Source organism: Calliphora vicina, chromosome 5 (genome assembly GCF_958450345.1).
Source record: "Calliphora vicina chromosome 5, idCalVici1.1, whole genome shotgun sequence".
NCBI lineage: Eukaryota > Metazoa > Arthropoda > Insecta > Diptera > Calliphoridae > Calliphora > Calliphora vicina.
Window position 1 is genome coordinate 74,399,592 of NC_088784.1, and position 56,500 is coordinate 74,456,091.

Consider the following 56,500-nt stretch of genomic DNA (forward strand, 5'->3'; position numbering starts at 1 on the left):
CTCGGCGATTTTAAGTTACAATCTCAAATGTTATGCGAGATTATAGTGTCAGAACATGCCCGTATATGTGATATATTGGTTCCACATATGGGTCCTCAGGTTATCTAGGGGCTAGAGAAAATTTTGCACTAAAAACTTTCAAATGAAGTTCCATGGTTGTTTCGCTTTTGAATATTCTAGTCAGCTGGGTAATTATAAAAAAAAACTCAAACAAACATTTTTTTATTGCTTTTAAAGTTGTTTTTTTTTTATTTTTTATTGCTTTTTTTCTGGGTTTTTTTTACAATTTATTTGTATGATATTTTTTTTTTATTTTTTTTTTTGACAATTTTTTTGATATTTAATGCAAAAAAATAAAGGATAATATAGAGAAGACATTAGTTACACATTTATTATTTATATGTTTATGTAGATTTGTTGGTTTTTTTTCCTTTAGTTTAAGTTAGTATATTTTTTTTTTATTTTGTTTCTGGTGTTTTTTGTTTTTTTTACAATATTGATATAAAAAAGTGTTCATTAAAAAATTCAACTAACTAAAAGTACAAGAAATTAAATAAATAATTCACATTTAAATATGTTAAAGTTAAAAAAAATAAAAATTTCTATATTAAAATTAAAAAAAAAAAACATAATTCAATATAACAAAAAAAAAACTTGAGTTTGTTAAATATTTATATAAAAAAAAATAAAACAAATCATTATAATAAAAATGTTTATAATTAAACAATTCAACCTTTGAAATATTGCAATATATTTTTTAATTTATTTCACTCCCTCTCTCCATGAGCAATAATTATGTATTTAGTATGTTTTGTAAGTGTATTACAGTTAAATCTAAGTTTACAACTTTTATTTTCTTTTTGTTTTTTGTTTCTTTTTATTAAAAAAATAAATGAGCACTTCTTTGTTTTTTATTTTTAATTTTAAATTTCGTTTTCAGTTTTTAAAACAAAATTATTAATCGTTCGTTTATATATAAAAAAAATTAAATAAATCTTGTTAAAAACAAGTAATTTCGAAATTCATTAAATTAATACTTCATTTCTTTAAGAAATTTTTCAAAAATGTTTATTTTTTTTATTTTAAATTTTACCATATTTTAATATTCAATCTTATTTTCTTCGTTTTTTTTGCTTTTCTTTTTGTTTAATAAAGCAGTAGTTTTACTACCATAAAAATCATATTTTTCCAAATTAGCTGCTGGTTTTTCTTTTAGTTACTTAAAAAAAAAATAATCTTAAAACTAGTTTTTTTAGAAAAGCTTTAAACAGGCTTTTTAAATATCGTTTTTAAAAAATTATGTTTTTTCCAAAAAACACTTAAAAAAGTTTTTTAGTAATCTTTCAATTTTATTTTATCACATTCTATATAATATTTTCATTTTAATTTAAATTTTCTTTTCAATTTTTCCATTTTTGAAATATTTCTTTTTATATTTCTTAGCCTATATGTAGGCAGTATAATTTTACAATATATGCCTTTACTTCCGTATATGAGTGTGAGAGAGAAACTGTGTGTGTGTGTGTGAGTTTTCTCTGTCTATTAGTGAAGCATACCTTTAAGGGGCTTTAAGATGCTTCAATTCGTTTGAGTCCATTATTATTAGCATCCATCCATCCATCTTCTTAACATCATTTAATGTTGGCACACGTTTTTTATATTTTGTTTATATTAATCTCGTTTGGTGTTTGTGTCATCAATCTATATTGAATAAAATTATAGAAAGTTAATTAGTAGTCATATATTTATTAAACTAAATTTTATTTTAAATAGAATGTAAAGTAAAATGTTAAACTAATTATGTAAAGCAAATTTATTCTCATCCCCATAACCTTAAATTTCAGCGAATTGTTAATTTAGATATATGTATTTACAATGTTAAGGTAATCTTAAAAATTATTTCAATACAAATTAGTAAAACAATGTGAAAATAGAAAAGTTTGAAAATATATTCGCACTATAATTATATAATAGAGTCCTAAAAGCGAACATATCTCGGTTTAATTTCAAGTTTGGTGCACCAAAATAAAACAAGGATTTTATTTAAATTAAAATGTATTGCTTAAGATACCTCCAACAATTTTATTAGCTCTGGAAAGCACCAATAGATCTTTTAGTTTCGGTTAGTTAAAACATAATTAGTAAATTACAAAAATTGTTCAATATAAATCGCTTATACTCATACCATCACCATAATATTAATATAAAACTAGTCGAACACATTCAGTTATCAAAAACATAACCTTTTACCAACTATATATATCTACTATTGTTCTTAGCAAAATGTTTCCCAAAAGATAGCTATTTCTCCTTTTAAACAAAAAAAATTTTTGATCGCTGAGTGGAATGCGAGTTGGATATCTATCAAAATAAATGTTTTATAACTCAAGACACAATTTTTAATTTTTTTTTTTGCAAAATCAAAAACTTTGTTGACATTTTTTGCAAAATGGCACTTTATTAATTTTTTTTTTTGCATAAAGGTAAGCATTTTTGTCGCTGAGTGGGATATCTATCAAAATAATGTGCTGTTTGTCTATAGCGAATGAGCGTTTTGAGTGGACGTTTTACATGTATTTTGTTTTTGTTACAATAACAAAACACATGTTAAATTTCCACTCAAAGTACTCGTTCGCTATAGAAAAACAGCACATAAATGTTTTGTAACTCAAGACTTGGGTTTGGGGTTTCCCGGATAATTTAATTTCCCGGGAAACGGGAATGAAAAATTTAATTTCATTTAGTTTCATGTTTTTTTAACTAGAAAAATAAGTAAAAAAGAAAATTATTTTATAAAATTGTGTCATAAAATTTTGCTACTTTGCTATAGAAAGTACTCTACATTGTGAATACCGCTATTATATCATAAAAATAATGTTATATGTCCGTCATAGAACTAGTTTTTTAAAAAATTGATTTGTCAAAATTACTAATGCATTCAATAAGTTCGACGAGAAAACTCTTTCGCTTTAAACACGTGTTGGCTTTATCGTTATTAAAGCATTATAAAGACTATCAAAATGTATTCTCCGATTGCTACTTGCTTCAAATAAATCTAATTCCCGCTTAAAACTTTCAGCATTTGATTTTAAATGTTTAGGGGTTTCCTTTTCAATATTGATTGAATAATCTAATTCGTTTTTAAAATTTTGCTCCATTTGTATTTCGGAAACCTCATCATCAACGCTTTAAACAGATGAGGGAACATTGTGGTCAAATAGACATTCATACATTTGCTGTCCATACATTATTAACATTGTGTTTTTATATTATAATTTATCTTATAACGTTGAAGTTTTTAGGTTTAATTTAATTGAATGAACCGTTTTTTCAGAAATCGTAGAATTTTTAGATACTGCTGTTCATAAAGTGTGTTCATTATAGCATCACCTATAAGAAAAATGGTTTCATTTCGGCTTAATGCTTCTACTATATAATTAATGGTATTTAAAACCTCCACTAATATATGGAACAAGCCATTCATCAAGCAGAGATGTCATATTTAAATATATTAAAGTATGTTTAATTAATTTTAAATTTCCCGTTTTTCCCGGGAAATTTAAAATTCCCGGACCCCAAACTCTACTCAAGACATACAATTTTTTTCATTTTTTTTTTTGCAAAATGTAAAACTTTTTCAAAATGGACGCTTTTTATATATGTATTTTTTTGCTCAAAAGAAAGAAAGAGGTTTTTGGTCGCTTTAAAAAAGGCCCATTTGGAAAAAAATATAAGTTTTTGATTTTGGAAAAAAAATTTCATTTTTTATTTTTGTTTTAATTTTTTTTTTCGAAAAATAGAAGAAACAGATCGAATAAAAGTGGTGCCTTTCTAACCCTTTGATAAAATTTAGGGTGAAACATGTAGCATATTTTCGGGGTTTTAGGGCAACATTATTTGAATAGAACACGTTATACATTTTTCAGAAAAGAGCACAAAGTAGGGTAAAGGCATCATTTATGCCAGAAAAGAAAACGCCATCAATGAATTCTCTAAGAAATGCCAAAAAATTTTGTTCGGAAAAAAAATGTTGGTTAAAAAATATTTTTTTCGATTTCACCCATTGTCGGTCCGAATCCAAATCGTTGTTCACTGAACACAATATGGTGGATAGAGAATTTGTGAATGTACGTGGCCCGTATATTTTACACAAATAATGTCCAGAATCAAAGCAGTGTTCAAACTAATGGGGGATTTAAATCTTTGCGGTTTAGTTTTCTAACCACCTTTTCTGTAGTCTTTAAAAAATATATTTTAAAGACTATAGAATATATCGAGGGACTAACCCTCTATCTTAAAAAACACAACTTTTCAGGATAGCCAAAAAACTTTTTTCGCGTATTACTTGAGTTATTAAAATTCGGTATTCTACAATATTTTTTTAAAGCATCAGTAGAATTGGTTTTTAAAATTTTGCATTATTGGGGACTTTATGAGAGATACAGGGGTTTTCTTCACAAAATATTCAATGTGTTGTATGAAAATGATAAGATAGAGGATTTAGCATTTTAATAAAATGAAATTATTTTGATTACATTTATGCCATCTGTCAGTTTTTAACGTAATTTATTTATGATAACAGCTAATAATACAACATTCGATAAAACAAGTAAGAGAGCTATATTCGGCTGTGCCGAATCTTATATACCCTTCACCAAATTATACTTCAAAATAAAAAACGAAATTTTTTTATCAGTTGTTTTTCAATTTTTGGAAAACAAAACTTTCGAATTGTTTTTTCATTAATTTTTTAAATTTAAAAAAATATTTAAAAAAAAAATTAATTTAAAAATTTTTTTTTTGTTTCTTAATTTTTTTTTTATATTTAGCGAAAAAAAACTTTTGGTGAAAAAAAATTCGGGTTAAAAAATATTTTTTCCGATTTTGACCCATTGTAGATCTAACTAACTTATATACGTCATTGCAAAGGTCTTTGAAATATCTATCATTAGATATCCATATTGTCTATATTAATGACATAGTAATCCAGATATAGGTAAAAAAATAGGTCAAAAATCGAGGTTGTCCTGGTTTTTCCTTATATCTCAGCCATTTGTGGACCGATTTTCTCGATTTTAAATAGCAACCGAGACGGAAGAATTCCGGAGATATTGATGTATGAATCGTGTATGTAAGTTATTTGGGGGCTTCGGAAAGTTGATTTCAACAGACAGACGGACAGACAGACAGGCCGACATGGTTTAATCGACCAGCTATCTATAAGAATCCAGAATATATATACTTTATAGGGTCGGAAATGAAAAATGTAGAAATTACAATCGGAATGACATACTTATATATCGTCACCTAAAATGCAAAACAACGTATCATCAAAAAATTCGAAATTGATTTTATTATTGATTACGATTCATTACATCATATTACATACATACAGCTATGGACATATAAATGGCACATTTTACCAAAAGTTCTTTCTTATGCTACTATATCGTAAATACTATTAACAAACAAAAAATTTTTGGTTTTTTGCAAAGTTTTATTACTTATCTTTAAAATGAATATAAACAAAAATTTAAATTCATTATTTTAAAAAAATTTCTTTATTAAGAAAAAAAAACACCACTGAAATCAGCTGGACACATAAATGGCACAATTTTTAAAAAAGAGAAAAAAATCATTTTAATATTTCATTTGTTGGTTTTTTGGTATGTACAAATATTTGACTATTAATATTAGTGATGTAGCCTTTGTTTTTGATAACAGCTTCGCACCTGCGACCCATATTTTCCACTAGTTTTTGGCATTTTGTTTTGGGTATGGCATACGAATCTTTCTGAGCTGCCAACCACAGATCGTCCATATTTTTATAATTTTATTGTTGCTGTATCAACCTTGACTTCGTTCCAAAGGTCCTCTATAGGATTTAAGTCAGGGCACTGGGCTTGCCAATCCAAAACTTCGATCTTCTCTGCACAAAACCACATCTTTTACTACTTTAGACGAGTGTTTGGGGTCAATATCTTGCATTAACTGGCATGGAATCGAAGGCATATGGCTCCATATGGTTTATTATAATATCTAAGTACTGGAACTTATCCATTTTGTCATTGATTTTTATAAGGGGACCTACGCCATGCCAAGAAAATGCACCCTAAACCATAATGCTATCACCACCGCGTTTCTCCATCTTCTGAATGAACCGAGGATTGTACACTTGTCCTTAAGGACGATGAACAAAGGTTCTGCCATCTGTTCCTATCCTATTAATTTTTGTTTCGTCACTCCATAACACGTTTTTCCAAAAAATAATGGGCTTTTCTCTATGGGTTCTGGCGAAGACTAATTGTTTTGAAATATTTTTGGTTTGGGGTGTTTTTTTTTGGCATGGCGTAGGTCCCCTTATAAAAATCAATGGCTAAATGGATAAGTTTCAGTACTTAGATATTATAATAAACCATATGGAGCCATATGCCTTCGATTCCATGCCAGTTAATGCAAGATATTGAACTCAAACACTCGTCTAAAGTAGTAAAAGATGTGGTTTTGTGCAGAGAAGATCGAAGTTTTGGATTGGCAAGCCCAGTGCCCTGACTTAAATCCTATAGAGGACCTTTGGAACGAAGTCAAGGTTGATACAGCAACAATAAAATTATAAAAATATGGACGATCTGTGGTCGGCAGCTCAGAAAGATTCGTATGCCATACCCAAAACAAAATGCCAAAAACTAGTGGAAAATATGGGTCGCAGGTGCGAAGCTGTTATCAAAAACAAAGGCTACATCACTAATATTAATAGTAAAATATTTGTACATACCAAAAAACCAACAAATGAAATATTAAAATGATTTTTTTCTCTTTTTTAAAAATTGTGCCATTTATGTGTCCAGCTGATTTCAGTGGTGTTTTTTTTCTTAATAAAGAAATTTTTTTAAAATAATGAATTTAAATTTTTGTTTATATTCATTTTAAAGATAAGTAATAAAACTTTGCAAAAAACCAAAAATTTTTTGTTTGTTAATAGTATTTACGATATAGTAGTATAAGAAAGAACTTTTGGTAAAATGTGCCATTTATATGTCCATAGCTGTATGTGTGCAAAATTTTAAACTTTTACTATCAAAAATAACCAAGTTATAACCAAAATTGAAACTAAAGTATCATCAAGTATATGATTTTCTTAAACAAAATAACGTATACGCTTTGAGTATTTAATTAATAAATAGTTTTTACCTTATTTTAGGTAGTATCCTAATTTTTTTTTAATAAATTTGTTGCAATTGAATATTTTTTGCAGTCTTAATGAAAACGATATAATAGTTTAAAAAAGTAGTTGTTAGTAATTAAAATAAAAAAAAACATAATACTATTAAAAATGTATATATAAACTGCTTTTATTTAAAATAAAAAAAATATTTTTATTTTTTCATAAAAATTTATATTGATGATACGTTTTTTTGTTTCAGTAAATAACAATTCTAAAAAACGTAAGCCACATAACTTAAAGTGTGCTTTGAAAAAATTAGTTTTTTTTTCATAAAATATATTTCTAGTCACTATAATTCAGATTTGAAAATTTTGTTTCAATATCTCAAGTAGTTTTCATTTTATATCGTTTTTTGCTTCTCCTATAAACTTATGGAAAGTGATGTTACGTTATTTTGCATTTTAGGTGACAATATACCCTTCTCACGAATGTGAAGGGTATACAAATTAACAGTAAACAAGGTTATTCATTTCATAAAAATGAAATAATATTTTTTTTTGCCTTTTTGAATTTTTTTGGAGTTTGATTGGTGTAAATTATAGTAATATAATAGATGAATGACACTTTAAAAGTAGACACTTTTTTAAGCAAACTTCAACTTTAACCATTTATTTTTATGCCATGGACATTATATTTTCCAAAAACAAAAAGGTAAAATATTTTCAATAGTAATTCAATTCAGAATCGGCATTCGCTATTTTGATAAATGATTGAAAAATGCAAAATTCATGTTTAGCATGCAAAAATTTGTAAGAACACATGAATTGCAGGAAGAAATTATACCAAACAAATATTTGAAAAGATAGAGGGTTTTGCATTCGGAAAACATTAATTGTATAAGATAAATACAAAAGAGAAATACCAAAAATTCAAATATGTAAAACAGCAAAAAAAATATGTTTGTTATGAAATTCACACCATAGATGAGGGCTGTTTTACTGAACATTTTACCATCAAAAAGTCATTTTCGTGAAAATCAAAGATATGTAGAGGGTTTTTAATATAGTCCCTCGATATATAGTACGAGACACAAATGTGTAAATAAATTTGGAAATATCTATAATTTGAATATGAAGATCATGATTAGTGAAGTATAGCAATACAAAAAAATTAATTTCAAGTAATGGCATTTAAATACCAGGATATCAAAAAGTTAAAAACTGAATTACACAATTTTGTCGCATTTTCTTTAAAGTTAAATAAACTTGTTATTATTATTTAGAAAAAGAACAATTTTAATCAATTTCATTAATGACAGTTAGTTAAAACATGTTACTAGTTAACAATTTACAATTCTTTAAGGAATATTGAATATGAAGAAGATTATCACCGAAGTTGCAAATTCTGTTACCGAGCAGCTGAAAAATGGTATCTCCCATCGAAAAATATCCACCAAATTCAATATTTCTTTTAATCTGTTGAGAACATAGCGAATATATGTGGTTTGGCTTTTCCAGCACCAATTTGTGGACGGAATTCAATTCTATTGTTAAAAGATGGTCTCACTGTATAACGTCTAGTTGCATCAGAAGAAGAAAATAGTCCCCGTGAGGTACAACCAAAACTATCTTCATGCTACCAAATTAAGATTTCAAAACGTGCATCTCTTAGAGAAATCAAAAGATGTGGTTTTTATGCAATAAAGATTGTTAAAAAACCTCGTTTAACTGAAAGACACAAGTCTCTTCGACTAACATTTGTAAATTTTTTTAAGAAATGGACCTTTGATGATTGGGAAAAAGTTATCTGTACAGATGAATCGAAAATTAACCATTTTAGAACTGATGGACCAAAATATGACTACCAAAAACGAAATGCGCCATTAAAAGGCCGTGATTTTATGACGACTATGAAATATGGTGGTGGAATATTGCCATTTTGTGGTTGTTTTTCTGCGAAAGGTGTAGGAAAACTCCATAAAATTGGTAGTAATATGAATGCAGAAATGTATATAGACATTATCAAGACAACAGATGTGGATAGTCTGAATGATTGGCGTGGACAAATTGAAAACACTGTGATACTACAAGATAACGACAACAAACATAAGTCTAAAAAGACGCTTAATTTTTTAAAAACCGCCAAAATTACATTGCTAGATTGACTCCCACAATCTCAGAATTTAAATCCGATTGAGAATTTGGTGCGAATTCTAAAACGTCGCGTTTATAATTATCAAAATGCATTTAGAAACACAACTCAGCTCTAGGAGCGCTCCCATGATATCTAGGGATCTATAGTGCAAGAAGAGTGTCGCAAACTGGTGGAGAGTATGCCCTCCAGAATTCAGGCTGCCATTGACGCGAAAGCAGGTTATTCGAAGTACTAAAAAAGTTACTTTAGTAATCTGCGCCAAAAGTGTGTAAATGGGTTGCAGTTATTTTTTTTAGATTACTGGAGTATAATTAAGGAAATATTTTATTTATTTAGTCCTAAAATATCCTTAATAAATATTGTTTAAAAAAACACAAAACGTTTCTTTATAAACATTGCACTTTAAATATTGTATCACAAAGTGTAAATATATGACCATCATTTACACATTTGTGTCTCACACTGTATATAGAGTGAAAATTTGTATCATAATTATTTTTAATGCCAACCATTGAAACACCAATGAATTTAAAACGTGGTTGTCATAGGAGGGAAGTGATCCAAATGAATGAATTGTATATCATTCCCACTACAGCCGGTTCTACGAACCGGAATGAGCCGAGTTCACTCGGCCAAGGGCTGTCAACTCAACAATCATTGCTGCTACAACAACAACAACTGAATTGTATATTCTACAGGATGTTATGAAAGATTTAATTTCTTGGTGTACTAGTGACAAATTAGAATCGAATCATTGGATACGTATTATAAATTATTCACCCCTATCACGAATCAATATTTCACATGAAATTTGTTCCCATTTCCCATTTTTCGTTCATAAACTTTGTTCACGTGAAAAAATTCCCCATGTTGTGAAATTTTTACATGAAATTTTGTAAACAATAAACAGCTGCTACGAACAAAATCAACTATTGTGAATAAAAAGTTTAGGGGAATATCACGATAGCAATTTTCCCTTCGAGGGAAATGGATATTTCATGGAAACATAAATTTCACATGTTTTTCACGATAGGGGTGATTATTACAGTAAGCTGTGTAAAATACCTGACTTAAGCTACGTTTCCGCATACACCGTAATCGGCACCGAAAATGAAATTCCATACAATTGCACCGAAAAAATATTCGTTTCAGAAATCGGTGGATATTTTATTTTTTACCCAAAAGAGCACACAAATTAAATGCCTCTTTTTGCGTACCACTGATCTAGACTATCACTTTTTATATAAAGGTATAAGGGGAAATAAAAATATAATTCCAACTTCCAAATACATAATATAATAACAAATAACAATAAAAGTTGAATGCAGCACTCTTACTTGTTTTAAATAAATTTAATAATCGACACTTGTATACAAAAATTAATTAAACTAAATCGATATATTTATACATACCTTTTGCAGAAGTGTAACAAATTTATGTTCCTACAATGTCGTTAATAATTGTGAGATTTTTGTTTTACCAAAAGATAATTTACACTTTTGATTTGATTTATCTACATTTAAAAGACATTCGCAGTATTATTGTTGTCCACATTTCTTTCTTGCTTTATATTCGTTGAAACAGTGAACATTTTTTTAACTGTTTTATATTGCATTCATTTTTAAATGTTATTTTCATGTGTATCGTTGAACAGCAGTTGCATTGTTCATTTTTTAATTTAATTTATTTGTATAAACTAAAGCCGTTTAGTTATAAATTCATTCAGTTTAAGTCATCATATCAATCATCATTTACGAAAATGGTATTCTTCATTATTGTGAAGCATACGGGCTTCATCATCATCACAATTTTAATTCATTTTTAAAGAATTTAAAGAAATTCTTTCAATAAATTAAAGTACATTTGTTTTAAACATTTACATACATATAGATTTGTTGTTTGTTTAACAGCAACATCTTTTTTTTTTTTTGATTAACTTCTGGAGTTAAAGGGATTTATTTTTGTCGTCTTCATATTTTTTAGAAATGTCTTTAGAAGATCTTATTCTTGTATTTTTTACAGGTTTTCAATTCATTATTTAAAAATTGTTACGTTGTGTGCAGTGGGGATTTTTTACTGCTCTCCATTTGTTTGAGGTTCTTCTACATTTATACTGCCAATGCCACTGCTAGTTTGTTCAACAACAACAACATCATCTTCACTGTCAATAGCACCATTGATTACTACAGAATTATCCACTCCACCATTTTTAATGATTTGTAAAATTTCCTGTATTATGTTCTTTTCTTGATAGAAGACTCTGACAATGTTCAAAGTGTCGGATGTTTTTAGAAATTCTAATTGGAATGTCTCTGAGAAACGTGTATCAACAAATTGTGAGAATTGTTGCATCACTTCGTTAGTTTGTGGACATGTAGAGTCCAAGGAACATTGTTTACTATATCTTTCCATTTGGAGTAGATCATCGGGTAGTTTGTAGAATTTATCGGTTATGGAATTGTTGCCAAAATCGATGTAGTGAACTTCGCATTTGTTGTCCTCTAGCAGGGCTACAATTTCGGCACGATAGTAGGCCATATCTTCGGGAAATTGGGCGGCACATATGGCGCCCACTTGTAAGTCAGTAAATAGAGGAAATTCTGTTTCTGCATCTAGTAAAACATCGGTGATGTGTTCTAGTTGAGAAACGTCTTTGGTTAATTGTACATAGAAAGAGGTGGGAGAATTTACATGTATGATACTACAATCATAAAGAGTAGGTAAAGGAGAGAATACTTCTTCTACAGCAGTATTAGATTCCACGGCTTTTTCGAGTTCCTCGGCCAAGTCCTTGTAATTGACTTGCAGCTTGACGGTGTGAACACGTGTCACCTCATCCAAAACATCCTGTTCGATCTCGTAAATCTCACCAAAATGTGTTTCCAGCAAAGCAGAGAAACGCTCTTCGAGTACTGAGTCACTCACCCCCGAGGGTATAGAGTTCAGTTGGCACTTGAGGGCAATGGAAGGAATCGATCTTAGATCCTCGGGTAGCTCACGTATTTCTTGAGTTGTTATGGTGTTGCCAAAATCTAATAAAAATATTTCGTAGCCTTTATCTGCGGCCAAAACGCCTTCAATGCGTCCTCTATAGTAACAGTCATCTTCGGCTGAATAAGCAGAACATACACTGCCCACTTCAGCATGTGACAGTTTTTGCAGATTCTCTTTGATACTGGGTAAGTTGAGTAAGGCTTTTTTGACAGTTTCCATTTTGACCGAATTGGATTTCAGTTGTATGTAGAAGTGGCTGGGCGAAATGGCATGGGAAATGACACAAGTTTTAGCTGCCTTTTCTAAATCCTCTTCGGCTAAAATGCTACTGGCACTTTGAGTGGGTATTGTTACCGTTTGGGTTTTATGATCCAGTCCCAATAGTTTGTTCAGACTTTCGCACAGATTATCCTCTGAGTTCATGGCAAATGCTTTAACTATGGCCGGTTGCTGGGAAGTACCTTCTTCAATAATATCGATTTTGACTAGACCTTCACATTGATCTATTAAATTATTAAAAGATTCTGTGGCAATCGAACCAAATTGTGAAAACTTGATGGCATTTTCCAATTGACATTTCTTAGAGAATTCTTTAAGTTCGACCAGGTCATGGGGCAACGTTTTAAGCTCCCTGGTAACGGCTTCGTTGCCATAGTCTACAAAGAGTACCCTGTATTCGTTATTGTCCAAAATCTCCAATATTTTAGCTCTATATAGTTTTGAATCTTCTGGATAGAGAGCAGCACACAACTGCAACTTGGAGGGATTTTCCAATTTACCCATAGCCAGACTATTTAGAGATTGTGTCATATCTTCTAGACGTATAGAGTCCTTGGTGAACTGTATATAAAAATCACAAGGAGAATTGGCGTGTGATATAATCGCTTCGTATAGAGTGCCGGACTCGTAGACTGAGGTGTGCAGAGTCGAGTTGTTGAAACTTGTATTCATTTCGGCACACAGTTCGGCTTCGGGCAATGATTTCTTTTCGCACAACTCCTCCAGGTCATCATTAATGTTGTGGCCATCAATTAGTAGATGGACTACAGCATGATGTTGAGAGGGTTCTCGCAATTCTACACTGAATATAGTTTCACCAGTATCAGCAATTTCCATGAATTTCTGTTCGGCTGCATCAGACCAGCAGGTGCAGCTAGCAGGCACTTCTAAAGCACACTTCTTTGACAGAGGTGGCAGTTCTGCTATTTCTTGGGAAATCTCACGACACTCTGGACTAATGCTGGTGTTGCCATAATCGATAAACAAGACCTCGAAACTCTCGCCCACTTGTTTCAACAACTTGGCTCTGTACCACATTTCGTCGTCGGGAAATAGGGCGGCCACAATTTTGAACTTTTCGAATTTCTCTAGCTTCTTAAGCTTTTCATAGTCCGCTAAATAGATTTCAATCAGTTCCAAGCCTTTGGAATCCTTTTCGTATTGTATATAGAAGTCGGCTATACCATTGACATGTGATATATAACAATTCTCTCCTGAATCTACTATTTCCAAAGGTTTGGCATAGCCATCCTTTATTAATTTCTCCATAACATTGACACCCTCTATGTACAGATTAACATAACTCTTTTTGAATTGTTCTCCTTGTGTGATGAACTCATAGTCCAAAACCTTGGTGTAGGAATCATTGAAAGTAGCATTGGCGGCATCTTGCCAATCAATAGTACCATTCGGTCGGATGGGTAGGGCACAGGGAATGCACAACGGTTCAATGTCGGGGAAAACAATCATTTCCTTCAAGTCTGTGGTCTCGTTGATACAATCGGTGTTACCGAAATCTATAAATTGCAAAACCATCAATTCAGCATCTAAGATTTTGGCACGATACCATTGTTTATCCACCGAGTACATGGATATACAGTAAGCACCATTGATGACGCGCATTAAAGGTGGCAGAGAACTGGCCACAATTTGTAGATTCTCCTGCAGACGTTGTAGTTCTTTAACCTTGTCCATGGGATGAATAAAGAATTGTGCCGGATTATCACAGTGAGCTAAAATAGCATGCTCCATATCAGCATAGGGATTGCTAATAGGTTCCGGTTCTGGCTCTGGCACAGGCACAGGCTCCACAACAACTTCTTGTGTTTTAGCTGGCACTGCTGGTTTAGACGCTTCAACAACTTTAGCCATTTCTTTGGGTTTTTCCACCACAACTTCTGGTGCTTTAACTTCGACAGCTTTAGGTTTTTCTTGTTTTTCTGCCACCTCAACCACTTTCTTTTCTTCTTGTTTGGCGACAGCGCTCGCCTTTTTCTCCACTTCGACTTCTTTGTTGTTGGTTTTCTTTTTCTTGGGCGTAGTTGGTTTACTTCTATTACCTGTTTTAGTTTTCTCATCACCTGTCTCGTCCTCATCTTCCAAGGTCAAATCAACACATTCAATGTATTCCAAAACATTGGGCTTTTCTTTCTCCAACAACTTGCGCATAAACTCCAAATCTCGAGATTTGATGAGCTTTTGTTCCTTCAGCAAATCAATCATATTTTTACCGTTCGGCATTAAGAGATCGGCTATTAAATGATTGTTCTTCACTTCCAAGGATTTAACAGTGATTTCCTGATCCAAAGTCAGGCTGCTCAACGATTTAATGACAGCAACATCGGTTTCATTTGAAGCCGTTGCCGTTGAATTGCTGCCTGTTGATTTCTTGCCCTTTTGTTTCTGTTGCACATCTGCCGCCAATGTTTTCAAAGGCAGATTTATCTCCACGGCATAAGCGCTCTTATTCAAATAGAATTTTTCTTCTAATTTCTTTAAAAGCTGCTTTTCTACCGGTTCCGTGTTGCCGTAATCAATAAAGTTAACTTCTAATGCAACCTCGGAATTTTGATTGTTTTGTATGCGTGCACGATACCAATTGCCATCACTGCCTTTAGCGGCACACATTTGCTCTAAATCGAATGTGTCAAGCAGAGTTCCTAAATAATAATAAACAGAGGCATTTAATGTGTTAAAATATATATGAAGTATAAAAGAGCTAAGTTTTACTTACCTTCGTTTTCATAGTAGTTGAACATGTCATCCAACAGTTGAGCCATTTCCATTTCAGTGGCTACAATTTGTCCATACAAACGATATGGTGTTGGAACATATACAATGCGCACATTGAAACTTTCCAATAGGATGGGAGGTGTACAGATATACCAGGGTATGTCTTCTTTAAGCAACGGCATTAGAGGACGCAAGAGGAGACTGAAAATATAGAACAATAAATTTTTGAAAATCAGTTTTTCAAAAGTTTAACTTCTTGTTTGCTGAAATATCTATGTTTCTAACTGAGCAACTGTAAACTATATGCATTCAAAAAAAACTACTTACACTTTATTATCATTAACATCCTTAATATTAAGCACACACGATTTACCATCGTAGAATTGCTTAAACTTGCGAGCAATATCCTGATTGGACTTAACAAAGCGTACATCATCGTATGAACACAACATTTCGATGTGTGTGATATTTTCACAGCCATAAAAAGGTAATTGAATTTTGAAATTCAGCATATTATTGATGGAAGATATTTTGGCACGTATTTGTTGGCCTGCCAGTAAATCCAAACGAAGTTCTAAAATAAAGAATTACTATAATGAAATGAAAAATAAATTAAAAAAACAGTTAAATCTTACCAGGACAAATTTCGGTTATAAGACCTTCTGTGCTTAGAGTTTGCTTCAAAGAAACCTTATTCACTTTCACATTCACATAGTACAAGTCATGATTGTTCTTTTCAATGTACTCGCATTGTAGTGTGACGCCTTGCGGCAAATACTTGTCCATGCGATCAATGATGTAGAGATGATCGTAGTTGGAGACAATGCCATCGAAACCACACAAATAGGCCATAATGGGGAAGTCGGCAAAACGTTTTTCAACCTGCCAGATATCTTCCGAGGTCACTGTGTACTGGTTACCAAAGTCTACGAAGTGAACTTTATATTTGCGCAACATTTGATTGCAGGCCATGATGCGGGCACGATAGATAATGTTGTCTTTGCGTTGACGGGCCATTACAAACGAACCCACCTTCAGTTGCAGCTGTTGCAGCGGCAACTTGTGATAGAATTGTTGTATGTCTTTCATGAAACGCTCAAATTCACCGGAACGTGATTTTAACTGAGTATAGAATTGATGTGGTGAAATCCACCAGGATATAATGACTTCCTCGCGACAGGGTGTCTCAATAGCTTTAACGGGGAAGGCTTTATTGAGGGGTACAAATGTGTAGGTGGCTGGTTTTTCTTTGGGCTGTTGTTGTTGCTGCTGCTGCAGTTGCTGTTGTGAATTGCTGGAGGTTGATGTATTATTATCGACATTATTTTTATTGTTTTGTTCTTGTGACTTTTTGGAAGCTTCACTATTGCCTGAGGAAGACTTGATGCTGTTGTTGGTGTTGTTTAACTGGTTTTCTTTTTGTTTGGGTTGTTGTGAAAAACCTTGTGGAGCATTTTGTGGGCGCTGCTGCTGTTGTTGTTGCTGCTGCTGTCTATGATGACGTGGAGAATTCTGTTGTTGTTGTTGCTGATAGTTTTGTTTAGTTTGCTGTTGTTGTTGTTTTTGGAATCTGGGTGGCGTGTTTGAATTGCTACCAGAGGAAGGCCTTTGATTATTGTAACTACTGGTCGTACTGCGCTTATCACTTGACACCGAATTGTTCGAACTTGGTATGTATGGCTGATGCTGTTGCATCTGCCTATTTGAGGGATAGTTTTTATAATAGTTTTGTCTGCGCTGACTCTGTTGTTGCTGCTGTTGCTGCTGCTTGAATTCACTTGAACTAGAACGCGAATCTCTATTGTCGGTAGTCAATGAACTATTCGAACTTTGTTTGTCCCATTCTGAGGTGGACACCGAAGTGGCATAACTTTGACTATTATTTATATTGTTATTACGATGATATTGTCTTTGTGGTGGCTGTTGTTGTTGTTGCTGCTGCAGTTGCTGTTGCTTTTGTTGCAGCCGCTGTTCTTCGCTTTGCAGCGTTGTCGAATTAAGTATGTGACCCTTTTTGCTTGAATGCATAGAGGCACCATCCGTAGAGGAGGCAATTGAGGGAGTTTTGTTGCCATTTTCTGCTTGAGGCTTGTGATGACCATTCTGGCCATGGTGGCCCGAGCCGGCATGCAAGTTGAAATCATCCTTTTCTAGGGTAAGATACTGTTCGAAGGGCATGGATAGTTTGTATAATTTCTTCATGACATTTAGATCTTTGGTACATAAATTAACTAGATTAACACCATCCGGCTGTATGCGAAATACTTTAACGGTAAAGGATCTTCTCTGACGATTCGATTCCTCGGCCAACATTTCAAACTGTGTGGTAGCCAAGTCTTTGCTCAGTTCATTATTCTCGAAACCCTTTAGGCAGCATTGCACCGCTTGACGCGGCAATTTCAAATGTTTTTCTGCTATGGTACTCAGAAGATTTTTCGTTACCTTTTGTTCGTAGCCAAAATCGACATGTCTCACTATAATTGCGGTGGAATCGGCACGCATAACCTCAGCTCTGTACCATTCATTGTCGTATTTGACAATACAGGGTGCGCCCAGAGCCAAATGATTGGGTACATTTTGATTTTTGTTGTAGTACAAAAACATATCGTCCATAAGCTTTTCGAAAGCGGGAATATTATCGACCTTTTGCACATAGAAATTTTTGGGCGAATCAATGTAACGAATTTCCACTATATCGTTGTTGCGCAAAGCCTCAGCTTTGGCATAAACCAAACGGGTTTTCTGGATTTGCTTTAAGACATGCAAAATATTCTTTTCTTGCAAATACAATTCACAATACTGCACCAGAGGAGGGCCCTCCAAGGGCATAACTTTTAGTTTACAATTCTTATAAATGACCAAGTCTTTGAAGGCCTTCTTCAAGCTATCGTCAATGGGTTCCAATTCTTTGTGACCGGACAAAGTGAAACGTATGGCAAAGGCTTTAAATTTAATAAATTCGTCGGGTATTTCATATAAATCTCGGAAATGAACCAACTCGGCATTGCCGTAATCTATGTAGGCCACTTTACAAGCTGTCGGCTGTACACCCGTTATGAGAGCTCTATAGAGTTGGCCATCTTCACTGTAACGTGCTATACAAGCTGTTCCCAACATGGGTTTCTCGCTGAACTGTTTCAAATGTACCTTCTCAATTTGATTCATCATATCGGTCAGGTCATCTTGATAAGTTACCAGCTGGACGGAAAATAAAAATGGTCCATTCTCTACAAAGCTCACGCTCACATCGTACACCTGGCCAACAGACAGAGTATTTGACTTGAAAGTGGCTGGTGTGGTACGTCTAGGCGGTGAGAGTGGTGTTTGTGGCTGTGGCATATTCATGGCACTTAATTGTGTGGGTGGTGGTGGTCTTTGATAGCGCGGATTGAAGTTATTAAAGATTGGCACTGTTGTCGGCATAACACCGGGTAAACCGTTATAGGAACCTGCTGTTGCAGACATGCCAGCGGCAGTGGGTAATGGTGGAGGTGGTTGTTGATGATGATGATGATGCGGGTGTTGCGGGTTATGTGGTTGTGGTTGATAATGGAGACCAGTATAGGGAATGCGATTATTTTGTAAATGAATACCTTCAAAAGAAGGAAAGTGAAAGAGAGAAAAGAAAACTTGTTATTACCCAGTAGTAAGTTAAAAGAAATTAATTAAATGAGTATTAACCTTGCATCATTGATCGAAGATTGCCAATTGATTGGGGCATACGTGGTTGAACGGGTGCAGTCTGTAAATAAAACGTAACATATTTTAAATTATTTCAAAAACTATACAAATATTTGTTTGTAATAAAAAAAAACGGTATCAAACGCAAAATTTGATACCAAAATTTAAAGTTGTACTTGGTTTTTTATAGGTTCAAGTTCATATTGTTGAAAAGATGCGTACCAAATTCCTAAAGTTGAACTGTTATGGGTCGATTATGGATGGCAACCGAACATCAGTTGAATATTAATTTTTTTCTGTATTTTTGTTATATCTTTGTTGTTCTCATCCAAAAGCAAAATTTAGCTTTTTTAATGAGAGACAACTTAACGGTTCTTTTTGAAAGTAAACAAGTTTTTTTTCTTATTCTTGTTGTTTGCCTTAATTATGCTATCAAATGTTCTTGGTGCTATTTTATGTGGAAGATTCGTATAAACGCAGACGTGAAATTTGTTTTTAAAAATGTTACCAAAAATAAAATATTATCAATTTTAATTTTTTTTTTCAACCAAGGTACGTTTCTAATAGTAACATCTCAATTTACTTCAACTTTTTCTATTTGAATCAATAAATTTCATCACTTTTGAAGATACTTTTTTATCCGATCAAGAAAATTTAAAATTAAATTTTTTCACGACCAAGCATGTTCCAATAGAGAAATTGGACGTAAAATCGAGTGTTCGCAAACCTACAAAGGGAAATACAAAACTAACAAGAAGACAACTTAATCTAATAAAACATGAAGCAACCCGCAACAAATTGAATTCCACACAAATAAAGAATAAATTGAATCTTCCAGTGACTTCCAAACACGTTGCACACATTTTACGAAACGATGAAAACATAAAATGGAAAAAGCCGAAATGTAAACTAATGCTAAAAAAGCACCATAAAGAAAATCATCTAAAATTCGCAAGAAAATTTATGAAATGGACAGATGAGTGGAAAAAAGTAATTTTCTCTGACGAAAAAAAAATTAAATTTATACGGTCCTGACTCATACTCATGCTTTTGGCACGATTTGAGATTAAACTATGTTCGGATATCAAAACGTAATTTCGGTGGTGGCAGTGTTATGGTTTGGGCAGCGTTTTCTGCAGTTGGCAAGTCGAAAATATGTTTTGTTCCGACAAAAATGAATAGTACGATTTATAACGAACTGTTGGAAGATGCTCTTCTCTCATTTATGGATGAAAAAATTTATGAAGATTGCATATTCCAACAAGATAATGCTGCAATCCATGTTTCTAAGCAATAGAAATCTTGGTTTAATGAACATAGCCTTTCTCTGTTGGACTGGTCGGCTTGTAGTCCGGACTTAAACCCAATTGAGAACTTGTGGGGATACATGGCCCGTAAAGTTTATGCAAATAATGCCCAGAATGAAAGAGTGTGACAGAGCTGAAACTAAAAATTAAACAAGTCTGGGAGGAAATTGATTCCGATCAGCTTAAAAAATTAGTGAAATCAATGCCAGACCGTATTTTTGAAACAGTCCATAATAAAGGATCATCCACACATTATTAATAATGCTAGAGTGGCCCATAAATTAAAGTGCGTTATAGGAAAATACCATTAAAAATGGCTGTTAATCTCAAAAATTCAGTAAAAAAAAATAAAGTATAAATGAATTTTTTTGTAAACAATTGGTCAATTCACAAGGTCTCTTATCATGTCATATTGTCATAATGTCCTAATATTCCACAATGGTTTTTATAGCTTTTCAAGCTAAAAATGTGTTATCGTAACCAACCAGTAGAGACCTGCGCCGATTCCCTAGGAGTCGGTTAAGCCGATCTGCCGAGTCGTGATATATTAGGACATTATGACAATATGACTGATAAGAGACCTTGTGAATTAACCAAATATTTTAAGTGAAGTCTTAACTAATTTAATAAACAAATTTTTAGCCCCCTAAATATGTTCTTGTTCAATTTTTAAAATTTTTTAAAAAAAAGTTGTGTGCGTTTATAGGAATATGCATCAGGGTATTAATTTAAATCATAAATCATCAGTGCAAAAGTGGTGTAACTCCAAACTACTTACTACTACTTAGGGGTAACTTACACCACTTTTGGTCGCTTACTTTTATCTGTGCAAAAACGATTTGTTCAGCTACATCTACTTTTGAATACCAAAAGGTGGCTTACTCTACTTTATATTGATAGTTGGTAATGTAAGAACAGCAACCAAAAAAAATTGTGGGTTACACCACTTTTGCACTTAAATATAGTTTAAATAATTGCCTATAATATAAATACGTTTATTTTTTTTAAATATATAAGATTTAATACAACCGACATTATGGTGTGCATATTCTAAATTTCATTTCTTCACCCGTTATACAGTGACCGACAAAAGTCTACATACGACCATTATTTTCGTAACTCGCGGACTTCTAAACCATAATAAGTAAAAGTAATGATACAGTTTTATTTCAAATGCATTTTTAGTAATATAACAAAAAAATATCGCTAAATTTATAATTAATTTAATTTTTATTCACAAAAAATTTAAAAAAATATGTTGACAAAAGTCTACATACGATCTGTACACTAAATAAACATTTTTCAGCGAATACAAATTTTCATTAAATTCAATATTTCGTTGGGCCGCCACGGGCAGTTACAAGCGTCTGGGCATCGAAGCAACTCAATTTTCCAGTTCTGCGGACGTTATATTTTGCCATTCTTCTGGAAGGTTCTCCTTTAACATTGGTGCACAAGTAATAAGATGTTTTCGGATCTTCCGTTGTAGAATTTCCCATACGTGCTCAATAACATTTAAGTCAGGGCTTTGAGGTGGTGTGTACAATTGTCATGGGGCATGTTAGAGTAGCCAATCTTTTGACAATTTGAGATTAATGTTTCGGATCGTTATCTTGCTGAAAAATCCAACTTTAACCAAGAGTTAAAATATCAACGGATGCTCTCAAAATTTGTTCCAAAATGGATTTATACTGATAACTTTCCCACTCCAGAAGCAGGGATAGTACCCCAAAACATCACACTGCCAACACTATGCTTAACTGTAGCGAGTAAGTTTTTCGGATCCATTGCTGTATTTGTTTTGCCCCATACTTTATCTCTCCCATCACTTCCAAATATGTTATACTTCAACTCATCAGTGAACAAAACTCGCTTCCAGAATTCCATGTCCTTTTCAAAGTGCTTTTGGGCGAATTCCAAACGAAGTTTGTGATCCGTTCGCTAATTTGCGAGGAGTTCTGCTTTAATTACCATTATTATTTAAGGTTCTTTGAATTGTTCGTGGATGAACAATAACTTCTGATCTTGTTGCGAGTTCTTCGGCCAATTTTGTGGTATTTACTTTTGGGTTTTTATTGTCTTCTTTTAAAATTAGGATTACATCTCTACGATGTAGTTTCTTTGGGCGACCACTTCGCAGCTTGTTTTTAACTCTACCAGTGTTTTCAAAGTTACTGAATATTGTTTGAACTGTAGACTTAATAAATTGCATGCTTATCTGTCGTATGTAGACTTTTGTCAATGTTTTTTTTATTGTTTTTTATGAATAATTTTGCAAGTTTAAATTGCAACAACATTTTTTTGGAGCATAGCAATAAAAATAGATTTCAAACAAATCTGCATTATTATTTTTTTATTTACCGGGTTTTCTCTAATAAAGTGGCAAAAATTGTGGTCGTACGTAGACTTATATCGACCACTGTATATAAAAAAAAAGAAAAATTCAATACTATTCTTAAAATATAAAGAAAAAATATAAATATTACAAATAAAAAAATGCAAGAAAATAAAGAGAAAACTAATAACAATCAATCGAATATACTTACAAGTATCATATGATGACCACCACTTTGACCAGCTGAAGCCATATGCCCTACATTTGGACGCATATGCAGTTGTTGATGTAGCTGTGGATGTTGCAATTGTTGCAAACGTGCTGATAAAGAACGTCTAGCAGCCATTTGTTCACGCAATTGATTATTTGTAGCACCTGATGTTGTTGTTGCTGTTGATGTTTGATGTGGAGCAGCCATTGAAACAGCAGAAACAGCTTTGGCTGCTGCTTGTGCCACTGCCACAACATTGTTATTTGAATTTGTATTGATGGCGGACGATGTCGATGATGGTGGTGGTGGATTATGATTTTTATTATAGTAATTATTATTGTTGTTGTTATTATTATTTTTATTTTGATTATTATTGTTATTATTCATATTGGGAGTAGGCATATTGTTATTATTTAATGCAGCTTGTTGTTGCTGCTGTTGTTTGAGTATTTTTGAAAATTTCTCAAACAACAAATCATTTGCTATGGGTGCACCCATTTTCTTCTGATGTATCAGAAATTCAGCAATATTAAATTCTTTCCATTTCATTGTTATAAATTTAAATTGATTAAACTAAATAATAGAGAGAAAAAAAGAAACAGAAAACAAAGTACAAATATTTTTAATTTAATTTGTTGAGCTTTTAATTGCATCATCACACTTTTATGTATGAATACTTAACTACAGCATGCATACTTGTTGTATGAATGTATTTAGAAATAAATACTTACTTCCTTTATAATGGAAATCTCTACGGAATGATGTGCTATCATCCGTAATATTTCATCAAGTTGAGATTTCTTCCAATCTTCACAAATACCCAAAACTATATATTGAGAGCACATAGTTGGGATATTTACCAATTGTTCAGGATTTTGTGGAAATAATAACTGAAATGAAAATTTTTTAAGAATTTATATTAAAAATCGAATACATATATTATTGGATAAGATATTTTCGCTTTTAGGGGTCGTTATGTTTAATTTTAATCTATTAAAATTAAAACAATGTATTTCATCAATGTTAAAATTAAGCTAATTAATCTTATCATTTTATTCCCCTATACAATTGGATGTTCCCATTGGTTGTCTTTAAGTATTGTGGATTTAATTGTATTCAATACTAGCTAACACGGTGAGCTTCGCCGGACAATAGTAATCAAACAAAAATGAACTGAAACCTAAACCTGACTATAAGTCGGTAAATAGTGATCCAAATGGAAAAAGGATTTTTCATATGAAAATTAAATGAAACATACTCCTGGCTATAGGTCGGTAGGTATATAGTGGTCCAAATGGAAAACGAACGATAATCTGTTGTTGTTGTGGCAGCAGTGATTGCTGAGTTGACATCCCTTGGCCGAATGAACTCGGAACATTCCGGCTGTCGTGGGAATGGAACGATAATCTGTGATCACTTATAGTGTAAACAATAAAGTTTTTTTTTTGCTTCGAAATCGCTAAATAGGGATAAAATTTCAAGCCTCTACATTTTGGCGTTTGGGCTGGACAATATTGAAGGAGTCAGACACTCAGTAACGTTACTCTTTTATATACATACATAAACAGATATCTGCTGTTTTGAGAATGTTTGACCAATTTTAATGGCGAAACCTCATAGAACTTTCTAACTAAATTAATATCAAATATTTTCGTTTTTACATTTGCTGTGACGTGTACAAAATTTGGATGTGTTGATATTTTGTAAATATGTACATATCGCTCATTTGCTGCAACAACGTCATAATTAAAAAAAAAGTCGTTTCGAGAAAAACGACTTTGAATGTTTTATGACATTTTACTATTTCTTAAATAAATTTTTAACAATTCATGCGATTTCTGAAATAAAAACTGATTTAAATTGTAGATACTAATATCTTTCTAATCTGTATTTAACCCAAGCACACAAAAAATAATTGACTTTTTTTAAAACTGATAAAACTATATGAAAGACTAAAGAACGGCGCATATTTTGTATTACTCAGTTCAAAACACCCGGATTTTGAGTTATGACGTTGTTGCAGCAAATGAGCGATATGTTGAAAATCGTCTAAACATAAAATTTGTGCTACAAATACAAAATACATTTTTAGAAAATGTGAATTTTTTCTGGAAATGTCATTTTCAATAGTCCATCGTTTTGAAAATAAAAACATTTCAATTACACTAGTTTACAAATCAAACATTTTTGTTTGCTCATGGAATGAAACTTATATTTTTGAGAAGAGCTAGGGACGCCAGTTAATTGACCATTTTTTGTTTCCCACCTATACGTCAAAATTTTGAGATATATGGGTGTTTAGGTTGCATCCTTTTGGTAATAACTACATTAAACGTATTATACTATTTTTAACAACGTTAGAATCTATTGTTGCTTCCTTTTTTATGCAACTTTGCTGGAAGTATTTTACTAGATCCTAGCGAGTAAACCGTTAACGGGTCCTTAAATATTGTTTGCCACCAAATTATGCTTGTTATTTTAGCATTAAAAAACACTTGTCAAATTTTCTTCGACATAAGCACTACGTGCATCTTACTGAAAAACTAAATATATTCCTTATACGAAGTAATATTTATTTACAATAAAAAGAGATCTTCGTCTCTAATTTAAACTTGAAATTTCTTTGTTTTATTTTTATAACAATTTTGGAAAACTTGGATTGATGCCAAACAATGGGTTTTTATTTTTCACCTGCCCTGAGTACTACTAATGCATACTGTAGTGTACCGAATTGTAGTAATTAAGTATTTACATTGTTTTTGGGTACTCAACACTCTGGCGAAGCTACTAGATACTTTTAGAGTTGTATTCTTTTGACAAATTCCAAAAAAAATTAACGGGAAAAAATAAATACTGTTTAAAAGTACATCTTTCATGTAGATAAACGTTAATAAATCGCTATTAAATACAAAACTCTAAAGTAAAAACTATTTTAAAATGTCTTCTAGAAAGTGTAAAATAAACCCAGGCCAATTTTGTTTTATTTGCGGAAAAATTATTCAGTCAAATCGAGGTTTTCCTATAACACAAACACTGCAAAATGCTTATTTACATTAAAAAATTTAGTAAAAGTTTTAGATAGATAAGACAAAACCAGCATTTCAATATTTATGCAGCGTGTTCCCGAATCTTTCTAAAGCGTTTCCATCAAGATTTGAAGTTTTTCGAGTGAAATTATCCAGGTTTTTGAGATCAAAATAGAGACTACTGTTGAAGTGTCGTGAGTAGTGTTTATAAAAAACCGACTTTTTAAAAAACCGGTTTGTCGGTTAACCGAAAAATGGCCTTTTTTAAAAAACCGGTTTTTCGGTTAACCGACATCGAAAAAACCGGTTAAACCGGTTAACCGTCATATATGTGTAGAAAACATAAAATGTACAATAAAGTATATACAGCTTTAATTTTTTTAATTTTTAGTAGTCAGAAATGGTTAATATTAAATAACTATAAATATACAAAAGTGCTAAGTCCTTTTATTTTGTAAAAATTTCAAAATTATTATCTCAGTCAAATGGAAATGAGTATAAATATGTTACTAAATATAAAATACTTGTTTTAATTATTGGTTTATTCATTAAATTTCAACCAAAAAATGTAAATCACTTTTTTAATTTAATATTTGATAACTTTGAAATTTATTTTCACCTCTACTTTCTGATATGAAAGACAAAATGTTCCAAGTTCCAAAAAAGGACCTATAAGATGTAAACGCACTTTCTCTTAGCTGTGATTATTTGTTATTATAAAAAACTCCATTATCAGATTTTATAAATATTTCAAATAATGAATTTTAGAACGTTTTTTGTCTCTCCTGTAATATTTCTGAGAAGCTAACGAAATGATTAATAAATTAAAATTTTAAGAACAAAATACACTAATGAAGTCAAATTTATTGAAGGAAGGTATGTACATCGAATTCAATTTAACGTTTGGTAAGATCATCACTAAGTTTTTAATGAATCATTAGTAAGATTTAGCCTAAACTTATAGAATTATGCGGAATTTAATTTTAATTTTTAATAGTTTCATTATGTGCAAAAAAGTTTTTAAGTAAACTCATCGTCATCTATTATTTAGAATCATTGTAATTCTTAAAAACATTAATCTAAAGAGGTTTGTATTGTAAATCAGCAGTTTAGGTTTCAAATCAGACCAATAATGTGTATACAATGAATATTAAAAATGCACAAAAACGTGAGATTTATCAATTTTAATCCTAAATTATAAAAACCGGTTAACCGAGTGATAAAAACCGGATAAACCGGTTAACCGAAAATCAACATTTTAAATTAACCGGTTCGCAAAAAACCGAGATTTGGAAGAAAAACCGGTTTTTCGGTTAACCGGTTAACCGGTTTATAAACACTAGTCGTGAGGGAGACAAATGAAAATAATTATAAAAAGAGGACTAAACACTTCACTTTTAATTTTGTTGTACTAATTTAATGTACATTTTTATGTTTCGTTTTTAATAAATATCTCAAAAGTTTGACGTCCAGGATTTTTTTAAATATTTTTTTCCGAAGTTAGAAGTTAGGGTATTCAATCGATTAACCGATTAATTTTGGACGGTTAACTGTTCGAATAATTTAAAATTGCCGATTTTCAAATAACAAATAAACCGATTAATTTGTGTCGATTAACCGATTAACCGAAATTCCTTTTTTTTGCGCTTTAACATATTTTTTTTTGTATTTATTTTTCCATTTCAAATTTCAATTAAAATAACAACTGACATATTTAATTTACATGTATTTGAAACTTTGTTTGCATTTACATGTACAGAACTTAATGAAACTAAACGAAACTATCAAAAGTATTCAATATCTAAAACAATCCAAAAAGGACACCCACCAATGGTATAACGAAAGATTTGTTATGCTTAGAAAAAACTAAAAAAGTAGATATTTGATATTCTTTATCGTGCTTTCGATTTCTCCAACATCTACAATCAGCGAGAGAGTTTTTCCCAAGTCAAGTTTTATTAAATCTAAAGAAAAAATCGTTTAAAAGGAAAAAAATTAAAATCCTTAATGAAGCAATATTTTTGCTGCCTATTCTTTTTAATACCCTTCACCTTCGTAAGAAGGGTATATATGTTTGTCATTCCGTTTGTAATTTTTATCACAACCGTACATATATCGGACCCTATAAAGTATATATATTCTGGATCCTTATAGATAGGGGAGTGGACTAAGCCATGTCCGTCTGTCTGTCTCTCTCTGTCTGTTGAAATCAATTTTCTGAAGACCCCAGATATCTTCGGGATCCAAATCTTCAATAATTCAGACATGCTTTCGAGAAGTTTCCTATTTAAAATCAGCAAAATCGGCCCACAAAAAATGGCTTAGATATGAGGAAAAAACCAGGACAACCTCGATTTTTTACCTATATCTGAATTACTCAGAGTTGTCATAGAATCCAATCATTGTCGGAATCGGTTTTGAAAACGACAGAAAAAGTAATCTGGTCTCGTGAAGTCGAAAGTTATCGGTTTTATATTCGATCTAGAATTAAATTCTTTATCGATTAAACAAAAAATTACATTGGATTTCATAAGTCAACTGTACCTTTTTTGTCGATTTCAAAACCGATTCCGACAATGATTGGATTCTATGACAACACCGACTAAGTCATTAATATAGACATACAGCCCAATTATGAATAAAAATTCCGCGGGAGTTTTTTCCCTTTTCTCATTTTTCCTATTCAATTTCAATGAGAAAAAACTCCCGGGGAACAAACTCCCGCGGAATTTTTTATTCATAATTGGGCTGAATATGGATATCTAATGATAAATATTTCAAAGACCTTTGCAACGACGTATATAAGACCATATGTAAGTTGGACCTACAATGGGTCAAAATCGGAAAAAATATTTTTTAACCCGAATTTAAAATAACAATTCTAAAAAATTTTTTTTACAAAAAATGAAAAAAAAAATATTTTTTTTTTTTACCTAAAAATATTTAAAATTTGTATTTTGAAGTATAATTTGGTGAAGGGTATATAAGATTCGGCACAGCCGAATATATCTCTCTTACTTGTTTATAAAACAAGTTTGGATACATTTTGAAGCACTATTTTAGTATTTCGGCTAAATAATACATAATACATTTGACCAACAAAAAGGGTGTTCTAAATCAAAAAAAATATTCATACAATTATGGACATTTTACAAATACATTTTAGGCATTTCAAACAATTGCTTAATTTTAAAAAAGAAACAAAAATTTCTTAATAATCGCCACCATTAATGGTCATTAAATGAGTAATCTTTAAGTTATGAAAGTTCATAATAAATAAAACAAATAGTAAATGCAATTAATATTTGAAAATCAAGTACGACCAGGCGGCGGGCGGCAAGTAATACGAGTATGGAGTACATACAACGAAGAAATACAAAAACTACACGATCAGCATATTAATTAACAGCAATAATTAATGAAGCTCAACCATCCTCCAGTAATAAATATAAAATATTTCAACAATTTGTAAAGCAAAAAATGTAAAAAATGTATAATAAAATCTACTTACCTCAACACTGGCCACGGTTGCAGTATGACCATAATCTATGATTTCGATATCTACTTTTGGCGTTGTCGTGGGGGGAGCACTTGATGGGGCGGCAACAACTTTTAAAATGCGTGATCGTACAAATTCAAAATCTGCCGGAGCAGCACCATTGATGCGTTTGTATAGACACATGGCACCGGGTAACAGTAGAGCCAGCTGACGTGCTACTGGCCATGATGAATCAATAGTATAGCATGTGGTTAATAGCTTTTGAACTTGGCTACGCACAACACCCATAGCATCGGGATTAAGGTGACCACTGATCTTGAGGTATGGTCCCAGAGAGTCGACGTGTGTAATAAAGAGACGTTTGCGTTCATTGTTGCCGCCTGCGCTTGTGGTAGCACTACTACTGCCGTTCGTCAGAGATTGTTGTGATGTCGTCGTTGTCGTCGTCGTACCAGACGACGTTGCAGTTGAACCCTGAGAGGTGTTCATATTTCTAAGTTATTTTTTGTTCTGTGGCTTTTTATTTTTTTCTAACAAAATGGGAGTTTTTTTTATTTCAAAATCAATTTATTAGCATTTCTTTAGTATCGAAATGATTTGCTGTATAATACTCTGCCACGAGTAATTATGTGGTAATTTAATTTTGTTGGTTGGTACCGTTTTTGCAAATTTTGCGATTTTACTTTTTTCCTCCGTTTCTTCACACCACTTCTTTAGCTGTTTAAATGAGGTTTTTTTTTATTCGACTTTTTATGCTGCGTCCGCTAATTTTCTGCAAAAAAAATTTAACGAAAAAAAAAACAATGAAAGTGTTTGTTGTTGTTAACAATGGAAGAAGATAGAGAAGAAAAATATTTAAATAATTATTGTGCATGTTTAGAGTGTGGTCATTGTACGAAAGAAAACTTTTCAAATTACAATATTGTAGAAAGAAATTTATAAATATTAAATTTTTTACACTTTGCAGCAATTATTAGCTTGGAATTTTTATTATAAATAGTTTTATTTTTTTTTTGCTGTGGATTTGTGTGCGTATCACATACACTAAATAAACTAAACTGACTTTGTTTGTTCTTCTTTGTGGGAGAGAGAGAGTGAGATGGAGTAGTCACATTTTATTCTTAATATTGTTTGTTGTCAATATTTACCGTTATCATTTACAAATTATCATCGCTTTATCATTACTTTTTTATGGTAAGTTTATCAGTTTTTATAGGAGGGAAAGGGAGATGAAATAAAGAAGAACAATGCACTATCAGGGATGGGATTATTTAATATAAAAATAAGAGGAACTACAAAATACAGTCACGGATAAAATAATAAGTAATGTGACTAAAATTTTGTTTAATACCTATATGTATTTTGTAATTTTACGGCTAACTTTCTAATATGAGAGAAATCAATGTTAGTGTCTAATTATTGTGAATATGTTGGCAATATTAGAAATATTATGACAAGAAATAACTTTCAACAGTAAATTTGTTTTAATTTTGGTGAAAATAGGTAAAAAAAAAATCTAGGTAGGCCTTCTATAAATTCGTCTTGTTTACCATTATCTGCTTTTGTAGGAGGGAGAGGGAGAAAAAGAAGATCAGGGATGGAATTATTTAATCTACAAGTAAGATGGAATTACTAAGAGGGCGGGTCAATAAGTCCATGAATTTTTGAATGTTTCATTTAATTTTTCAACATAATCTCAAATTTCACTTTGTCCAACGTTTCTCCAATTTGTTCATCCCTTCCTAATAATAAAATTTGTCGGGGTCATCAAAATATGTATTTGTTTGTGAGATGATTTCTTCGTTGGAGTCAAATCTCTTTCCGTCGATCCATTTCTTCAGGTTTGGAAAAATAAATAGTAACTCGGAGCTAAATCCGGTGAATAGGGAGCTATTCGAAGCCTAATTCATGGATTTTTGCCATGGAAACTACATAAGTGTGCACCATTGCATTGTGCCTGGTGAAAAAGTACTTTTTTCTTAGCCAAATGCGGTTGTTTTGTTTAAATTCTCATTAAATTTACTCTTTTGCTGGTAGTCAATGTGGATTTGTGACTTTATTGGCTGACAAACCAACGTTGGCCTTCTTTGGAGCCGATTCAACCCGAGAAACCACCTGCTTTTAATGCTGTTTGGTCTCTGGTCTGTTGTTTTGGATTCACGATTCATGCACGTTAACGAAACTGCGCAAAAACTCGCCTATATTGCAATTGAACAACGAGACACTACGAAGTTGTCACACTATTGCGTTTGGTATTTTAGATCAAGCGGCACTCATCTTGCGGAAAGCATCCTTATACCCAAGTGATCATTCAAAATGGCTACCACAATCTCTCGCACTTTCAACTGGGCGTCCAGAACGTTCAGCATATTTCGTGCTTCCGGGCAAGAACGAAATTCAGTAGAACGCTTTTTTACCATTGAAATTGAGTCCCATAGTATTTATCAATCTTAGCCATGGTTTTTTTTTTCAAAAAATAATGCTTAACGAGCACACGAAATTTACTTTTTTTTTTCCTATTTTATTCTCAAGTCACGCATTCTGCTATCAAATGCAAACTAAATGACGTAGCTTGTTCAAATTTTGGCAGGAGTCAGCTGACAGATGCCTGTTGGCATGAACAGTGTTGCCCTTTCAGTTAAGGGGCGGGAAATTCAAAAAGTCAAGGAAGTTTTGACCAAACCTATTCTGGTGGAGTACCAAACAAATCTAAAATTTGATTTTAGTGGATACCATAAAACTCAGGAGTTGAGTTAGAGAATTCCGGCTTCCTATACGAAGGTATAGGTCGATGTGGCAGTTCCTGGGTAGACTCTTAAAAGGCCTAAGCCAGATTTGCTGATGGCGATATTTTAGACCAAGTTTAACTTAAAGAAATCAAATCAAAATAAATTTTGTAAACATTAATATTCGAATTATATATAAAAAGAACAAATTTATGATTTTATTAAAAATTTTCGAGAATGGGAACCAAATTAAATTTCATTAGTTCTATTAGGTCCAAACTAGACGATTATTATTATAGTAATGAAATGGCTTATCCGTGCCGCCGTAATTGCAACCAGATATTCATCTTAGATCATTCATATTTAGAGCAAAATGTTAAAAGAACTTTAGAACAAAATCGAAATTCTAATCAATTAAAATATAAACTGCCGATGGTAATTATAAACTGATTTTAATTTAAAAATATTATGTTAGAAAAATTAATTTTATACCTTTCCCTTTTTCCACCACTTAATTCATTTTGCAAAATATTTATATTTTTTCTATTAAAACTAGTTTATAACTTACATACAACAATATACATATATTAACTTCGCTGATCATACATACATATAGTATGTATGTGGGCATTTAAACAGCTGATCCATAAATATGTACATATATAAATAGTAATATTTATAAGCGATCTTGAAAAATGAAAATACATAAAATGGAAAAAAACACGCCCGACCTACACAAAACAAAAATTGTTTTTTATTGTGTTTTGTTTTGTTTACCCTTTCAGCACTTAAACACAAATAAACACTCGCACTTAAACTGATACGATCATAAGAATCACAGACACGCATACGCCAAACAAATGATCACCAGCAATGACAACTGGCTGGAAATTAGGTTTAAAGCGGGGAACGAAATTTTATTTTTAGGAAAACTATTATTAAAGTTAAAGAGGTAGTAAATATACTTTGTATACCACACCTAAAGTCATTTTTTTCCTATTTCTTGTATTTTTTAGTAATTCATTAATATCTACTTTAATGGAAAGAAATTAAAAAAAGTATTGTATTGAAAAGACAATGGAAACTAATGTTTAATTTTTACAAAAATTGTATTTTGTAGGATATCTCTTATTTTTTATTACTGCTTTATAGCGACGATGCATTAAAGCAAAAAATAAATCAATATTTTTCCATTCTATTATGTGATTGAGATCTGGCGATTGTGCAGACCACTTGAAAAAACATAGCACATTGGATTGAAGGGGTCATTGTCGTGCTGGGATCTCTAAACTAGAACAGTATTCCATTTCTGTCTCAACCAGTTGAAATGCTCCTTGGAAAATTGTATACGAGCAGTATGATTTTTTTATGGATGTTGCTCTGCGGCTAACAGTTCAAGAATAATTTTCAATTGTAGTCAAATAATTGAAAATCTATTTTTTTTTGCTTCAATCTAGCATTAAAATCGTTTATTTTTCAAGGGTGGGTCATTATAAGTCCGTGACTTTTAGAATGGAATAGGTTTTTGGATACAAAATTATTTTATTTTCAACATAGTCTCCTTTAGCTCTATAGACGTTTCTCTAATGTTTGTTTCCCTCCCAAAAAATGAAATTTGTTGAAGTCATCAAACAGGTATTTGTTTGTAAGATGATTGAGTGAAATCTCTTTCCGCCGACCCATCAGGTTTCGAAAAAAGAAATAGTCACTCGGGGCTAAATCCGGATGAGGGAGCAATTCTTTGCCTAATTCATGGATTTTTGCCATGAAAACTGCACTTGCAGTTATTAAATTGGCATACAAAGTTTGATAATATTCGATTTTGATTGATCCCAAAAAACGCGTGCATCCCAAAAAACGATTGCCATGACTTTATTGGCACTTAAATACACCTTGTAGAGTGTCCAAAAAACCGGCAAATTTGAAAAATCCGGTTTCCGGTTTAACCGAAAAAGAGTGTTTTTGAAAAATTTTATTTTTATTTAATATGAAAAGGGCTCCTTAAAATTATTTTTATTTGTGGACGCTAATAGGAAATGTGTTAAGAATTGTGTACTAAATCTTCGGAAATTTAGCATTTTTGAACCGAAACCGGTAGAGTTTACAAAGATGAAAAAACCGGTTGACCGGTTGTCTTTCTATGGTGCCGATTTACCAAGAGAAACCCACTGTATTACGAGAAAAAGCGGCACTCACCTTGCGGAAAGCTTTTTCATATCTAAGTGATCATTCAAAATTGAAACCACTGAGCCATGTGAGATGCCTATGGCTTCCAAAATCTCTCCCACTTTCAATATCCGATCTGCCAACACCATATCGTGAATTTGTTCAATTGTTTCGGGTGTAGAGAACTCAACTGGTCGTCCAGTACGTTCGACATTTGCCGTGCTTGTAGGGCCATAACGGAATTCAGTAAATCACTTGTTTGATGGTGCAGAGTGATATTGATGGTGTCGAGTTACAATAGTATTTATCAAGCTAAGCCTTTATCAAACCTGAGCCATGTGAGATCCCTATGGCTTTCACAATCTCCCCAATTTCAACATCCGATCGGCCAACACCATATCGTGAATTTATTCAATTGTTTCGGGTGTAGACAACTCAACTGGTCTTCCAGAACGTTTGGCATCTGCCGAGCGTTTAGGGCCACAACGGAATTCAGTAAATCACTTTTTTGATGGTGCAGAGTGTAATTGATGGTGCAGAGTTCCAATAGTATTTATCAAGCTAAGCCTTGGTTCGAGTGATGGTTTTTTTCCGGAAAAAATTTCCATTTTCTCTTCAAGTGACGCGGTAGTTTGTTATCAACGACCGTCAAAAACAAACTAAATGACGCATCTTGTACAAATTTTGACCGGAGTCAACCGACAGATGCCTGTTGACAGGAGCAGTGTTGCCTGCCCTTTCAGTTAAAAAGCGGAAAATTCAAAAAGTCATGGACTTATAGACCCGTCCTCGTATATTATTACGAAATTCCATTATGTATGTATTTGAATTTAAAGGTCTATAACGGCTGCTAGCAACAATCATTAAAATATAAATTTTATTCTGTTTTTATTTGGATATCAACATTTTTATGAGATTTATGCTCGTTACCAATCGCCATAAAATAAGATCGCGGGTTTTTTTTCTATCTGAAACTTATTTATGTTTTTTTCGGCTCAGATAGTTATTTTGAGTCGATCGGTATAGTTTAAGGTGGATGTTAGATAAATATTTTTGGACATTACAATCATCAGCACAAACGCACTATACATTGCCCACATGGTGGTGTAGAGTATAATGATTTGATATTTGCAATTTATATTTTCGCATAATTTGGCATCTCTTTGTTATTAAAATTAACACAAAGTCGATTAAATAAACTACATATAACACTGGTACACATCTATCTAATCATACATATTTATAAAATTTATTCGTTATTGCTAAACTCAGGAAATAGTGAAAAAAAAATGGACAAAAGTGTGAAGTTTTCAAGATCAGGCCGAAAAAACTATTCTTTGGTTTAGAAATTAGAGTATGCGAATCAGTCACTTTTCGACAATATTTCTTGCGAATTCCGTAATTTAGGGATGACAATACATTATAAATTTGCCAAGGAAAATAAAAACCTTAAAACAGGTGAATTTGGGAAAAAATATCCTTATTTTTTTCGAGTTATGGAAGTGAAACACTAATTTTATCAGATCTTTGATATTTGCTATGGAATAGAAAATTATTTTACAATAAGATTTTCAAATTATTTACTGCTCATCTTTTAAGGCCATGAATAAATCAAGTCAATATTGGATACTCTGTTCCAAAGTGAGGAGTATCCCAAAGAGTGTTCTGCATCGATCGAATCAAATAGTATTCGGACGGGGCAAGGTCTGGACTATAAAGCGGTCGAGGCAAAACTTCTCAACTATGTATTTCATTCAAAATATATTTTAATAGGTATTGTACGGTTTCATGTATGGCCGCTGTTGCGTTCAGTACAGGTTCCCTGTTATGGTCTGGCCATATTTCAGAAGCTCATAATAGATTGGACCCATTTGGTCCCACCAAATACATACCATTACCATAGCGCCATGAATATTTATTTGCCTTTGGTGTCGAACCGGCTGGTTGGCCGGGCTTCTCATATGATATATTACGCTTCTGGTTATGGTAATGGATCCATTTTCTATCGCATGTAATGATTCGGTGCAAAAATTATTTTCTTTCTTTTTCCCTGCTTTTGGGTTGTTATTGTTGTAGCAGCGTGAACAATTTTACAATATTTAATCTGGAGGTTTTGCAAGTAGATCAAGTCCAAGAAATTGTGATACTTCTACTGGGGGGGGGGTCCATAAATCCACTGGACGTTGTGAAGTAGGTTTGGCTGGACAGTTGAATATGTGGAGGGTGCCAAGGTGATTCTGACCAGATGTTGTGCATAAGCTGAGGACGGCACGGTCTATGCGGGACCAAATGGCATTAAGCCTGTTACTTCATTTGGATCTTAGTGCTTTTGGGTGAATCGTGTTGCTTGCAAATATTTTGAAAGTAGTGATTGAGTAGCTCCCAGTAATTTTGCAAAATCTTGTTGAGGTTGACAACAAGAAGTAATGCCTCCAATTCTTGGTCTTTAAACTTTTTTGGCTGGTCTGGGTTATCTTTGTCTTCCATGTAAAAATAACTTTTGAACCACGCGTTGGAAACGATGGAACACTTTTATGTTGTTGTAGCAGCTTCAAAAATTTTACAATATTTAATCTGGGGGTTCTGCAAGATCAAGTCCAAGGAATTGTGCTACTTCTGCTGGGTGGGTTCATAAATCTACTGGACGTAGTGAAGTAGGGCTGGCTGGACAGTTGAAAATGGCATAAGTTGAGGACGGCACGGTCTATGCGGGACCAGTAGGCGTTAAGCCTGTTGCTCAATCCCGATCTTAGTTGTGCCAGAACGACTCTTGTTTTACGCGGTAGAACTTTTTCGGCGTCAGCTATCGGTAGTGGGCGACCTCCAAGTACGACATTCATACGGTATCCTGCTACCGTGGAATTGATGGCGTCTCTATGAATGTCGTTCAAAGCTATCAAATACGAGCTGCGATCAAATGGATCCCGCACATACCTATGTATACCTACACAACAAAAACTATGGAACACTTTTATCATAAGATTTGGTGAGCAGTCGGTGTGATTCAGCGGAACGCGGACGCTTTGTATACACAAAATTCGACATTTTCGAAGAAAAAAAAACTTTTGTAGTTTACACTATACTAGAAAAATTCGATTAGTCTACATAAAATTATTTCAAGTATTGGTTATTAGAAAATTGTAATTTTTAAATCATTCGAATAAATAATTGTGCAATATTTCGAAAATTTTCAGATTTATTTCTCATAGCTATCCACTGATGTATATCTATATTGATCAAATCGGATAAAAATCAAAAAAATAAAACATCCAATATTCGAAATTTGAAGGCCCATATCTCGGAAACTATGGACTGATGACAAAAACAAACTATACCGTCATATTCCCAATGAAAATTTGTATCTCTGCTAAATTTTGTACAGAGACCTGTGCCGTCTAAATTTCAGTGGCACAAAGCCGACTCAAATTGTAAAAAATCAAAAAATTTCAAAAGTGAAATCCGAAAATTTTATGTTTTCAATTCGAACTGAAAAAATGTCGACGGCTTGGCACAGCCTGTTTACTACTGTTCGAAGGGGAGCCTATAAATTAGAGTTTTGCCTCATAATTTAAAAAATATATGTATAGGTATTTCTTATTGCTATACATATAAGTAATTTCATATTTGGAGATTTTTGTAGTTCATAAAAGGATTGCATATAAAAAAAAATATATTTGGTAACCCATACATGGTATATAATAGAAAAACTTACCTCAGCTTAAGCGAAGACAAAAAATCGAGTAAAAGAAGAGATAAATTTATAATAAAAAAAAACTCAATCGAAATGAAACTATAAACAGGCGATGATGATGATGATATTCTTCAATGTGGCCCCTCCTTAACTGCAACGTCTATAAAAAGTTGAATTTTTCTTTTCGTTGATTTCTTTTCAACTATGTATTTGCAAAAAGTCTGATGATTTACGCCTTTTAATTACAAAAAACTCTTTCTTGGTTTAAAACACTTGTCACGAAATTAATTTAGCTTTTTTTTTTTGCTTTGTTGCTGTTTTTTTTTCTTCTAGTTTTATTTTATCCACAAATCTTTTCACCAAAATTTTCAATTAAATTGTTTTGATTAAGAATTGCAGTATATGTTTTAGGAATTTTCTGTTAGATTTTTTTTAAAGTATTTTATTTTTTGTTTTTCCGTAATATATATTAATTATTGAATAATTATGCAGGAATTTCTTTAATCTGTTTTCCTCTATTTTTTTAAACCACTCACACACATGCACGCATTTTTCATCAATTTGGGCAGTATATTATGGAACAGCTGTGTATGTTTGTTTGTGTCTTTTTATTAGTTCTTCTTTTTGTTTTCTGATTGTTGTTTTTGCACTTTAATATTTTTTATACACTTTGCTTTGGTTGTATTTTCTGTTCATTTTCTTGTGTTTTATTTTATTTTTTATCTGTGCTAATTATTCATCATTCACTTTTTAAGTCAAAGAAAAAAAATGTCGTCGTGGATTATTTTTACTTCTTTATAAATTAATATCTTTGTTTTCTTTTTTTATTTTAATTTAATTAATTCAGTCTTTTAAGTTACAAAAGCATTTAACTAAACTTTTCGTTTTTAACGAAAATTTATGCCAAATAAAAAGAAAATATATGGAAGTGTTATAAGCAACAAAAAATAATGCTAATGTGAGAAAATTTTCTTTTCTATATTCGTGAGGCGTAGATAAATAGCTGGCTCCCACTTTCACGTGGAGTTAAACTAATACCGTATGGCTATTCAAGCGTTACCAAATGTTCGTTTAATGATTATTTTAACGTTTCAATTTTAGTTTCTTACAAATGCAGTAGTTTATTTAGTTATTGTTTTAGTTTTATATGTATTATAAACGTAAAATAACGAACTAAAAGAAATTAATTAAAAAACTCCAAAAAAGATTTTTCTTTTTTTTAAGCGCAAACTTAAACACACGTCTCCTCTTCATAGAAAAATTGAAAGACGACTAAAAAGAAAATTATTACCGAATTGAGGGGGGCTATTCTATGACATATACAAAAGCTAAAAATTACGAAATCTCACCTAAACTCCACATAGTGTTGCCACTAAGTGGGAACAAGAATGAGCACTTTGGCAACACTTTTCAGCGAGCCGCAGACATGAGCAAATCATTTCTTTTATATTAAGTTTTAAGTTTGTAACTAGATATGGGGGTCTTCAAAGCAATAAGTCCCCTGCAGAAATTGAAAGGTAGACATTTATCTCATTCTCTTTTGAACTATCCTAAACCTATGTAATACACACTCTACGAAAGATGTAAATCCTGAGGCAAACCGGGTAATGGTATTAAAAAAAACAAACATGTTTAGATCCGCATATAAGAAAAGTAAAGAACTGCTTGAGGTCAGGATCATCAAAAGATGAACTTTATAAACCTAAATTGTGGTTGTATTATGATTTGATTTCATTGATTTCAATTCATAACATTTATAAATAACACTCTGCTAAAAATAGCGCTTTTCAGAACTTGAAAAGCGACCTAGGTGAGGACATACAAAAGCAGTTTTCAAAGGTTTTGAAAATTTAAATAATTATTTCGCACTATACGTGCAAATAAATGCCTCTGCCGTCCACACGTGAATTTGATTTGAAAAGTTACACAAGTTAAATTAAAAAAACGCTACATTTCTTAACATATTAACAACACTGCTTTATTGCAATACAAAAAAGAATGATGATGAAGAACAGAACTACAAAAAGAGAATGAACAGAGAAAGAGAAAAGTGTTAATAAGAAAAAACGTCTGATTCAGTGTGTAACAAAAAAAATTATTTCTGGAATATTTTTTGCTGAAAAAAGCAATACAATATTAATTGGCCAAATTAAGAACGTTTCAAAATTAACTAAAAAGTTTTATTATCGAATAATATGACAGCACCGCGACGTTTACGCAAGGAACTAACAGATTTACAGCAATGTCAACTAAAATCTTTTCGCGAAATTGCCACTGATGACGATAATCTATTGCGTTGGACTGGTTTAATTGTACCCGATAACGCACCCTACAATAAGGGAGCATTTCGCATTGAAATAAATTTTCCAGCGGAATATCCCTTTAAGCCACCAAAGATCAATTTCAAAACGAAAATCTATCACCCGAACATTGATGAAAAGGGCCAAGTGTGCTTGCCAATTATAAGTACGGAAAACTGGAAACCTGCCACACGTACGGATCAAGTTATAAATTCTCTTATAGCTCTGATTAATGATCCAGAACCCGAGCATCCATTGCGCGCAGATTTGGCGGAAGAGTTCTTAAAGGATCGCAAAAAGTTTATGAAAAATGCTGAAGATTTTACCCGCAAGAACAGTGAAAAGAGGCCAGCTGATTAGTGACAAGTGACGAGCAAAAAATACATATAAATTTAATAAAACAAAGACTTTTTGAACCAAAATTGTCATTAAATACTTTTTCTTTTTGCTAAGCATTATTGTACACGATTTTATTTGCGAATTTCATTTTATTTTCTTAAGCATCCTCCTGCCTGACTGTCTTCTGCGAGTACACAACCAACTTGCTACTGTAGCAGAAAGAAAGAACCTACTACCAAGAAAAAGTACTTTAACATCTTGTAATGATGATGTCCTTCATAACATAAATACATATAATTTTTTTATTTTCTTTTATTTTTAATTCATTATTTTTTCCTCATACGACATTTTTTTAACTTAATTTCATATTGTTTAAGGAAATTCAATTTTGAACAGCTAATAATGTATTTAAATATACACAAATGAAATTGAAAACAAAAGTTTTAAATAAAATTGTGTATTTCATTTGATTGGTTTAATTTTTTTTCATTTCGCTGCCAATATAGAAATTTGCCAGGGTGTTTGTGTTTTGAAGGTTAGGTTTGTGACATGACTAATAATGAAAAACAAAAACCGCCTTCACTGACCGAAAGCGAGAGTAGTGTGCGCGGGGGAATATCTTAATGCGAATTTATAGTAAAAAACTGTTCACTAACAACTGTAAAACTTTGTAAATTCAAATAACGAAATTATTTGATGACAAAAATTGCTGGTAAAAATTTTTTGAGAAAAATAAGAGAAAAGCTGAAAAAAATTGTTGGTGAAAATTTGTATGTAGCCTACAATATGACATATACATAAGTTACTAAAAACGAAAACCGCGTTCAAAAGATACACATACAGCCCAATTAAGAATAAAAATTCCCCGGGAGTTTTTTCCCTTTTCTCATTTTTCCTATTCAAATTCAATGGGAAAAAACTCCCGGGGAACAAACTCCCGCGGAATTTTTTATTCATAATTGGGCTGACAGTTACTAAATTATAAATCTACCAACATGTCAGGATCGGTCCATAATTGGTCCCACCCCCCTTGTAACCTCTATATCAGAAAAATAATTTATTGTCACTACACAATACCTAAATTAATTTTTTGAAACTTTTAAATCGCGATAAAATCGCAAGTTTTTCGAAATTAGAAAATTTTCTGGAAATGTCCAAATGACTATAAAGAGTATTTGTTTACCGAATATGATCAAAAGCGTAAGATCCAAGGTCAATTTGTTCTTGACCGGATCATTCCAGAGCTTAGAACCGACTGTCATGGGAATGAGGTTTGTGATGACTAATGTAATATGGAAAGGTCTTTTTTTGATGTTAATGACTTAGTAATACAGATATATATCAAAAAGTCAAAACTCAATGTAGTCGTGGTTTTTTATCAGTCATTTCCGGGCCGATTTCACCGAATTTAAATAGCAACCGAAAAGGGACTATGTTGGATATATTTATGTATGTATTATGGACAACATGGCTTTATCGACATCGCGATCTATATTGATCCAGAATATATATACTTTATGGAGTCGCAAAAGGTAGACATTACAAACGGAATGTCACATTTTTTTGGGTTACCCCTAAAAGCTAATCTTTTTATATCCTAACGGTAACGCTAATTTGGATTATTTTGGTAACGTTATTTAGGATTAAGCTGGGTTTCCGCATACACCGTAATCGGCGCCGATAACGAAAACTGAAAAACGTTGGTGTTCGTCACAGTTTCTGATTTGTTTTCGTTTCAGTTGGGTGCGTTGCGGCATAAAACAGAAACGAAATTTTTTTTTAATTTTGGATGACGCACATTAAATAGAATTTCATTATTTTTGACGAAATCTATTATTTTTTCCTCTTCCAATAAAGAAAATTTATTTTTTTATTCATTTGATTTTTTTAAATTTTAAATAAAAAAATAATTAAAATAATTTCGTTCCTACAGGACCGAAAACAACCTACTTGAAGTTGTTTTCCTTCCGCCCCCAAACGACAGGTTTTTCGTTACTGATCGGTGACGTTTCGTTCCCAATTTTCGTTGCCGATTTATGAATCGAACTTTTTTCGGTGCAAATATATGGATTTCGGTGTATGCGGAAACGTAGCTTTAACGTCATAGAGAACAAAACCTAGAGACGAGACACTCCGTTTTGTCAAACAGAAATACAACAAATTATGTGTGATACAAAAACAAAATGCACTGACTAACATGTATTCTGTTGTAACAAGAGTAAGGTTTTTGACAATTACGTCTCGTCTCTATTGGCAACGGTATTTGTCTCTGCATAATTCCCTATAATACAAGTTTTATATATTTAACAACTAACCATAGCTCCGATATAAAGCCCATTTCCAAAAATTTTAAGATATAAGCAAAACCACGACTGCCAATTTTGTGAAAAATATTTGTAAACTATTTTTTTTCCACAAAATTTTTGCATAAAAACCTATTTTGGCACCGAATATTGATTTTAATCAAGTTTAATTATCGACTTTATAATATTTGCATGGCAAGAAAACGCTGTAAATAAAGCAAAATTTCCGTATTAAAATTCATTTTTATTTATTTTTTAAAGCATTCTAATTCATACATTAAATGTTGTTTATTAATTCACACACGGTATAGTATATTTAAAAATAGATAAGAAGTCTTAAATAGTGTTTTAGAGAAAGAATGGAAATTGTGTAATTCCTAAACAATTTGATACAATACTTCTTCCTAATCATTATATGATTATTGAAAAATTCATGAAAACAGATTAATGGTGTAATAAATGTTTAAAGTTTTGCAACAGCAACATGTTGTTGAAAGCACATAACGTTTTATTAAAATCATTGCGATGCAATTGTAGTATGTTTATAAAACATAAAATATCTTGATCCATACTACTGGACAAGGCCACTTTTAGTTCCTCCAGACTGACCGTAAAGTCACGGGTACAAGAAGTTAAGGAAATTTCAAAATTGTTCTCAAATGAAAATGACAATTGTGAATAACTAAGACACGATAAATAACGTAATATGGACACTGCATAATGGGTTAAAAAAGGAAAATTTATAAATTTTATTTCATTGGGCTGGGATTCCAATAGCGATGAGATTATGTTTTTGAAAAAGTTTTCCTGTTGCAGGGAAAAATTTCCACAAGTTGTTAGAAAATCATTAAAATTTATTGAAACTATTGATTTGTTGCAAGTAAATAACACTCGAGGCTGCTGCAACCACAAACTATCGCATGATGTTTCGACATATAAATCATTTAATTTCGTACGCATTATTAACAAATGCACGTTGGCAAATAGACTGCTATTCAAGAAGGCGACACCCTGACCCCGGTACAGCGACAATTTTATTTTAGCTTCATCGTCCGTGTTTATATCTTCAAATTTATATTTTATTTCATTTGAGTGTAAATGTTCTTTTAGCATTTTTTCCAATTCATTTAAATGTTTGCGAAATTTAAAAATTTGTTCTTCTTTGGATGTTTCCTTAAACATTTCCCTTTCCGAGTGCGAGCCTTTATATATTTGATTTTTATAGCTTTTTTCTATATATTTATGATATTTATAAAGAATTTTCAATTCCTCAGGCAGTTTGTGAATATTATAACGTTTGTAGAACTCATTGCAGGTGGCTGTTCTAAGGCTTTGTAAACGCTTTACAATCATTTTATGAGGTCTTACCTCATAACTATAGATATTCTGCTCTATAGCATTTATCTGATGATTCATAAATATGCGACAGCATATTTCATGTTGCCTTAGAAAATCAACTGGTAGCGATGATTTAGCAAACAATGGCCATAGCATGGCATTTTCAAGATTTAATTTCATTTTCATTTTCTCTACAATTTCTGACAAATTTGTTGCTTCTTTTCTGTAATTCAAACATACAACATACACCTCGGAGTTGCCGCGTTTGGAAGTGCATGGCTTAAATACATGCACCTTTTCGAAAGCACAATTCAATAGAAATAATTTACTGACCGATGAGGCTTCGTACATGGTAAACATTTTAATAACAAACGCTCCACCCTCGGCCAATATGCTGAGAGCTGTGATTATTTCGGCATAGTGTAAAAGTGCAACCTTTTCCTCTTGACAATCGGGTGACTCTATGCAATCGACCGATCCATCAGCCGTTATAAGATGTACTTCACCTAAACGTTTTTCACATTGCTGTTGCATATGTTGTAAATTTTCGGTATCGATTATGTTGCCCGTAAAATCTTTATGAAACAGCCAATTGTCGAGTGTGTATAAGAGAAAACGATCATCCATTATCATCCTGTTAACAGGATTGCCTTCATAGTAAGGATTTAAGGTGGTCGCTAACCAATTCCACTGCACCTAGGAAATGAAATAATAATAATATGTAAATTGATTAGTTATAAAGATAACTTACCTCATTTTTATCATAATTCGTATACAAATAATGATTGAACGCCGTAATAAAAGCCCCTGGAGCTTCACACAAATGCAATGAATTTACTTGCGGTCCTTTAATCAATTCTGGAAATCTACCCAAACATTCATACATCTTGCACCAGGCAATTGTTACAAATTCAGCGTTTGTTTCGGATTTCAAACGCCAAGGTATCTCGCCGGCAGGATCCTGACGTCTTGTATGCAATGACCAATCCTCAATAACATAATCATTTAATTTACTCTTGACCTGATTCAATTTTATTTTCAACTCTTGCAATGTCTCCAATTGATAATATTCTTTAAACAGTTCATTGGCCTTTGGTAGGCACCAGGAATTCGATGTGGAATATTTCTGATAAAGAAAACATTTTTCGAACATTTCTTGTATTTGAGTATTAAAGTCGTGGTACTGCATCTCATCAGCTTGTCTTGTAATACTGTTGAACTCCCTGTTGCTGTAGGGCTTCGTATTGTTCTTGTAATTCGATTTGCCGGTTGTTGCGTTATTGGAGCCGGAGCATTTTGTGGGTGAAGTGTGTGGACCACAGCCATTTCTTAAGCCTGTCGGAGGTGCTAAACGTGTATCTTGTGATAAATTCATAATATTTTCTTACAGCTTTTTTATATTTTAAGCAAACATTTTTTTTTTACAAATTTTACGGAAAAAAATATAAATGCACTGCGCAAATTGTTTATAACCAGCGTTGCCAGAGACTTTGCCAAGAAAATCTCATAATTTGCCAACGAAAAATAAAAATTTATAAATAAAAAAATCAATTTTGTCCGTCTTCTTTCTTATTAATTCTTAATAAAATGGGAATTACAAAAAAAATTAACTTGGAATGTTAAGCTACCATAAAATAACAGGAGTAGTGATGCCATATCTATGTTTAACAATAAAGTGATATCGATAACAATGTGTAATCAAAAATAAAAAACATTCAATCAGTTACACCATTTCCAAATCAATTTAAAATATTATTTTGGATAGAATTTCCATACAATAGTCATTAAAAACAGAATCCCCTTTAACTTGGCGTTTACACAAGCCAGTAACAGTGCAAGTAATTGAACACATTTAAACGTTTGCACTAACACAATGTAAATTTACACAATTGTGTTAGTGCAAAAGTATGAATGTGTTGAGTTTTTGGAACTGTTACTTGCATGTGTAAACGCTAGGTAAACTTAGAAAATGTTTCAATATGCCAATTGTTTACATAACATTTTCAATATATTTTTTGTATTTTTACATAGTAAATTGAACTTCAGCCAGAATACAAATTGATTCTAATATTAATAAGTAAGAGAGCTATATTCGGCTGTGCCGAATCTGATATACCCTTCAACAAATTATACTTCAAAATACAAATTTTAAATATTTTTAGGTAAACAAAATTTATGTTTTTTTCCGAAGTTGTTTTTTTTATTTTTATAAAGTTACAATTTTTTTTTTTTAAATTTTAAAAAATTTTTTTTTGTTTTTTAAATTTTAAAATTTGTTTGTTTTAAATTCTATAATTTTTTTTTTTAAATTTTATTAATTTTTTTTGGTGAAAAAAAATTCGGGTTAAAAAATATTTTTTCCGATTTTGACCCATTGTAGGTCCAACTTGCTATGGTCTTATATACGTCGTTGCAAAGGTCTTTGAAATATCTATCATTATATATCCATATTGTCTATATTAATGACTTAGTAATCCAGATATAGGTCAAAAATAAGTCAAAAATCGAGGTTGTCCTAGTTTTTGCTGATTTTATTATTTTGCAGAATTATTAAAGATTTGGATCCCGAAGATATCTGGGGTCTTCAGAAAATTGATTTCAACAGACAGACGGACATACATGGCTTAATCGACTCCACTTTATAGGGTCGGAAAATTATATTGTGGAAATTACAAACGGAATGACACACTTATATACCCTTCTCAAGAATATAAAAATTAAAAGATCAAAATAATTACTAAAAATTTTAACATTTGTGATATTTCCAAAACTTTTAACATATTTTACATAATTCGTCTGAAATAATAAATAGAATTCAGATTATCCACTAAAGGGAGTCTTTTTTACAGGCGGATCATTGTTTTCTGTGGCAGCTGATTTGATAGTTCCCTTTTTGGTTTCGCAATTTATCATGTTCAAATTTATATTGAAAATCATGGTTCAATTCGACAAACTCTTCATTTTATGGAGTTCATAATCGAGCGATTAATTCGTTTTCTCAATACGTTTACTTTTAACGATAATACGCATCCCGAAAGGCGTCTCCAGTTCGCACAGAACAACCGATTGATGGTGTGCAGCGTAGTGTTAATGATTAACCAAAATGTGTCCATTCGTCACCGTGTTCAACAATTAAAAAATGTACATATATGCAATAGTTTAGCAAAATCTGTTCAAGATTTGTGCCCATTTATTTAACTTAAAAAAGTAGTTACTACTTACTCAATGATTAATTTAAATACAAATATTGTTTTGTAAAATAAACATGAGACTTAATTAAACTACTATAAATAAAAAATTATTTTTTAAAATATATTTTTTTTAATATTTTTATTTTTTAATATTTAAATTTCTGGTGGTATATTGCCCGAATACTTCTGTAGTTTTGATTCTTCCCATTCCTTTGGATGAATCTTTTTGCGATGAGCATGCATATTGCCATTGGAATTAAAGGTTTTCGGACACCAAGGGCAAGTGTATAAAGTGGTGCCAGTATGTGTGGCCATATGTTCCTGAAATGGCCCGTATTGTTAAAACCGTAAGAAGTAAAAATTGTGTTCATTATTTTTGACTAACCTTTAAAGCTTCCGATCTCTTAAATGCCTTTTCGCAAATGCTACACTTGTGATCGTAACCCTTTTCGTGCATTGTGTGTACATGTTTCTTAAGTGCTTTAAGAGTGGGTGATATTTTAGGACATATAGGACAGTGATGTTCTTGTTTTCCTCCTATCGGATGTTGGGATTCTTTGTGCAACTTTAGGCCCCGTTCACTAGTCAAACGTAAGCCACATACATCACAGTTGATAACTGGAGCGGGAATGCCTTCATGCTTGTTCATGTGTACTTTAAATTCAGCACTTGAATTTATAGCCTTGCCGCATATGTAGCAAATTTTAACAAAACGCTTAAGATGCACCGCTTGTCTATGTTGGTTTAATAGATACGGACTGCCGTAACTGAAATGAAAATGATTGTGATAAAATAACTTTGAATATTATAGATGGTATACTTTTTTCCGCAATCAGTGCATGGGAACTTCTTTTCTTCTTCCGGCAAATGGGTTAATTTATGAATTCTCAACACATAGGCTTCAGTAAAAGATTTGCCACAAACATCACAACAATGTTGCTTCACAACCTCACTAGCCCTATGTACACGTAACATGTGACTATCAAAACTGGTACGATCGGACATGGCTTTGCCACATTCGTTGCACTTAAAATGATCAGGATTTAAATGACAGTGAAGATGATCAACCAAACGAGTGCGATCGAAAAATTTTCTTTTACAGCAAACAACATAGCCCCGTTGATTGTGATTTATGGTAAAGTGTTTTTGCATGGCGGGAAAATCTTCAAATGTTACTTGACAAAGATCACAGAACATTTGTTTAAAGTGTTCGGCTATAAATTGATCGTTTTCTTTACGATTTGTGCGGTGTTTATTGTAAGCTTTGCGTCTCTTACTTTCTACACATTCGGAGGAATCTTTATCTGGCTGATAATTATCATCGGCGGCACCGTTGTCATTATCACTAACACTATCCGAATCATTATTGTTATCATTCATATCAATTGGCTCGTCTTTAACTTTTGACTCTTCTGTTGTATTTTCTTCCGTTGATTTTGTTTCTGCAGAAGCTTTGGCTTTAAACGTTTTTCTATTCCTAGGCTTGCTGACCTTAGGTTTTTTCGATTTTTCTAGAGGATCTTTATTTGTCTGTTCATTTTGTAATCTTAAACGTTTGCAGGCCTGTTTCAAAGGCATATCATCTAAATCGATTTCATCTAAAGGCTCTGTTATTGGTGTTTCTTTGTCAACTACCAAGTCGGGGGCGGGTGGTTGGTCTATAAGTATTTCCGGTTCCGTCAAATCCTGAGGCTGAGGTTGATCTATTAGTATTTCCGGTTCCAGAAAACAAAATGCTAAATTATCTTTTTCCGGCTCTTCACCAGTATCTTTAATTTTTGTTTTATGTATCGTTAATTCCTCTTTACATTCCACCAATGCAGCCGCACCATCCTCAACTTTTATTTTTCCAAAATTCATATGAGCCTCCTCTATGCGCATGTAGAATTTGTGAAAATCATCTACTTCTTCCCAGCATGACAAACATATCCAGGAACTTGCTTGTATGATGTTCTAAAAGCATTTTATTTTTTTGGGAAAATATTTATTTATTTATAAATAATTGCAGTAGTTGAGACAGTTTTCTTTGTACTTACCAATGGCCAAAAGTATTTTTGTATCACTTTTGCTATGTCTAGTTCCTCCCATCGCGTAGAGCTTGCCTTTATGGAATCCAATATATCTTTATTAATTTCTAAACACAATAAACACGACTCCATTGTATTGTTTTATTTAGTAATTTATTAAAAATAACATTTTATCTATTTGTAAACAAGAAAAATGTATGCTCTATAATAAAGTATTCGATTAATCGGTAATCGATGCTGACAACTATCACGGGTACCCACCTCGTATGTCTAACGTCAAACACAATATACACACACCGTGTATTTCTTATGGGACTAGAGTTGTTAAATTCAATTTCCGCTTTTTACAAAAGGACGACGGTTTTCGAATTATTCGATAAAATCGAATATTTATTTTAAGATTTTATGCGATTAGTTTAAAAATTAGCGATTACTTTAAACAACACTGTGTGATATCATTTCATGTTGAATGCCATTAACAAATTGTATATGAAGAGCAAGGCGAATTCATACAAGGTGGTGTCCAAGGCGTATTAACAAGATGCGTGCGTCGCGGCAACAAATATGCAAAAACAACAGGTATTTTGCTTTTGTTAAATCTAGAAGAAATGTAAAAATCAACAGTTAATTAGGAAACTTATGATTTTATACGGTCACCTAGTTACTACGCCTTGACATGTTTTCCCACTTCCAAGGCGCATTTACAGAAGGTGACCTCAGAACAGCTGATTAGTTTTTTATTCAGTTCAGATAATTGCACTGTCAATTCACTTCTGTTTGTTGTGCCGAAAACTACAATAAAGCCCAAAGCAAAAAAAAAAAACAGCAGCTTTCACAGTTCAATTATTTTTAGCAAAAACAAAGTACGTTGTTTTTGTACATGTTGTAGTAACCTTCTATAAATTCGCCTTTTGCTATCTATCAAAGTTTGTTTCCATTTGTTTGCTAATTTAAATATAACGTTTTTGTTTCCTTTAAGAAAATAATTAAAACAGTGAAAAAGTGAACAACACACATAAATTATTAAAATACAAGATGTTGCCCTGATCTTGATGTATGGTAAAAAATGTGAAAAAAAAATATTTTGTTGAAAAAATAAATTTATTGATAAAACAAATTTTGCTGCAAAAAAATTAGGTGAAACAAAATTTGTGAAATACGTAAATCAAAAAATCGAGTTAGACGTGGATTTCTGCATATATCTCTAAATAAAACAAGGCCCCAACGAAGAGAACTATAGCCCGAAATCAAAAATGAACTAAGTCCCTAATTTTTCAATTCTCAAAAAGACAAAAAATCAAATTATGAAATGAAATAGAACTGCTTTTATTACAGCCAGAATTGAATTCCTTTGGGGATATAAAATCCCATATTTTTTAATGGAAATTAAATAATTCCCAATTTAAAGGTAAAGGTAAAATTTCTAAATGTTATAAAATAATTCAAAGATACATACGATACATACGTAACTTTATAATACATTTTTTTTCTTTTGAGTTTATTTAACATTTTTCCTCTATGTTATTGTTTGCAATCGTTACTCTCAATTCGACTGGCAAGTTTCCCGAATATTTTTGAAGTTTGGCTTCCTCCCATTCTTTAGGGTGTACTTTTTTGCGATGAGCATGCATATTACCATTTGAATTAAACATCTTCGGGCACCAAGGACACGTATATAATGTACTTCCGGTATGCGAGGCCATATGGTCCTGCAATAACAAATCATTCTAAACATTTTTGTTTTTCATCTGTTCACACTCACCCGTAAAGCTTCTGCCCTTTTAAAAGCCTTTTCACACATGCTGCATTTGTGATCGTAGCCTTTTTCATGCATAGTAATTACATGTTTCTTAAGTGCCCTAGCCGTAGGTGATATTTTGTGGCATACAGGACAGGGATGTTGTTGTTTGCCACCCACCGGATGCTGAGATTCTTTGTGCAACTTAAGACTTCTTTCACTGATCAGACGTAAACCACACACATCACAATTGATAAGGGGAGCAGGAATGCCTTCATGTTTGTTCATGTGAGCTTTATATTCAGTGCTAGTGCCTAATGTTTTGCCACAAATATAACAGACTTTAGCCTGTTTCTTTAGGTGTACTACTTCAGTGTGTATTTTCAATAAGTAGGAATTGCCGTAACTAAAAAAAAAATATGTATGTAAGTAGTTTTATGTTGAGAAAATAGTCCACAAATTACAATTATAGGTAACTTACAATTTACCACATTCTGTACAGGGAAACTTTTTTTCTTCTTTGGGCAAATGCGTTAATTTATGGGTGCGCAATAAATATCCTTGGATAAAAGACTTACCACAGATATCGCAAGAATGTTTCAAAACAACATCGTTTGGCCGATGTACACGCAACATATGACTTTTAAAATTCTTTCGATCCGACAGAACCTTGCCACATTGAGCGCACTTAAAGTGATCTGGATTCAAGTGACAATGTAGGTGGTCAACTAAATGATTGCGTTGATAAAATTTTCTGGTGCAACAAACAAGGTAACCTTTTCGATCATGCACCGTTGAAAAGTGTTTCGGCATGTCGCTAAAGTTTTCAAATGGAACGTCACAAAGATCACAGCACATGTGCTTAAAATGTTCAGTTATAAATTCATCGTCTTCCCGTTTATTTATTATTCTATTTTTGACACTTTCGGAGGAGTTTGTACTTGGTTCATCATCGCTATCTTCATCATCATTCATACTATCAGAGCAATCACTATTGGAAAAATCGTCTGGTTCTGGTTTAATTTGTGCGTCCTTCGCGTTCTGTATCGCTGTATTAGTTTCTGGTGAAGTCATTGTTTTTATTTTTTTTATATTTCTTGGCTTGGTGACTTTTGCTAAAGGATCCTTTTTCAAAATGATATTTTCACCTAAACTTCGTTTTTTCGTATTCCGCTTTAGGGTGGATTCTTTGTCTCCAAGTTCATTCTGATCCATAAGTATTTCCGGCTCGAGACAACAATATGAAAAGTTTTCACTTTCTTGACTTGATATTTCCTCTTTGGACAGCACTAGATTTTCCTCAACTTTAATTTTTCCTAAATTAAAATGAGCTTCTTCTATACTTAAGTAGAATTTGTTGAAATCGTCTAGCTTTTGCCAGCAAGACAAACACATCCAAGTGCTGGGTTGCATGGTGTTCTATAGTTTGTTAAAGGACATAATAATATGTAATATTAAATATTTCAAAGTGTGTTGAAGGAATCAATCAACTTACCAATGGCCAGAAATGTTTCTCTAGCACTTCTGTGATGTTGAGTTCTTGCCATCGTGTGGAGTTTGTTTCTATGAAATTTAGTAACTCTTTATTAAATTCTAAGCACAATAAACAGGAGTCCATAATTTGTATATGTCGATTTTACAAGATACCTTTTGTTTACTTTTTAACCGAGAGTGAAAGACGTATTAAAGAAGGTGGTCTCAGAAGAACAGCTGATTATTATTTTATCAGTTGTTTAGATGTTTGAACTGTCAATTCACTTCAGTTTGTTTTGACGAAAAATACAACAAACCCGAAAGCAAAAATAACAACTGACAACTTTGACAGTACAATTATCATTTAACAAAAACAATGTACCTGTTGTTTTTGTACATGTTGTAGTAGTTGCAGTTTTTTCGTCACCTTCTATAAATTCGTCTTGCGAGAGTATAAGAAATAATTTTTACTGTACAATTTTTGACGTATGCCAAGATAGCGTTAAAATTATTATATAATCGCAAAGTAATTGAGCGATTTTGGGAATTTAAAAATACCCAATGAATGTAAATGGGAAGTAAAAATATACACTTAATGAAAATCGGAATTTGTATGTATTTATAAATACAAATGAGGCAAAGTTATAAAGGATTTGAGCAAAATTGCAAACATATTCTGCTCACCTGGGGGAAATACTTTCGGTTTATACAGCTATCGCTGAGTTGAAAATTTTTGGCGGATTATGGCTCGGGTCGTTCCGGAGTGAAGATCAAATTGTCTTGGATACGATATAGTAAACGGGTGTTGCTGAGTTAACATCAACCGTAATACCATTTTTAACAGATTATTGAATTTTTATGGTGAAATCAGAAATACAAAAGAGCGGAAACTTTCCTGTCAAATACCCAACGCAGTTGCCAAAAACCTTTGTAAAAAAGATCGAGTTATTCGACTATAACCGATATATGTATCAAAAATTTGCCTCTTCTATATCAATTTGTGGGTTTCGAGTTCGATTCCCGACAAAGACTCTGGGTGTATCGGCAGACAAGCCAAAAAGGACCGGAAATTAAAATTTATACATGTTATAAACAAATTCAAAGACACATACATACATGCATATATGTACATTTCTTATCTTTCGAGTTTATTTAAAAATTTCCTTCTATATTATTATTTGCAATCTTTACTTTCAATTCGACCGGCAAGTTTCCCGAATATTTTTGAAGTTTGGCTTCCTCCCATTCTTTAGGATGTACTTTTTTGCGATGAGCATGCATATTACCATTTGAATTAAACGTCTTCGGGCACCAAGGACACGTATATAATGTACTACCGGTATGCGAACCCATATGGTCCTGCAATAATAAATCATTCTAAACATATTTGCATCTAATCTGTTCAAACTCACCCTTAAAGCTTCTGCCCTTTTAAAAGCCTTTTCACACATGCTGCATTTATGATCGTACCCTTTTTCATGCATCGTATTTACATGTTTCTTAAGTGCCCTAGCCGTAGGTGATATTCTGTGACATACAGGACAGGGATGTTGTTGTTTGCCACCCACCGGATGCTGAGATTCTTTGTGCAGCTTAAGACTTCTTTCACTGGTCAGACGTAAGCCACACACGTCACAGTTGATAACGGGAGCAGGAATGCCTTCATGCTTGTTCATGTGAGCTTTATATTCAGTGCTAGTGCCTAATGTTTTGCCACAAATATAACAGACTTTTGAATGTTTTTTTAGGTGTACTACTTCGGTGTGTATTTTCAATAAATAGGAATTACCGTATCTAAAATAAATATGTAGTTTAAAGTTGAGAAATTAGTCCACAAATTAAAAGTATAGCTAACTTACAATTTACCACATTCTGTACAGGGAAACTTTTTTTCTTCTTTGGGCAAATGCGTTAATTTATGGGAGCGCAATACTTTGCCTTGGGTAAAAGACTTACCACAAATATCGCAAGAATGTTTCAAAACAACATCCTTTGGTCGATGTACAATCAACATATGACTTTTAAAATTATATCTATCGGACAGGACCTTGCCACATTGAGAACATTTAAAGTGATCTGGATTCAAGTGACAATGTAGGTGGTCAACTAAATGATTGCGTTGATAGAATCTTTTGCTGCAACAAACAAGGTAACCCTTTCGATCATGCACCGTTGAAAAGTGTTTCGGCATCTCGCTAAAGTTTTCAAATGCAACGTCACAAAGATCACAGAACATGTGTTTAAAATGTTCAGCTATAAATATATCGTCTTCCCTTTTATTTATTATTCTATTTTTGACCCTTTCGGAGGAGTTTTTACATGGTTCATCATCGCTATCTTCATCATCGTTCATACTATCAGAGCAATCGCTATTTGAAAAATTGGCTGGTTCTGATTTAATGTTTGGGTTCTTCTCGTTCTGTTCCGCTGTATTAGTTTCTGGTGAAGTCATTGTTTTTATTTTTTTTACATTTCTTGGCTTTGTGACTTTTACTTTAGCTAAAGGATCATTTTTCAAGACACTATTTTCATCTAAACTTTGTTTTTTCCTTTTCTGCTTCAGTGAGGATTCTTTGTCAACAATTAATTCTCCAAGTTCAGTCTGATCTATTAGTATTTCCGGCTCGAGACAAAAGTACGAAAAGTTTTCACTTTCTTGACTTGATATTTCCTCTTTGGATACCAATCGATTTTCTTCAACTTTAATTTTTCCTAAATTAAAATGAGCCTCTTCTATACTCAAGTAGAATTTGTTGAAATCGTCTAGCTTTTGCCAGCAAGACAAACACATCCAAGTGCTGGGATGCATGGTGTTCTATAGTTTGTTAAAGGACACAATAATATGTAATATTAAATATTTCAAAGTGTGTTGAAGGAATCAATCAACTTACCAATGGCCAGAAATGTTTCTCTAGCACTTTTGTGATGTTGAGTTCTTGCCATCGTGTGGAGTTGGCTTCTATGAAATTTAGTAATTCTTTATTAAATTTTAAGCACAATAAACAGGAGTCCATAATTTGTACGAATTGTGGATTTTACAGGATTCCTTTTGTTTACATTTTAAACATAAAACGATAGTGCAAGAAATTATGTTTACTTGATAATTTTTGAGGTGTGTGAAGATAGCGTTGAAAATTAATACAGAAAACGGCGAAATAATTGAGCGATTTTGGGAATTTAAAAATACCTAATGCATGTACAGTGAGTGTCACTCAAAATAGTACAACATATTTTTGTTTTAAATATTATGAAATTATACAGGCAATAATAGGTGATTATATAAAAAATTTAAAGTCATTTTATTAATTGGAACAAAAAATATGTATTTCAACAAAGAAGTTAACAAAACCTCAATTCGTTAAAAAAATATTGATGAAAATTAAAGAACATCACAAAATTCATATTTCACTTAAATTCGTACAATTATATTAAATTATAATTAAAACTTTAAAAATTAAAAAAAATGTTAATATTAAATAATCCTAATACTTTGTAGGGTATCATTTGCTATTTTTTAGTGCCTTTACGATTTTAAATGAAGCGTTGATATTCTGGGCACTGACAGTCTTACCCAATTTTTTTATTTGTGGATAAGGGCAATCAAAATTATACCCAATTTTCTGATAGGTAATAGCATACACAATATAAAAATAGCATTTTAAAATATTTCCAAAACATCAACTTTCTAAAACTAATGAATAAAATTTGACTACGATGGTGTACGCACAAGCAACTTGTAGACATTTCGATGTATTTTCGACATTTTCGATAATATTACGTATTATCAACTTTCATCAATCTACTTGCATGTGTAAACGCAGCGT

The 56,500-nt window shown here is 32.2% G+C and overlaps 6 protein-coding genes across 9 annotated transcripts; 1 reads left to right on the top strand and 5 right to left on the bottom strand.

The window, feature by feature from the left end:
* Window positions 1–217: 217 nt before the first annotated feature.
* tud (tudor) lies at window positions 218–39,253 on the bottom strand. Of its 4 annotated transcripts, none has more exons than XM_065514293.1 (10): window positions 37,989–39,253; window positions 29,397–30,156; window positions 23,591–23,749; window positions 22,860–23,432; window positions 19,007–19,067; window positions 15,961–18,774; window positions 15,653–15,899; window positions 15,327–15,526; window positions 10,732–15,252; window positions 218–1,701 (listed from the first exon to the last, which is right to left on the bottom strand). In XM_065514293.1, the coding sequence occupies exons 2-9, from the start codon at window positions 29,871–29,873 to the stop codon at window positions 11,393–11,395; spliced, it is 8,391 nt and encodes a 2,796-aa protein (XP_065370365.1). In that variant the 5' UTR covers window positions 29,874–30,156; window positions 37,989–39,253; the 3' UTR covers window positions 218–1,701; window positions 10,732–11,392. The 4 variants fall into 4 exon arrangements, with proteins under 4 accessions (XP_065370365.1, XP_065370364.1, XP_065370363.1 ...); XM_065514292.1 differs by having other exon boundaries at window positions 15,961–18,777; XM_065514291.1 differs by having other exon boundaries at window positions 15,961–18,918.
* Window positions 39,254–40,003: 750 nt separating this feature from the next.
* On the top strand, window positions 40,004–41,076 carry Ubc10 (ubiquitin conjugating enzyme 10). The gene has a single exon (XM_065512504.1). It carries the CDS (start codon window positions 40,163–40,165, stop codon window positions 40,625–40,627), a length of 465 nt encoding a protein of 154 aa, XP_065368576.1. The 5' UTR covers window positions 40,004–40,162; the 3' UTR covers window positions 40,628–41,076.
* A 2,056-nt stretch (window positions 41,077–43,132) lies between these two features.
* Window positions 43,133–45,750, bottom strand: aft (adrift). Its single transcript, XM_065511983.1, has 2 exons — window positions 44,999–45,750; window positions 43,133–44,943 (listed from the first exon to the last, which is right to left on the bottom strand). Exons 1-2 carry the CDS (start codon window positions 45,620–45,622, stop codon window positions 43,354–43,356), a joined length of 2,214 nt encoding a protein of 737 aa, XP_065368055.1. The 5' UTR covers window positions 45,623–45,750; the 3' UTR covers window positions 43,133–43,353.
* Window positions 45,751–47,395: 1,645 nt separating this feature from the next.
* Window positions 47,396–49,669, bottom strand: LOC135960011 (transcription factor grauzone-like). The gene is made up of 4 exons (XM_065511186.1): window positions 49,475–49,669; window positions 48,259–49,391; window positions 47,824–48,205; window positions 47,396–47,759 (listed from the first exon to the last, which is right to left on the bottom strand). The coding sequence occupies exons 1-4, from the start codon at window positions 49,595–49,597 to the stop codon at window positions 47,592–47,594; spliced, it is 1,806 nt and encodes a 601-aa protein (XP_065367258.1). The 5' UTR covers window positions 49,598–49,669; the 3' UTR covers window positions 47,396–47,591.
* A 1,274-nt stretch (window positions 49,670–50,943) lies between these two features.
* LOC135960012 (transcription factor grauzone-like) lies at window positions 50,944–52,831 on the bottom strand. Its single transcript, XM_065511187.1, has 4 exons — window positions 52,699–52,831; window positions 51,685–52,622; window positions 51,228–51,609; window positions 50,944–51,174 (listed from the first exon to the last, which is right to left on the bottom strand). The coding sequence occupies exons 1-4, from the start codon at window positions 52,819–52,821 to the stop codon at window positions 50,968–50,970; spliced, it is 1,650 nt and encodes a 549-aa protein (XP_065367259.1). The 5' UTR covers window positions 52,822–52,831; the 3' UTR covers window positions 50,944–50,967.
* Window positions 52,832–53,752: 921 nt separating this feature from the next.
* On the bottom strand, window positions 53,753–55,765 carry LOC135962068 (transcription factor grauzone-like). The gene is made up of 4 exons (XM_065513805.1): window positions 55,568–55,765; window positions 54,536–55,491; window positions 54,089–54,470; window positions 53,753–54,035 (listed from the first exon to the last, which is right to left on the bottom strand). The coding sequence occupies exons 1-4, from the start codon at window positions 55,688–55,690 to the stop codon at window positions 53,829–53,831; spliced, it is 1,668 nt and encodes a 555-aa protein (XP_065369877.1). The 5' UTR covers window positions 55,691–55,765; the 3' UTR covers window positions 53,753–53,828.
* Window positions 55,766–56,500: the final 735 nt, after the last annotated feature.

Bases quoted from the DNA above. Each gene is read 5' to 3' on its own strand.
- tud (XM_065514291.1), bottom strand. From the start codon at position 29,873: ATGAACACCTCTCAGGGTTCAACTGCAACGTCGTCTGGTACGACGACG. The intron at 23,750-29,396 runs GTAAGTAGATTT...TTTTCATTTCAG, and splicing joins CAACCGTGGCCAGTGTTGAG to TTATTATTTCCACAAAATCC. The intron at 23,433-23,590 runs GTAAGTATTTAT...TCTATTATTTAG, and splicing joins AGATTTCCATTATAAAGGAA to TTTAATCAATTTAAATTTAT.
- Ubc10 (XM_065512504.1), top strand. From the start codon at position 40,163: ATGACAGCACCGCGACGTTTACGCAAGGAACTAACAGATTTACAGCAA.
- aft (XM_065511983.1), bottom strand. From the start codon at position 45,622: ATGAATTTATCACAAGATACACGTTTAGCACCTCCGACAGGCTTAAGA. The intron at 44,944-44,998 runs GTAAGTTATCTT...TTCATTTCCTAG, and splicing joins CGAATTATGATAAAAATGAG to GTGCAGTGGAATTGGTTAGC.
- LOC135960011 (XM_065511186.1), bottom strand. From the start codon at position 49,597: ATGGAGTCGTGTTTATTGTGTTTAGAAATTAATAAAGATATATTGGAT. The intron at 49,392-49,474 runs GTAAGTACAAAG...AAATGCTTTTAG, and splicing joins AAAAATACTTTTGGCCATTG to AACATCATACAAGCAAGTTC. The intron at 47,760-47,823 runs GTTAGTCAAAAA...GGGCCATTTCAG, and splicing joins AGAGATCGGAAGCTTTAAAG to GAACATATGGCCACACATAC.
- LOC135960012 (XM_065511187.1), bottom strand. From the start codon at position 52,821: ATGGACTCCTGTTTATTGTGCTTAGAATTTAATAAAGAGTTACTAAAT. The intron at 52,623-52,698 runs GTAAGTTGATTG...AACAAACTATAG, and splicing joins AGAAACATTTCTGGCCATTG to AACACCATGCAACCCAGCAC. The intron at 51,175-51,227 runs GTGAGTGTGAAC...TTGTTATTGCAG, and splicing joins AAAGGGCAGAAGCTTTACGG to GACCATATGGCCTCGCATAC.
- LOC135962068 (XM_065513805.1), bottom strand. From the start codon at position 55,690: ATGGACTCCTGTTTATTGTGCTTAAAATTTAATAAAGAATTACTAAAT. The intron at 54,471-54,535 runs GTAAGTTAGCTA...TATTTATTTTAG, and splicing joins TGTACAGAATGTGGTAAATT to ATACGGTAATTCCTATTTAT. The intron at 54,036-54,088 runs GTGAGTTTGAAC...TTATTATTGCAG, and splicing joins AAAGGGCAGAAGCTTTAAGG to GACCATATGGGTTCGCATAC.